This window comes from Adiantum capillus-veneris, chromosome 1, assembly GCF_014529385.1.
Source record: "Adiantum capillus-veneris isolate H3 chromosome 1, ASM1452938v2, whole genome shotgun sequence".
Taxonomy (NCBI): Eukaryota; Viridiplantae; Streptophyta; class Polypodiopsida; order Polypodiales; family Pteridaceae; genus Adiantum; species Adiantum capillus-veneris.
This window is the reverse complement of record NC_140931.1, coordinates 48,083,294-48,155,382: the sequence shown is the minus strand read 5'-3', so window position 1 is coordinate 48,155,382 and position 72,089 is coordinate 48,083,294. Positions and strand designations below refer to the sequence as shown.

General features: G+C 41.9%; 1 pseudogene; it reads right to left on the bottom strand.

Annotated features, from left to right (window-relative positions):
- Positions 1–48,999: 48,999 nt before the first annotated feature.
- On the bottom strand, positions 49,000–50,178 carry LOC147464672 (pentatricopeptide repeat-containing protein At1g19525-like; annotated as a pseudogene).
- Between the last annotated feature and the right edge of the window lie 21,911 nt (positions 50,179–72,089).

Genomic DNA, 72,089 nt, shown 5'->3' with positions numbered 1-72,089 from the left:
GTTTGACTCTCGTTTGTGGGTGATAGGCCAAAGAGAAATTTAGCCTTGTTCCTAGATTCTCAAAGAGACCCTTCCAAAAATTACTGGTCATTCTAGGATCTTTGTTTGACACTATGGATGTTGGCAAGGTATGGTACTTTAAAATCTGACATATAAAGAGGGTTGCCATTTGATGTGCCTTAATAGTCTTCTTGACAGGTATAGAATGTGCTTGTTTGCTAAACTTGTCAACAACTATTGTCCATTGTTAGGGCGGTTGCGCCGCTAGCGGAAGCTAAATAGCAAGAACTCAACCAACAACAGAATTTGTCAGACGAGGACGGAGCTTGACCCGCAGGCGCATGGAAACAACTAGGTGGGTGTTAAATCACCTACTCGACCTTCTAATGACAATCACTACTAAGGAAATCAAATCTAACTTCTAGAATACGCAAGTGACTGAAATCCGTACTACGAACGAATGCTATACGAAACAAGATCTAGAATCATTGAATCGATCTCAAACTCAAGGGGAAGTCTATACACTAGGTAAGAACAACACCCTAAAGACTTGAACTGCAAACTCAATCTACAACCACTCCGTGCGGTAAACGCGTATGAAGACAGGCCGAAATATACAGGTGATCGAAACTTGACCCCGATGGTACTAATGTGTAGCTCTACTCGTTGTGGTTCTATAGATATGCTACACGCTCCATTCCGACACACGAGTTGGAAGAAAACTCACACCGAAGCTCGTAGGAACTTACCACACATAGAAGCCGATAGCGCGCACTCTTGGTATCTATGCGTAGCTCTCGCCGTTGCTAACACAATGGCGGTGTCGCTTCTCCAACGGCGGCTCCGTAGCTCGCGTAGCAAGTAGATAAGACTCTCTCTCTCTCTCTCTCTCTCTCTCTCTCTCTCTCTCTCTCTCTCTCTCTCTCTCTCTCTCTCTCTCTCAGACACAGTCACGGCGCTCAAAAACTCACTTTGATTAATAATCTGAATCCCTTAGGTTACAAAAACTTTGGCTTATATACCTCAGCCTTGGAGGTGAGAACATCTCTAACTAATTACATCAGCAAGTGAAATTACTTCGGGATTACAAGCTGGAAACTCAATTGAGTCCCGTTACTTAATGAATGGCTCAAATCAAAATTAATGTCGGAAAGACATTTATTACAATCAATGGTTACAAAATGATGAGTGTGAGCAAAAATGTGGGTGTGATCCTCTGCTGGCTCAACACTCCCCCCCTCCGCGTTCATGTCATCCCTGACATGAATTTTATGCTTGGTCAATAAAGTCCTGTCCTCTTGAGCATCTGCAAATGTGATTCGTATCGTAGGTTGTCGATGGTCAAGGTTGGGCCGAATATTTTGCTTTCGTGGGTGAAAAAGCCGGTGTAGAAAGCTTCTTCGAATGTTTGCATGTGGAAGCTAGGCAAAAACATAATCCTTTGGTATAGGAGGTGTAACACTTTTGGAGAAGGCTGCAATGAAAGATCGTACATCATATCAGTCACCGTGTCGGCCGTCGATAGTAGACTCGAGGTCGTGGCTTTATCTGGCGCAAACACTTCAATGCAAGCTAAGAGAGTCCTGCAGATTTTCTTGAGCATCTGACATGAAAGGTCAGGAGAGCCAGTAAAGAGCTTGATGGTGCCCGTTAGGGTTTTCACCAGGTAGGCTTTACCTATTCTCTCTCCTACCTTTGGTCCTGGCATCCTGGGATAATTAAGCCAATTTGGCTTCTTTTCTGCAATCCTGCCATGCTCTTTCCAGTTTCTGACTCTTGGAACCGGGCAGAAGGTTGCATCCTCTCGAATCTCCTTTGGTGCCTCCACCAAGTAGATGAGGTAGGCTGGGTATTTGTTCAGCCAACCTTTCCTCCATCTAGGTTGTGAATCTACTATCTTCTTTGATTGTTCCTCCTTTGTGATGTCGCCTTCGTAAAGAGCGACATACTACTCCTCCTCTATTCTCTTTTTCGTCTTTAGCACTTCAAATTTCATCACAGGGAAAGGTAGGCTGGGTTGCATCCACTGTTCATGGAGCACTTTTGTGTCTAGTCCCTGAAGTCTAATGGAGATTAGGAGTCTCCTCTCCCATTCCATTTCCGCCTTGGCACTCTCCTCTGCTGACTTTTCTATTTGGTCATGGAGCCTTTGTTCTTCTTCTTCAGAGATTCTTGAAGTCAAGGCCACCTCTTGAGCTGGGGCTGGATCTTCAATTGTGGTTGCCTCTCCAGTTTCTGGTAGCTCTATGGCTGCTCCACCTGATTCTTCTTGTGGTGTCTCTGTCTCTCTTCTTTGTTGCTCTTGTAGATCTTGGAGCTATTTGCGGAGGGCCTCATTCTCTGTCCGTAGTGTTTGATTTTCTAATGTGAGCCTCTCCTCTGCGGCCAATGATCCTCCGCAATGTGCAACCTTTGCACTTGCTCTAATCTTAGCTCTCTTTGTAAGCTTCGGACCTGGTCTTCCAAAACTGGTACGATAGCTCCCTCTTGTTCGGTTCCTGCTCTGCTAGCTCTAGGGGTAGACCTGAGTCTAGTGATTGTTCTTTCTTGGAGCTCGACTCTTTCCCTTAGCTCAATGAGCTCCGCCTCCAACTCATCCTCTATCCGCTCCCTTGCTTCCTGTGCACTTGTTACTTCTCTTGAAGCCTCGGCTAGCTGGAGTACCAAGCCGTCTCTCTCATTTTCCGCGTCATAGAGTGATGCTTTATGACTTTCAGATTCAGTCATAACATTCTCTAAATTTCTCTGCAACTCTGCTTCCCTTTGTTTGGCTGTCTCAATCTCTACTTCCTTTGCCTTGGACCTTTCTTTTATCTTGCAGAGCAGTTTATGCACTATGTGCATGTCTTTTTCATCATCATCTGTCAACTCTAAAGCTCTTTCCGCACCACCTCCACTGGCTTTGGATCTTCTAGTACTTTCGGTTCGTCCAGTTTCTCTTCACTTTCTTTTTTACTCTTTGTCTTTTTCTCCGTCCCTCTCCGTTCATCTTGTTTTTGTAGGGTGATCCCATAAACTGCCTCAAGGGCCTCTTCTTCGGTGTGTATCCTATCTCTACTAGATCCTCATAATCATTTCTCTTTTGCTGAACTGGATCTATCTTCCTTTCTTTGGTCTCGACTTCTGGATTTTCCAAAACATCTGTGTCCACCTCTACTGTGGTCTCTTCCACAATTTTTTCCGTCTTCTTCGGGCTTGGTACATCAGTCATAGAGGGATGTTTGTCCTCAGCTTCCTTGGCTTTCCCCTTGTCGGCTTGCCCATCTTTCTCTTGAGGCTTAGTAGACTCATCTACTTTCCTTTTCCCCTTGTCGTCTTTTTTCAGCTCAGGTTTTAATTGTTGTACCTCCTCTTCAGTGTATGGCTCGACAGGTTGCTGCTCCAAAATAGCCTCTGACTCCTCATAAGCTTTAATATATTGATCGTATTGATCAATATGTGGCCTGGCCGAGCTAGTTCCGACTTTAGTAGGGTCTGGCACCCACTTTTCTTCAAAGTCACCCTTTAGAGCTCTTTCTGCTCTAAACTGCTCCACTAATCTTTCCATCCTTGCCGCTTTCTGACTTTTGGTTTGCTTGGGAGCAACCTTCTTCTTTACTTTCTTCTTAAGTGGCTCGTCCACATCCTCTTCAGGTTCTGAAACTACTTCTAGTTTCCGGCGTGCTCTTGTGGATGACCTCTTGGGTACTTCGGGCTGTTCTTCCTCCTCGTCGGCTTCTCTAAGCCACTCATTCTGGGAGGGAGCCTTTGGCCACTGATCTCTAGCTCCAATAGCTTCATAATCTATTCTTGTCAGAATTTCCGCTCCTCCTATGTATTTTGGCTTCTCGTTGTGCATGGCAATTACTTGCTCGTGGATGTGTTGAGCGTAATTCACCTCTTTTGGCATATTGCTCTTTAATGCCCATGTGATGGTAGGTCGCAATGGCATGGGTGGTGTCGTATACTTTTTGCGGTCTTTTATTGCAAACATGAAGAAACTGGTTGTACAATCGGCAAAGGGTTGCCGCTCTTGGTCCGCCATATCTCCATAGGTCGCATTCTGTTTCTTGGGCCCATAGACCTCTATGGCCTCTCTTCTTTCCCTGACCGAGCTCCCTTTGTTGTGCAGCTTCAATGCGTCTGCAATTAGCTGTGGAGTGATCTGTACTTCTACCTTCTCTCCATCCATGGCTATCAATGTGGCCTTTTCCAGCCTTCTGAATGGATGTTGCCAACTCGTACACTCTTCTTGTATCCACACCTAATGGTTCTCGAGGTGAAGAAACTGTGCAAGTCTACCCTTTCCAGGTACCTGCTGATGTCTCCTGACCTACTATAATCTACCAATTCCGTGTGGGATCATCGGTACATCCACCGCTTGCCCTTGAGGATCTCTGAAAGTCCCCTGGTAGATCTTTATTCCTCTTTCTCCAATACTGCTTCCTCCACCCAATTTTTGGTTGGCTTGAGGGTTTCTGCTGGAATGTCAAAGGGTTCCGCTTCTGCAATAGCATCTTTGATTGTCGGTCTTTTTCTCTTCGTTGCCGATGACTTGGGAATCCATGGATCCTGTAACTCCAATTTCAGAGTTAGCGTCTTTTTAGTACTGAAAGCCGAAGTGAAGCTTTTAACTATCCAAATGATTGAAAATTGAAACATGAGCTATTCAGGGCCTAAGGATGCAAGGTAGGTGAAAAAATATGCAAAATGGGCTCAAAAATCATGCTGGAGACATCATATGCGTATGATGTCTTTTGTGTCAAAATGACTTCATATTGGTGTGTGCTTGTAGCTGATAGTGTATACATGATTAACATATGCTTGGATTTGAGTTTGGATCCCATTTGGTCAAGTTTTGGCCAATTTAGTCCAGTTCCGGCTCTTGGCAAAATTTTGAAAGGGAATTGGATTTTATGATCCGAATTGGATAAAACTTGGTGGTTCACTTTCAAATGGCATGTAGATCACTTCTGTTTGGTGGTTGAAGCCCTGAGGTCCCAAAATCACATAGTGAGACATCATACACGTATGATATCTTTTTGTGTATTTTTGGACCAAATTTCTCTATAAGCTTGGATTTGGCTTTAGATAGGCTTATTCAGTGGATTTATGAAGTTTGGATAGATTTTGGGCTAAAAAATGGCTCTGGAGACATCATACGCGTATGATGTCTTTTTCATCAATTTTGCATGGGATTGGTTCTGTGGACTCCCCCATGTACTAGTGAAGGACTGTCTCTACTCAAATCTGTTGAGATGTCGAGCTCTACACCTTGAGCTGGCATCCACTACGGGTCTTGGCCGCTTACGGCATTTACTCACTGGCGCGTTAGGTGACCGACACGGAGGATCTCTGCCAGTGATTCTACAGCTGGACTACACTTATAGTGCCAGCCTAGTACGCTTCTAGCGAGTTCACACTTAGTGACCGCATATTATATGTGCTACTTTTCAGATTTAGCACTTAGTCATTTTGTACTCTCTTTCTGTGAAGAAGAAGAAGAAGCTTTCCATCTCTGTGTGCTTTGTGCTTGTCTTGTGTAGCTCTCTTGCATCCTCATTCTTTACATGGTATCAGAGCCTGGTGCAGGCAAGAGAGGCTAAGAGAGCAAGAGTATCACAATCCCTTCGTTCGCAATCCACAAGTTTCTGAACAGGTCTCCAAAGTGCAGTATACAGAGATTTACTGTACAAGTACAGTGGTTGTATGTACGCTTGATTGTGGACACTCGTTGAGTGTAGAAAGCGTTACAGGAACCACGATAGCAGGTTCAGCAGATTTGCAGGTTTTTGCAGATTGCAGCTATTTTGTCTTAGTGCTTCAAGATGTCTGACGGTTTCAGTCAGATTGTTACTGAGAAGCTTGAGAAAAATAACTACCCTGCATGGAAGTTCAGAATAACAAATTTCCTAAAAGGAAAAGGTTATTGGGACTATGTAGAAGGAGACAATGAAAAGGAACCAGAGATTCCCAAGGCAAATGCTACAGCAGAACAAAGGAAAGCTTTGAGGGACTGGCAACAAGGCCAGAGCAAAGTGATGTATTGGCTGTCTATGAGCATCACAGATGGCATGATGGGCTATCTACAGGATGCTGAAACCCCCGCCATTGCATGGAGAAACTTAGGCAGAGTGTTCGAGGTGAACACCAAGGCCAGGAAGCTTCAACTAAAGTCGGAGCTAAATCAGGTTAAGAGGAACAACCTCTCAATCAATGATTATGCCTTGAAGATCAAGAGTATCATTGAGGCTCTTGGATCTATTAAAGTCTCAGTGGAAAACGATGACATTGTTCGTGCATGCTTGGATGGTCTAGGAGATGAGTATGTACATTTTAGGTCTTCCATGAATACAAGAGACGACATCCCCGTGTTCCAAGATTTGATTTCTATGCTTATTCTTGAGGAGAAGAACCTTGACACATCTTCTTCTCATGGCAGAAATAATTCTGAACAGGCCTTCTATTCTAACTCCAACAGAGGTAGAGGTAGAGGTCGTGGTCGAGGCCCAAGGGGTTGCAGGGGCCAATTTCTGGAAGGTCAATCAAATCAAAACAATACAGGTGGCAGGGGAAACCGGTCTCAAGGCAGGGGGAGTCAAAGAGGTCGTGGTGCAGGATCAAGCAGGCAGCAACATACTCCAGATAGTAGAGAATGTTGGACTTGTGGTGAAAGAGGTCACATGTCACGTGACTTTCCAAAGGGAAAAGCAAGTAGAAAGAGAGAACAGGGCAACTATGCATCTACTAGCAGAGATGCAGATGACAGCAAAAATGAGCGCTTGTTTGTTATGCAGCATGTAATGAATACAATGACTGCAGAGAATTCCACCCAAGATGATGTTTGGTATGTGGATTCAGGTGCCTCTAATCACATGACGTCTCGTGGAGAGTGGTTTAGAGATATGCGCAAACCAGATGTGTCAGGCTATGTGCAGACAGGAGATGACACAGCTCACCCCATTGCTCATGTAGGGGACATACCTCTAAATACGAAGAGTGGGAAATCAAAGTACTTAGCAGATGTACTTCATGTCCCAAACATTACAAAGAATCTTGTTTCTGTTGGACAAATGGTTGAGTAGGGTTTGCAGGTTCGCTTCAATCCAAATGGCTGTTATGTAGAAGATTTCCAGAATGGCTGTAAGCTGATCACAGAGGGCAAATGTGTGGGCAGAATGTTCACGCTGAATGTAGAAATGCCTGAGGTAAAAGCTACATTATTTGCACAGGGCACAGGTGTTGTGGCTGATGTTGACATTTGGCACAAACGCATTGGCCATGTCAATGAGCAGAGACTGCGTAGCATGCAATCAAAACAGATTGTAAAAGGTTTGCCCAAATTCAAGGTGGATGGTATGCATAAAGTGTGTGCAGCATGCCAGTTTGGAAAACAGTCAAAGGGCTCATTTCCACATGAGAGCAATGTATGTAAAAGGCCACTTGAGGTGGTGCACACAGATGTTTGGGGTCCAACCGATACTGCAAGTATACATGGTTGCAGGTATTATGTCTTTTTCATTGATGACCATACAAGGAAAGTATGGGTCTACTTCATGCGTAACAAAAGTGAAGTGTTTGGTCACTTTCAAGACTTCAAAGTCATGATTGAGAAGGAGACAGATATGCAAATCAAGACATTGAGGTCAGATGGAGGGGGAGAGTACTTCTCCAATGATTTTTCAGATTTTCTGCGAATGCATGGTATACACAGGCAGTTTACATGCAGATATACTCCACAGCAGAATGGGGTCGCAGAAAGGAAAAACAGGCACATTGCAGAGGTTGCACGTGCATTGATGAATGAGAAGAACATGCCTCATCATTTCTGGGCTGAAGCTGTAAATACAGCTGTGTACATTATGAACAGGACACTACAGCTGCGGTGCATGATGTAACACCTGAGGAAAAGTTACAGGTACAAAGCCTGATTTGGCACACTTGAAAGTGTTTGGCTGCATAGCTTACGTGCATGTACCAGATGAGTTGCATAGGAAATTGGATCCTAAAGCAGAGAAATGTATTCTTGTGGGATATTCCCTTGAACAAAAGGGGTACAGGTGCTACAATCCTACTACACGAGAATTACGAGTGAGCAGAGATGTAGTCTTTGATGAGATGAGCAGCTGGTACAGTAATGCACATGGCACTATTGGGGCTGATGTAAAAGATGATGTGGTTGTACAAAATGTGAGGCCATAGTCACAGGTTTTGAGTGGACCACAAGAGTCCTCTTCTCGTGGCTCTGTTGAGAAACCATGGAATGGTAGACTACGTATGCAGGTTACTCCACCAACAGGTATAGGGAATGTATCACGAAAAGGAAAGGAAAAGGTTGATGAACCTCCCTTTATGGCTGATGCATCATCAGGTTTTTCACATGTAGACATGGATTCAGATGGTTCTGAACAAAGTCTTGATGAGGAATTTGGAATTCCGGCTGTCAGGACACCTGGTGTAAGGAAAGTACAAGAAGATGCTAGGGGCAAAGGAGTGACCCAGGACCGCGCAGATCTAATAGAGTCAGAAATCCAATTCAGAAATTGACTTATGATGGGTATCTAGCGCATCACCAAGCCTACATGGCTAAGGTGATACAGGATGTGGAGCCCACATGTTTTGAGGATGCAGTTGGAAATGTGCATTGGGATGATGCAATGAATGAAGAGATGGCTGCATTGGAAGCAAATGACACATGGGAGTTGGTGCCATTGCCAAGTGGCAAGAAACCTATTGGCTGTAAATGGGTGTATAAAAACAAGCATAAGGCTGATGGTAACATTGAGCGTCACAAGGCAAGGCTGGTCGCAAAGGGTTATGCACAGACGTATGGCATAGACTATGAGGAGACCTTTGCTCCAGTGGCAAAGATGACGACTGTGAGAGCTGTCATAGCAGTGGCTGCATCTAGAGGATGGATTATGCATCAAATGGATGTAAAGAATGCCTTCTTGAATGGTGAGTTGCAAGAGGAAGTGTATATGGATCAGCCACCTGGTTATGTCGATCCAGGTTACCCAGATTATGTATGCAGACTTCTCAAAGGTTTGTATGGTTTGAAGCAGGGCTCTAGAGCATGGTATGACAGGATTGCCAAGTATCTTGTCAGTATTGGTTTTAGGAGAGCTCATGCTGATCATTCACTCTATGTACGTGAGAGTGATGTGGGGATTGTGGTCATTACCATATATGTAGATGACCTTATTATTGTTGGTGACAATGCTATGGAGATTGACCATGTGAAGGGTCTTCTCAAACAGGAGTTTGAAATGAAAGATTTAGGCGAGTTGCGCTACTTTCTTGGCATTGAGGTGATCAGGACTCCAGAGGGTGTATGGCTATCACAGAGACAGTATGCTTTGGACATGTTGTCAAAGTATGGTATGGCTGATTGTAAGCCAATTTCTATTCCCTTGGATGTGAATGCAAAGCTGAGTGCAGAGAAGGGTGATGTTGTTGAGGATGTCAACATGTACAGGAAGATTGTGGGTAGTCTAATCTACTTGACTATCACGAGGCCAGACTTGAGCTACACAGTAGGCTTGGAGAGTCAGTTCATGCAGCTTCCGAGGAAGCCACATTTGGATGGAGTACGACGCACACTTAGGTATGTGCAAGGTACTCTTGACTACGCATTGTTCTATGCAGCAGATGCACCATTAGCATTGTATGGGTATACAGATGCAGATTGGGCAGGTAGCATTGTTGATAGGAGATCTACGAGTGGCTTCATGTTCTCTTTTGGGAGTGCTGCTGTTACTTGGAGCAGCAAAAAGCAGCCTACGGTTGCTTTATCGAGCACAGAGGCCGAGTACAGAGGTGCATCAGTTGCGGCGTGCGAGGTAGCTTGGCTATGCACATTACTTGAGGACTTGGGAGTGCAGGTGGACCAGTAGATTTTCATCCATTGTGACAACCTCAGCAGGATGCAATTGGCTAGGAACCCAGTGTTCCATGCCAGGACCAAACACATAGAGGTCCATTACCACTACGTTCGAGAGCGAGTGTTGGCGGGCGACATCGACTTGGTCTACGTCAGCACAGAGGAGCAGATAGCGGATATCTTTACCAAGGCCCTCGGAGCTGAGAAGCTTCGACGTTTCTGGACTATGCTTGGACTTTGCGACATGCAGAGCTCGAGGGGGAGTGTTGAGATGTCGAGCTCTACACCTTGAGCTGGCATCCACTACGGGTCTTGGCCGCTTACGGCATTTACTCACTGGCGCGTTAGGTGACCGACACGGAGGATCTCTGCCAGTGATTCTACAGATGGACTACACTTATAGTGCCAGCTTAGTACGCTTCTAGCGAGTTCACACTTAGTGACCGCATATACATATGTGCTACTTTTCAGGTTTAGCAGTTAGTCATTTTGTACTCTCTTTTCTGTGAAGAAGAAGAAGAAGCTTTCCATCTCTGTGTGCTTTGTGCTTGTCTTGTGTAGCTCTCTTGCATCCTCATTCTTTACAAAATCTTGGTTTGGACTTTAGTATGTTGGATTTGGGCCAAAAATAGGCTTTAGGTGAAGGATTTTCTCTCAATTGGGCTAATGGGGTGATCCTCTTGACCAAATGGTTCCAAATTTCATATGTAGCATGTATTAGAAATATATAATGGATGTATGATGACAAATGAGCAGTTTTGGCTCTGTAAGTGCAAATAGACATCATACGCGTATGATATCTTTTGTGTCAAAATGGTGCTTTTTGGTTCCAGATAGCTTGTAGATGTGTTTAACAACAATCCTACAAAGTTTCAATGAGTTTGGAGTTATTTTGACAAAATTAGGACCAAAAATCAATTTTATGGCCTACTTTGCGTCTTTTTGGTTTTCCTTGGGTTTTCTAACTCCAATTCTCATGATACTTGGTTCATAGGATGTGATTAACATGTGGAATGAGGCTATGCACTCAAATGTTGAAATGGATGTGAAATTCATGCTGTGAGACATCATACGCGTATGATGTCTTTTCTTGAAATGTTGGTCCTTTTGTGCAAAGAATGCTTTGTGCTAGTGCCCTAAGCCCTGCTAACTAGTTTTCAACTTAAGAAGTCATCAGTTTAGCTAAATAGCCCCCTTATAGGCATTTCAGTCTCTGAAGTCGTCTTTTTGCCTTGGAGTTCAATCTCTTCAACTTTTCTTCTCGAGAGTTGCATTTCCAGCTCATTGGATATGTTGTGAAGCCATCTATTTGGTTGAACTTGACTTTGGCTCCCCATTCTCCATCTTTCTCCATTTGGTTGCCCGAAAGCGTCTTTTTCACCATCGGTAAGTGAATCAGCTTTCTTTTGGGTTTTGCTTGCAAACATCAATAGTTACTTGAAGCTGCTTGTGAAGTTTCATTTCATTCGGTCGTCAATTTCAGCCGTTATGCCAAAATGACGCTTTGTGTGTCTGTCATCTAATCGGTTGTTTTGACCCACTTTTGGTGGTCCAAACCTAGAGATACTCCATGGTTGCATTGCCCTCGATGTTGTTAAGCTTCCAGAGAAGTTTTGTGTCGTTTCGACAACTTTTTCCTGTTTGCCTCTTGCAGGCTCTGTTGACCTAGGGTTTTTCCAATCGTTCTTTCTCGAGCTTTGAGTGTTAGAAACCCATCTTCTATACTAGGGTAACCCACCTTTAAGTTCTTGCAAGGTTTGGTCAGGCGGTTGTGCCACTACCTAGCATTCTACCGCATTCCCCGTTTGCTCTTGTTTCTTGGTTTTGCTCAGTTTTCGCGACAAAAGTTAATGATGAGCATCAAAAGCTTATGGCAAGGAGTCTACCTCTCATGTATGGTGTCCTCTGAGCTCTCGTAGCAGTCGTAGAAGGCTGTAGAAGGTTGGATGCTCCTGTGTGCTCTTTGCTCTCTCCAAGTGGGTAATAGTGCAAACGAGCCTGTAAGTGAAGTCAAAAATACTTAACTTTGGACTTCCTGGATCACTTGTTACCAAATTTGACATGTGCTCTCGTCGTGAAATGCACTTTAGGATTTGAAATTTCTCAATTTGGACTCCGTTTGACCTGTTTCTGAGAAATCTGTCCACTTTGCCAAAATTCTGTCATTTCGGGCTTTCCGCAACTTTTCCCGAATTGTACTCAATTTTTACCATGGGTTGCCCTTGTCATTAGGATCATCACCATCTATTCTTTTCTTTTTTCTAATCTCTTTTCACCTGCTTTTTTATTTTTCTTTTACTTTTATCAAGAAAATCATAAAAAATAAAGGAAAATAGCAAATTGAAGCCAAAAAATTCCAAACATACACAATAAATAGCTGGTAACCCTATGTATATGAATATACACTTATTTGTGATTTCTGGACTTGGATTACCACTTTTTTCCACTTTTTAGCTCCAAAAACACTCTTATTTAGTGATATTTACACGTCTAGAGACCTAAATTCATCATTTGATCTCTTCTTGTTGCAAAACAAGGTATATAAGGGCATAAATATTATCAATATCCGCAATCAAACATAAAAATTGTGAAATCATGTAAGACACTGCCCTTGTAATATAATTTTTATTTTTCTTTGTTTTTGTCGCTTGTAGCTGCTTTGTAGCTCCTGTATACCTGTATACTTCCCCCCCTCCTAGTCTGAGTCCTCCTGGACGACTATGAAGTGTCTGTGGGCGAAGCATTGTAGTTGTTTTGGTCATAAGTTCCCAATGCAATTGTAGAGCGATGATACAACAGTCTTTCCAATAAAGCTGCTCTTTGTTTGATTGAAGGATTGGTGGTCGGGTTTTGGGTTGGTTTTGGCACTTCGGTAGTAGAATCAGTAGATGGATTCTTCTTTACCTTGTTGTTCTTTTTCACAATCCAAATCTGCTTCCGCTTCGCTTGTGCTTGCCACAAACTCTTTGCGACCCAAACCTGCTTTGTTCTTTGTGTTGATTTCCTCGCCTTGAAATACCTAGGAGTTTCCATGGATTGTACTGAAGGGAGTTCCTGTTTACAAATCCTTGGGATCCATTATTGCTTGCTATAGCTTTGTGCCGTCATGAACTTCTTTGGAATCCAGATCTGTTTCACGGTCCTTGATTGTCTGGAATCACTTTGTTGTCTGGTATTGAAGACTCTGTTTTCCACCTTTGTGTTCTCTGGCACAACCTTTTTTGGTCTCCATACCAACTTTGACTCTGATTTTTCCCAAGGTTGAGCTGTTATATTATTGCTTGTCTTCCTTATCCAATGTTGAGAGTTCCTCGTCGAAGAGCAATCCAGTTGTATAGAAACTTTTGGTTGCCATTGTTTCTTCTTTTTCTCTGGTTGTTGTTTACCTTTGTTCTTGGATTCTTCCTTTGGAGTTGGCTCTGCTCCTTTGGTGAACTTAACTGATTGACTTTCACCTTCGTATTTGATAAGCACTGATTTAGAACTCCAGTCAATCATTGCATTGTATTGCTTCTACCATGGTTGTCCTAGCAATAATGGATGTTGTGTAGCTTGGTCTTCAACCATGTAAAACATATGAGGATACACATACTGGTTAATCTGTATATGTAAAACTGTGTATCCAACAGTTTTGATTGAATTCTCAGAGTAACTCTTTAACTCTTGCTTGGCAGTTTGTAATTTAGTGTCAATTGTCTATACAAACTGAGTGAAAGTAGGTTAGTTTGAGCTCCTGAATCCAATACTGCTCTGGCTTTGATTTGGTTGGTTCCTACTTTGCATTCAATGATGGGTTCTTCTTTGTCATTATCCATTTCTGTTATACTGACTGCGTTTATTCGTATTGCTCCTTCATTGCGCTATTTCTGACGCAGTAGTCTTCTTTTCTCCATTCTTTCCTTCGCCTCGGCTTGCGCTTCCTCCACAATCTTTTTCTTTTTCTGGACACGCAGCTTTTCTTGATGTATTTTGAGAAGCATGTCTTGGGTTAGCGGCAAAAGATACTTTTTCACTCTGCATCCACTAATCCAATAGGGCATTTCTTCTTCGTCTAATGTAGCAAGCTTGACGGCTCCACTTGGTGATAGATCTTTAATCACCAGAGGTCCCATCCCTCGGTTTTTAAGCTTCTTAGCATGCTGTTTTAGAGTGTAAACTAGGACATAGTCCCCAACCTTAAACTCTTTAGTCCGCACATGCTTATCAAAAAATTCCTTTTGTCGCCTTTTTTGAGCGTAGATAGAAGCTACTGCTTTTAGGCGAAGCTTGTCTAGCTTTTCCAGGTCATCTATTCTATCAGAAAGCTCGTGCCCTGTCCCCTCTAGATCGTTAGCCACCCTTAAGGTTGAAATCAAGAATTCTATTGGTAAGATAGCATTTAGCCCAAAAACCATGTTATATGGGGTCGTTCCTATTGATTTTTTATATGCTACCCTATATGCCCATACTGTTGAATGCAACTTCTGGTCCCAGTCAGTTCTCAACTCAGATACAATCTTCGTAAGGACCGTGCATATGGTTTTGTTTGTTGCTTCAACTTGTCCGTTTGCTTGTGGATGATACGGGGCTGATTTCCTATGGATTACCATGAATTCATCTAGAAGGATCTCTATCACTTCATTTATAAAATGTGTGCCTCGATCGCTCACAATTTCTATTGGCAATCCATATCGTACAAAGACGTATTCATATAGAAATTGTGCCGTGGTCCTGGCATCTGTGCTTTGAGTTGCCTTTGCTTCGACCCACTTTGTTAGATAGTCTGTAGCCACAACGATGTATTGTGCATGAGTCTTATATGCAGGAGGTGAAATGGGTCCGACATAATCAATCCCCCATTTTGCAAAAGCTCTTGCCCCCATCATTGGTCTAAGCGGCATATCATCTCTTTTAAGTGGTACTTTGGTCCACTGACAGTCATCACACCGTTTAACGTATTCCTCAGCGTCCATATGTAATGTTGGCCACCATATTCCGGCGGCTAAGACAAGTGTTGTTGTCTTATCACCTGAGAAATGGCCTCCACCTACTCCTCCATGAGCTTGCTCCAGGATTATCACATACTCAGACTCTGATGCACAAATCCTAAGCTGGTTGTCTTTACCTCTCTTATAGAGTTGATCTCCTATTAAAGCGTAATCTCTAGCTTCTGTCTCTACAATTTCTGACGAGCTTTTGACGTTCCTTCTGGGAAAGTTCTATTTGTGAGATATTCAACAATATACTGACTCCATTCTGGAGCGATCATTATCTGATATAATGTCGAATACTCTGTTGGCGGTTTTGATGAACATACAATACATACAGTGACATATTCATGTACGCTTTCTTTCATTCCTGGCCAATAGACTCCCAATTGTAACAAATTCCTATATGTGTTCCTTCTTGAACAATGAAATACACATTCCTAAACATGTGCTTCGCACAGATATATATTATATTCCTCAGGATTGATGCATAGTCGTAAAACATGATCATTTCCCAATTGATACAACCTTCCTGCAACCAATTGAAGATTCTTGGATTGCTGAATAGCAATATGTTTCTGGTTGTATTCTCTTCTATCAAACTCTCCTCCATAGGTTAATAGGCTAACGACATTTTGAGACCACTTCGGTATCATTTCTATGTTGAACAAGTACGTGTCTGGCATGTCGTCATCTACTCCTATAGGGTCTTCTCCATTCGTCAATCGCGAAAGATGATCAGCTCTAAGATGTGTTTTTCTTTTCTTTACTACTACCATGAAGTCGAATTCCAGTAAGATAATGAACTATCTCACTATTCTCCCGGTATTGCATGGTTTATTCACTAGGTAGAGCAAGGCTTGGTGATCCGTAAAAAACACAAACTTGTTGGCTAGAAGATAATGCCGAAATTTCTTCACAGCATATATCATTCCTAATCCTTCTCGCTCTGTTGTGGTGTAATTCTTCTCTGCATTGTTGAGCTGTCGACTAGCATAACAGATAGGAAAATCCATGTTTCCTTCTTCTGGCTGAGCCAGAATGCATCCTATTGCATATGCCGAAGCATCTATATGCACATGGAATATCTTCTCCCAATCTGGTGATGTCAAGACTGGAGCAGTAATGAGTGCCTCTTTCAATTTCTTGAATGATTCCTCACACTCCTCTGTCCATTCAAAGTTCACTATTAGCCTGTAAAGTGGTTGGCCTATTATAGCGTACATGTAAATGAATCATCTATAATATCCGCAATGTCCCATAAAGCTCTGTACTTGTTTTGCATTGGTTGGTCTAGGCATATCCACTATAACTTTTATCTTCTCTAAATCCGTGGATATTCCGTTTTGTGAGACAATATGTCCCAGAATTCTGCCTTGTCAAACCATAAACACACATTTCTCAGGATTGAGACAAATGCGATATGTCCTACATTTCTCAAATACTTTTCTTAGGTGTTCTAGATGCTCATCTCTCACAAGAGAATGTACACATAAGTCATCCATGTATATTTCTAGAAACAACCTTAAGTATTCTTTGAAAGCATGCGTCATCAGCCTCTGGAAGGTTGCGGGAGCATTGGTTAGACCAAAAGGCATAACCCGATAAGCATGAATTCCCCACTACGTTGCAAAAGCTGTTTTATGTTGATCTACCGGTGCTATGGCTAGCTGGTTATATCCTGAGAAACCATCAAGAAAGGAGTATGCTGTTTTCCCTGATACACGCTCTAGAACATGATCAGTTATCGAAAGGGGATAATTGTCCCTGATTGTTGCAGCATTCACTTTCTTTAAGTTGACACACACTCAAAGTTTTCCGTTCTTCTTGGGTACCACCACAATTGGAGATACCCAATCCGTGTGTCCAATCTCGTATATGAATTCAGCTTCCATTAGCTTATCTATCTCTTCTTTGATTTGCTTAGCAAACGTATCATTATATGTGTATGGTCTCTGTTTGCTAGGCTTTGCATCTTGTTTTAGTGGGATTGTGTGTTGGCATATCGATGGGTCAACTCCCTTTAAGTCCTTATAAGACCATGCAAACACATCCCTGTACTCTCTGAGAAGACTCAAAAGTCTCTCTTCCTCGCCTGGAGACAAATCTGTGGCTATGTACACCTGTCTAGGTGTCTCACCTGGAGCTGCTAAATTAACTTTTTTTGCATCCTCCGGTCCGTCATAAGATTCGTTCTCCTTTCTCTCTCGAATAGGTTGGGTTAATACCACCTTCCTATCCTCTATTGTGAATTTCCTGTAGTGGGAGGGAACATCCATGTTTTCCTTGATTTTGGCATTTTCGTCCTCTCCACTCTCAATTTCTGTCGTCCAAACTTCTTTTAGAGTTTTCTTGAGCTCTCTGTACTTGTTTCTACGTTCTAACTTGGACTCCGTGTGTTCTCTGTTGCGCTTGTTCTTTTCTGATTTTTCTGTTTCAGTTTTCGTTTCATTCCTTTGAACTTGATTTCTTGAGCTTCTTTTGTCTTTTCGTAAGCTCTTTTGATCATTGCCTCTCATTCTTCCAGAAATCTTGTCCTTAACACAATCTTCCGCCTTTACTAGCATTAGGAATTGATTTTTTCCTCTTATTCTAGGCATCGGATTGGTTCTAACCCCCTTTGTTTTTCTCTTTGCTCTATAGCGTTTCTGGCGTTGTTTAGTTTGGTTCGGAAAATCATAAAATCTGACATCCGTTATAGTTTCTTCGTTTCCGATTGAATTGTCCGTTGACTCATTGTCTGCTTCATTTCCCCACTCTGGATGATTGGGAATGTCGTGAAACACCTCTTCTTCATCTTCCTTTTCCTGTATCGTTCTTTTCAGTTTCTTTTTTGAGTACAGTTCTCAACATGAAGTACGGAACCACGTCGTACCCATCCTTGTCGCAAAATTTTGTTGTGGGACCATCCGGAATTGCACAAACATCTAGGGTTGCTAGAATGTGTGTCCATTCTAATGGTTCAAGCGTGTCCTCTGGAAAGGGTTCTCCTATATAAGTTTCGTCTTCGATAGCCCTTTCTAAAACATATTCTTCTCGCCTCAGACTTCCACATTTCGAGGCTCCACACATCCATAACTCCTTGGGCTTACCTAACCAAGCTGGAAATTCGGATCCCACCAAAGTAGCTGAATCAAACTCCTCTACCGGTGTTCAGTTCACATCTTTGTAGCTATGGTCTTTCAGGTTCACACGTATAGTGGTTTCCATATTTCTCAGGTATATGTGATCATAGCCCCAATCCTGGACCATTTTCAATTGTCTCATGAATGGTCTTCCCAGTATGATATCATAGTTATTCTCCTTGCCAAAATCGACAATAGCAAAAGTATGTTCGTATTCAATGCCGCAAGAAGTCACTAAGACTTTCTCTAATAACCCCATAGGTTTCTCCATGTGTCCATCTGCTAATTGGAGTTTCAACCTAGTCTTCCTTATTGCTAGTTTCTCCCATTTTTTCCAGATTTCTTTTGTAGCAATGGCTACCCCAGCTCCGCTGTCTAGTATTGCCATCGTGTTCACGCCTTGGAATTCAACTGGTAAGGTTGTATTCCCCTCTTCACCTTCGCAATACTCTCCGACCTTGTTTAAGGGTACATGCTTAGCGTTCTTTTGTGGTTTGCTCAGCTCTTGTATACCCTCTTGCAGTCTCGATGTTGGGTCTTTTATCCCAAATTTCTCCAAACATTTTCCTACAATGGTCCACATATGTGGTCTTAGCCTCAAAAGCTCAGCTAGAGTGATAGTGCATGTCACTTGTGTTGACAAGATCTCTATCAATCCTTGCGAGTCCATGACTTTTTCTGATGAAATTCTTCGTGAGGGAAGTACTCTAATCTCGGATTTTGCTTCATACTCTCCTAAGTATGAAGGTAAGGTATTCAGTGAATGAGGTTTTCTCTCCATTGTTCTAACATAGCCCCCATCTCCCCAGTAAGATTGCAGATCCAAGTCCACTTGAGATCTTGCCTCAAATTCCACTATGGGAGGATTCCTGATGTCCTTTTCCCAATTTGTCTGATTAGCTTGGCAACTTAGCTCGTTTGCAAAGTTTGCCTCTCTCACTTGTTTCCAAAATTCATTGTAATCCTCATCTCTTCCGTAAGACCTCTGTATGACTGGATGAAAACTCTCTATCTCCTGATCGGTTGTGTTCAATACTATGCGGTCATCCTTGTGTGTATTTTCAGGCTTTTGTGCACTGGGAGTCTTTTCAGCTACCCGTGAAATGATAGTCTCTTGTTGAATTGGGTTTTCCATTCCACAATTCATTGTTTCTCTTGGTGGTTCTAATAAGGCTTGTGCAGTCTCGATCATTCTCTGGAACATTTCAAGTCTCTGCTTCTCCAATTCCGCATTTGGGTATGTCATCCACCTCTGTTCTTGTGTTTGGTTGTTCTTTAACCTAGCTTCGTAAGCTCTCATCAGTGCGTCCAATGGTTCATGTACTTTGTCGACTAGCACTGATCCCCCTGAGCTTAAGCTCGTTGTTTCTTTGATACTCTTTTGTTTCGTTCTTTCCGGGCTCATCTCTCGTTTCCGTTTTGACTCTCAAGTTTTTCTAATCTATCTTTAGTTTGCTTTAGTTCCTCAGCTAGAATAGCGTCTTCACGTTCTTTTCTCAACTTCATGCGTGCTTTTCTAGCTTTCCATGTGTTTCTCTGACTCCGCGGTCCTTGACTAACCACTTCAGTCGCTAACTTTCCATTCTCAGGTTCTCTAGTGGTTTTCTTAGCTTGAGCTCTAGTAACAACTTGCGTTGGTATCAGAGTTTCATTTTCAGACCCACTGCTGGTAGGAATAGTTTCTAGCATATTTAATGTCGTCTTTTGCACTTTGTTTGGATTCTTTGAACAATCCACAATGAAGTGAGTAACCCCACACTCAGTGCAATAAGCGTTAATTCTAATGATTTCCGTATGTGGACAAACATTCATCAGATGGTCACCTCCACACTTGTAACAGGGTCCTAGTGCTGGTCTTGGTCCCACTTGATTCGTCCTTTGTGGATAGGATAGTCTTTGTCCTGTTAACCCTCCATGAGCTATGAACATCAATGTTCTTGCGTCCAAATTGTATCTCTCTTCATCAGAAGCACTTGTAACTGTTGGTGTTCCAACATTCCCAATCATGCCCCATGGTTCTGGTTGTTTGGGTTCTTCTGGTGGGTAATACACAGTTGGAGACATGTGTGCACCAGATTCTTCATAATAGTCTTGAACAGGCACTAAGGCTTGTTCTTCCTGATTCTCTAAGATTGGTGCATATCTAATGCCCACTGGTCTTGCTCCTGGTAAAGGTGGTTGTTGTCCCAATACCGGTTGCGGTCTTTCTATCCCCATAGGTCCTGGTACATTTCCCGTTGGGTATCGAGGTACTGGATGTACCTGAGGTGATGCTAATTGAGCAGGAGGTGCATACTGACGCTCCCTTACATACCCTTTGTTGTAATAGCACTCCTCTGTTGGATGGTTTGTCCATTTTTGTTCAATAGCACACCATTTCAGTGGTTTTGGCAATGGTTTTTGGTATGGTGCCATCCTTTTTAGAGCATCTTCTATCATTTGCTCTACATTTGGCATGGTTGTTGTTTGAACATTCTTTTTAGTGGTAGTCTCGCTCGCTACAGAGGAAGAGCTACTGGATGCAAAATCTGTATCCGCTGACACCTCTCTATAAACCGTACAGTTATCCACTAAGTACAATGCTTCTCTCGTTACTTGCTCGAAACTTGTACAAGCTTTCAAGTGCAAGTCCTTCTTGAGAGTGTCGTTTCTCAATCCTTCAATAAAGAGAACAGATAGTCTGTCATCTTGTGGTCGTTCACGTACTGGACATCTCTCAATGTATTGTTTGAAGCGAAGTGAAGCTTCCTTCACTTTTTCGTGTTCTCTCTGTTTAAAAGCATATATTTGTGAGACAGTATTGTGCTTAATCCCTCATTTTGAGAATTCCTCAGCAAACTCTCTTAGCAAATGGTCAATGTCATGGAATCCCCCTCTGTTCAGTGGTTGAAACCATGTCAATGTCGTACCTTCTAGAGTAAGACCAAATCCCTCGTATTGTGTATGGAAATCTGTTATCTGCTCAGCTCTTAAGACTTGCTTAAAGAGTGACACATGTGCATACGGATCTCCTGAACCACCATACTTCTTTGGCATAAACTTGGCTACTTGAGATGGTCTCATACGTCTATGGTCTGCTACCAATCTCATTGCTCCTGTGTCCCGGCTAAAGCTTTCTCTAGCATCATGGACTTCATGGGTTACCCTTGTCAGTTCCCCTGCCCTGAGTCTACTACTAGGAGTTAAATGTGATGGTTCCGCTTCGAACCTTGGACCTGGAGTAGTATACTTGGGGATTGAACTGCACTACCTCGATTCGTATCCATTGACTCTCTAGAATGTAATGATCCCATTGGTCCGGGCTTCGAGTACTGAGGTTGATTGAAAGAGTCAGCAGCCTGAGTTCTTTGTCCTCCTGTTGTCATTGGGTTTTGCACTCCATTTGTTGGTGCTGGTCTTTGTGAGCTAGAAGTAACATAATACTGATGTAGAGGTCCCCCAAAGTATGTATATCCCTCTAATTCTTTCTTGCCCATTGTTGAGTATTGCCTCCCATACTTGTCGTAAGCGGAAATTTTCACTTCCGATCCCTCTGTGTAGGTAAAGACATAAAGTCTTTTTTGGTCTGTCAACTCTCCGGTGTAGGGTTCTTCACATCTATAATAGAGATCTTGCTCCCCATTATTATATTTGTATAGCCCCACATAGATGTTATCAGTGTTGATCCTTGTAGTTTCATTCTCTCTTCTTAACCTCGCATCAGGGAAGTTCATTATTGGTGCTTTCTCCTCAAGTTCTTCATCTACTTTGGCTTTGGTGCCCATCAATCCCCACTTGTCCACAATGTTAGGGTGTAGGACTACCAAGTACATGGTACCCTCGTCATCTAGATATCTATCTCCGCTATAGCTCACAGGCACTAAGTCCTTGAACTCACTAGGTCTATCTTCTATCTTTACACAATAGCGGTCCATTCCATCTTTGTAGATCTTGGCACCTTGCTCATTATCGTACTGGTATTTTATGAACAATAGCTTCATTGTGGCGGAAGGGTTTGATGATCCTGCTGCCATATTTTCTCTGTTGTTCAGGTTCAAGTGTTCCAAGTGTTCGGTGAAAATCTCGTAAGATCTCTCCGAAGAAGTATCAGAAACACTTCCTTCAAAGATCGGCTCTAATGGTTGCACCCAACTTTGGTTTACACTTCCCTCGGTTAATATGACACTTACTTGTTCCCCTTTTTTTGGTTGGTTATTCTAGAGATTCCTGCCCGATCTCAAATTCATCAATTCCCCTAAAGGACTTTAACTTTTCCGTCTCGGCAATTTGTTTTCCCAAGTTTTTGTGGTCAGAATTGATCCAAGCTGATTGATACTTGGTCAATTGTTTAATCTTGTCAGTTGGACAACTTCTATTTCATCAAGTGAGAATTTTGTTGCAGTTATGCTGAAAAAGACATTATACGCGTATGATGTCTTTTTTCACATATTTGGACTATTTTGGTTATGCTCACTCTCAGTAGCCCCTTTATGCTCTGTCCACTCACAAAATTCAGTTTGAACTCTGTTTGAGCAAGTTATGGCTAATTTAGGCTTTTCTTGGCAATTTTCCGCTTTTGACTTGTTTTGGGTCAATTGTGATCCAAATGGGATGAAACTTGAAATATAACCTCTAGACATCTATTACAATGGATCTGTGTTGGCAAAGTATCAAAATATGTCCAAAATTAGGTCAAAGACATCATACGCGTATGATGTCTTTTTCATCAATTTGGGTCAAGACTTGATATTTATGCTTTCTACAGTGTTTGCAACAATCTTGTCAGGTCAGATATCAAAAATAAGCAGTGGATGTGCTAAAAGACATTATACGCGTATGATGTCTTTTGTCCCAGATTTTGACTATTCTTGGTTTTAAGCCTTCTCCAATGTTTATAATTGAGTTTCAAGTGTTTTTGTCAGGTTTGAATGTAAAAACAAGATCTGAATCCAAAATTTCCTATTCTTTGCGTTTTTTGGACTCCGACTTGTCTTTTTGGGTTTCTTTGAGTGTTAATGCTCTTGTTTTAAGTTGAAATTAGGGTATAACCCCCCTTTTGAACACTCTGGTAAAGTCAAAATTTCTTTTTTGGTCTCTGTTTGGTCATTAAGACATCATACGCGTATGATGTCTAAAGTTGCAGATTTCCAGTTTTTTGGCACAGAATCCTTCCTAAAGCTTTCTCAAGTGCTCAGCAACTCCCAGATACACAGAAAATTTCTCTGACTTTTGTTTATTGCAAGTTTCACTACTAACTCGACGGTTTAGTGATCTAACATGCAATCAACCATATCAAGCAAATACTCCAATGATTACTAGCTCTAGATCAGGATCAAATGAAGTCCTACCTAAGCTATTCCTAATCATAAAATGGGTTTGGTAATTGTGATTTTAAAGAGATCCACTGCCACTCACGGACTAGCAAATTCTTCTTCTATCAACAACTACTCAACACCAACAAAACAACAAACAAATCTAAGCTAAACTAAAAATACTATCAACATGGAAGACCTAGGAATACCCCACTTCCTAGTATCTCTCGAGATCTTCGGAGTCCACCACTCCTAGATCTTTTCTAACTAAAGTATACAAAGTAGTTTATATGACTCACCTCGTAGGATTAGTCTAAGGTCACCTACTTAGGGCTCTCGTCCCCGGCAGCGGCGCCAAATGTTAAGGCGGTTACGCCGCTAGCGGAAGCTAAATAGCGAGAACTCAACCAACAACAGAATTTGTCAGACGAGGACGGAGCTTGACCCGCAGGCGCATGGAAACAACTAGGTGGGTGTCAAATCACCTACTCGACCTTCTAATGACAATCACTACTAAGGAAATCAAATCTAAGTTCTAAAATACGCAAGTGACTGAAATCCATACTACGAACGAATGCTATACGAAACAGGATCTAGAATCATTGAATCGATCTCAAACTCAAGGGGAAGTCTATACACTAGGTAAGAACAACACCCTAAAGACTTGAACTGCAAACTCAACCTACAACCACTCCGTGCGGTAAACGCGTATGAAGACAGGCCGAAATATACAGGTGATCGAAACTTGACCCCGATGGTACTAATGTGTAGCTCTACTTGTTGTGGTTCTATAGATATGCTGCACGCTCCATTCCGACACACGAGTTGGAAGAAAACTCACACCGAAGCTCGTAGGAACTTACCACACATAGAAGCCGATAGCGCGCACTCTTGGTATCTGTGCGTAGCTCTCGCCGTTGCTAACACAATGGCGGTGTCGCTTCTCCAATGGCGGCTCCGTAGCTCACGTAGCAAGTAGATAAGACTCTCTCTCTCTCTCTCTCTCTCTCTCTCTCTCTCTCTCTCTCTCTCTCTCTCTCTCTCTCTCTCTCTCTCTCTCTCTCTCTCAACACAGTCATGGCGCTCAAAAACTCACTTTGATTAATAATCTGAATCCCTTAGGTTACAAAAACTTTGGCTTATATACCTCAGCCTTGGAGGTGAGAACATCTCTAACTAATTACATCAGCAAGTGAAATTACTTCGGGATTACAAGCTGGAAACTCAATTGAGTCCCGTTTGTCGGAAAGACATTTATTACAATCAATGGTTACAAAATGATGAGTGTGAGAAAAAATATAGGTGTGATCCTCTGCTGGCTCAACATCCATATTCTTGTATTCTCATGGATAGACTTGGGAAATTCAATGATAAAATCCATGGATATTCTCTCACATGGTGAATTAGGCATTGGAAATGCCTGGAGCAATCTTGGTCGCTTCCCTCTATCATACTTTGTCTTTTGGCATACCACGCATTTCAAAACATACCCTTGTATGTCTACTTTTATGGCAGGCCAATAGAAGTAGGTCTCTACTCCTTGAAGAGTAAGTTGAATCCATCTATGCTCGGCATAAGAAGGGGCATGGGATTCATACATTACTTTCTCACAGAGTGAGCTAGTAACTGATAGCCTATTGCCATAGAGAAGATAACCATCCTGCAAGGTGAATGGTTCCTCTTTCTTCCCTAATTATATCTTTGAAATTGGGATCATTAGCATACTCATCTATCATGAAAGATAGATCATTGTGATTTGCTATAGACACTGCATTTTCCCTTGGTCATTGTGATAGTGCATCAGTCACATGATTGTTATTTGTGCTTGCCAGCAATGTGAGCAATATGAAAGTTAAATTGCAAAAGAAAATTTTCCCACCTCATTTGTTTATTGAAAATCTTGGTTTGCATCATAAAGTACTTAAGGCTTTGGTGACCCGTTCATAGGATGAATGGAATCTCCAGAAGATATGCTTCCATGTGTTTATGGCATGTAGAATAGCTAGTAGCTTCTTTTTGTATATGCCCAATACTCACTCATCGGAATTGAATCTTCGACTCTCGTATGCTATGGCATGCCCTTTTTGAAGCAAGACTGCTGCAAAGCAATCTCCACAAGCATCACATTGGACCTCAAATGGTTTTGAGAGATTGAGTAAAGCACAAGTTAAGAGGTTAGCTTCTCTTTGAGCTTCTTAAAAGCATTTTGTTATTTTGCAGTCCATGCATACTTAACGTTCTTTTTTGTTAAGTCATGTAATGCTCCCGCTATTTATGATAATTTTTCTATGAAGCATTTATTGTATGCACACACACAATAAAGCTTTGCAACTCATGTAGATTCCTTGGATCAGGCCATGTAGATACAAGCGAACTTTGTAATGGCAAACATCAATTCAAGCACCATGTGCGCTACCGCAGTGAATCCTTTTTCTGATGGAATCATGACACAATTAGATAAGTAGATAGGACGCATGAAAGAGGATTGGGGGTCTTTTTGCATTAGTACAGCTCAAAGTGTATCAGGCCGGTGAAAGCATGTTAACCTGTCATGCTTTTTCATGACTCGGACAATGCTAACTAGCACAATTTTGACATATGCTAACTAGTACAATAACTTGAGCTACATCTCCAAGATCTATTGCATATGATATATCAATAGAAAGCACTTGAAACAAGGAATCCAAATGTACAACCTCCGACAAATTTTGATATTATTTGTAAAAAATTTACCGGACGCCCAACTTTTTGAAGATGTGCTAACTTGAAACTGCTAACTAGCACAAAAAGCGTGACAGGTTAACATGCTTTCACCCTGCAAGTTTGACTCTCTTGGAGTTTCTTCTTCTTCATCTTCACTAGGTGATTCCAAAACTTCATTCTCACTTACTTCATCAGTCGGATGACTATCCTCTCTTCTTTTGAATACCTTGATTCTCTTTCCTGCACTGGGTATCTTTATCTCTGTTCCATTCAATTCAACCAAGGTGTAAGTGGCATTGTCATGTACAACACGGTCCAAACCATCTTTTTGAAACCTTTTGCATGACAGTATGTTGGTTATCAAGACTATTGTCATACACTAAAACCCAATCTCCTTGCTTAATTACCTTCCTTCTTAGACTGTGTCGTCTATCAAAGCAGTCCTTGCTTTTCAACCTGTCATTCTTCAATCTTTCTTTTGCAACCTCAATGTATTCAGGCCTTCTTTCTAGCTGTCTTATACGTAAGGCAAGGAGATCTTCTCTGCTAAGCCCATCTTGCCAAGGTAGCACATTCCATGTGGGAATGGTCTCTTCAATGGGCATTACAGTCTTTTGACCATACATCAATTCTACAGGCATGTAGCCAGTTACTGAGCTGTGTGTCATGTGATCAGTCCATAGAGCATATGGAAATAGTTTTGGCCACTCACTAATTCTCCCTTCACAAGCTTTAGCCAAGGCTTTGATGATTGGCAGATGCCCTCTTTCACTTTTCCCGTTGACTTCCAGATTGTGAGCGGTGGTAAGGGAAAGCTTGATTCCTATCCTAGAAAAGAATTCCCTTGCTTCCTCGGCATCCAGCTCTCCTATGTCTCCAGTTATCTTTCCCACACAACGATAGCGGCATATTACATCCTCAAGGAGAAATTTACATACTGCCTCTGTAGTCTTTGTCCTTAAAGCTCGCCCTTCAACCTGATTAGTCAAGTCTTCTCTTGCAAGAACCAAGTACCTCATTTGCCAGACTCCTAAAGGCATGGTGACTAGATCCACAACCCATGTGTAATGCATGGCTAGTGGATAAGTAGGATGCAACCTATCACAATGTCGCACATTTGAATACATTTGACATATTACACATGATTCCACAAAGAGGGATACATCCTTGTACATACCTTTCCACCAATATCTTTCCTTTAGCTTTGAAAAGGTTGCCCGCACACCACGGTGTCCAGCCCATAGGTTCTCATGAAACTCCTGCATGAGCTTTACTTGACTCTGTTTGTTACATACTACCCTTTGTGGTATAGCACCCCTCTATTTTGGATATTTCCATAAGTAACCATCCTACAGAAAGTACCCATATGCTTTTCTGTGTATCCTCTTAAACTCATGCTCAACCAATCACCCTGTTTTGTTAAAGTACTCAAATAATGACCAATAAGCAACCAATCTTCTTTCTTCTAAAAACAACTCAAGTGCACTAGGTGTGCCAACATCATTATGCTCAACATGATTAATGGAGTAGAACCTTGTGCCTACATCTTCACTATCATCTACCATGTCTTGCCCATCCTCATACCTTGCCCTTGATAGCATATCTGCTATCGGATTGTCTTTTCCTGCAATATGCGTGAACTCAAGATTCAAGGACTTAATGTAGGCAATCCATCTTAGCATGGCAATGTCTGGTGCTGAGCAACTTGTAATCATTCCAAGGATTGGCAGAAAATCTGTTTCCACAACCACATATGCTCCAATCAAGTACTCCTTTTCACACTTTAGTGTTGTGACCATGCCCCACAACTCCCATTTTACCTATGGGTAGTTCCTTTGTTGAGTACTTAGAACCTTGGCTCCAAACCTTACCACATACCTATGTCCCTCTTCGTCATCCTGCCATATTGCCCATCCAATTCCTATCGGACTCGTATCCACTGTCACTATTACTGGCTTTCCACACTCATAGTTTACCTTTCTTAAAGTCGGTTCTTGTTGTAGCAAATCCTTTAGCTTTCTTATAGCCCTTGCTTGTGCGTCTCCCCAATGAAACTTTTGATTTTTCCTTAACAACTGGTACAAAGGATCTGCTACATGTGCATAATGTGGAATCCATATAACATAAAACACACATGCACCAAGAAATCTGCAAACTTCACTCATAGATATGTATACCTCCTTCATCTTCTGGATTGCATCAATTTTTACTGGACAAGGGCATCTCCCATTGGGACCACACATGTGCCCAACAATCAACACCTCCTTCACTCCAAACACAGAATTTTGTCCTGAGAGGGTAAGGTTCACCTCTTCCAGTCTGGATAGGATCTTGTCACAATAATCTATGTGTTGTGCCACAAATTTGCGGCACCCCTTGGAATCCAAAGCTTCATCTTTTACTTACTTCACATACTTTGATAGTAACATCATCAAGAAAGGGCATAGTTACTTGGGGAATAAAGTCACGTAAGACCTTATTCATACCAGTCATCATATGTGCAACTGAATTGGTTGCTCCCTGTGGTAAGGTACACATCCTTACCAAACCCAAAGGTGTCCTCATGGTAGTCAGCAGATCCCTGCTTTCCATTGCTAGTTGGAATTGATCATACCCTGAGTACAAATCTCCCATAGAATATATTGCCCTTCTTGCAAATGCTTCTGCAAACTCATCCACAATTGGCCCTGTACCCATATTCCTGATTGTGACTTTGTTGACTGGCTGCATATCTTGGATGAAGCGCAAAGCTCCATTCTTCTTTGGTACTGTGAACCACCGGTTTGAGTATGGAGCACATGAAGGCTCCAAAATACCCATCTTGATCTTCTCACTTAGCAGCTCAATTAACTTTGGTAAGTGAGCCTTTGGAACTGGTATTGGCCGTAAGTTCCAAGGTACATGAGCATGGTAAAGATCACCATAGGAGAAACAACGGGAGGATCTACACATCCTATCTCATGTGACTCAAATGCAAATGCTTTTCCATGTTTAGAGAGCATCTCTTCAAAACATTCCCTTTCAACCTGTGTCAAGGAGTCCTCGTTCCCAATCTTCAATTGCTTTAGAGACTCCTTTGTAAACCTGTGTCCAATCCCTTTTGGATATCTGAGACTAGGTTGCAAAGAAGCATGTTCTAGCTTTTACTTGCATTCCTTTGGCAAAGGAAGTGCCACTGGTTTCACCTTCTTTGCCATAGTCTTGTACTTGGTGTCCACCTTTACTTCATGTTTTTGCTTCCTATCCTCCTGTTCCTTTTGAAATGCCTCAACCACATTGTACATTTCAAGTGAGCACACTTTCACTATCTCATTTTGGTCATGCAAAGGATAATCTACTATAGACTGCAGATCTTGTAATGTGTCCACAAAAGAAAACTCTTCAAACACACCTATTATGTTTTCATTGTTTCCTAGCAAACCATGTTCTTTCCACTCCTTTCCTAGACTATGGACATGTTTGCAGGAACCTTGACTCAAGTTCTCACATTTTAGAAAAGAGACATATCCATATTCTTTTAGACTTGCAAAACCTGTACAGAAAACCTCCTTATGTGAAAACCTTTCCCTTTTTGTACCATCATAATCCCGCTCTACAATGGTACCTGGCCAAAACCCATTCTCTCTTGATGATCATAAAACTCTTTACTCAATCTGGGCAATGGGCTCTCTCGGAGACTGTCACGATTTCTTTCATGATGCACACAGACAGTGAGAAATTGAACAGCATGTTTTCCATCTTTACTTCTTATCCTAGCATAAGCAGAACCATCATCCATTAGCTTTGTTTCCATTCTAATCCCTACAATGTAGGGTTGTCCAAGGATGAGATCATAAGAAGATGTGTCATGTACAAAGAAATTCTGCTCTTCCTTTACATCTCCAATAGTCACTTTCACACTAGGACAAGCTGCATATAAGTCACCTAATGAATTATTTGCTACCTTAACCATCCAACCATGATCTGTGTCCATTGGTAATTTGCACTTGTTGAATAAGCTCTTTGACATTATGTTTATTTCTAAGCCATGGTCAATCAAGGCAACAAATGTCTCTGGTAGATCACCCACCTTGACCATTGTCTCTATCGTAGCTCCTTGCCCAATGTGTTAGAAGTTGGACACACCCCACGGCATCTAACTACTCGGAGGATTTTTATTTTTGTAATTATTCATTCATTAAGGAAAACCCAATTTTTCACCTTGTAATTATTGGGACTTACAGAAGTTTCCAAATTGTATCCCAGTTTTGATAGTTAGATTGAGTAGATGGTTGATTTTGGAACTTTAGGGTTTGAGACATTGTAAGGTATATATACCACTTTTTGACCTTAATGAAAAACCTTTTGTCATTTTAAAACGGGTTTGAAGTCTGTGCGTGAGCGTATTGTGTACGAGAGAGAGAGAGAGAGAGAGAGAGAGAGAGAGAGAGAGAGAGAGAGAGTGAGCTTCATCTTGACGCTACGTGTGCTCCGATGGTCGGAATCGAGTGCAGAGAAGTGTAGCGTGTTGCTCACGACTAGAGCTACGCGCCGATACCAACATTGCGCGCGTACGGTCCGGCTTTGTGAGCTCCTTCTACGAGCTTCATCGGTTGTTTGGGTGAGCATACGTTGTCCGATTTTGCATTGCAGCATATCCACACGTTCACATTGAGTAGAACTACACATTAGGCACTTTAGATTTTGGAAATGAAGACCTGCAGATTTCGGCTAGACATCCTACGTGTTTCTGCACCAGGTGTTTTGGGTCGGGATTTTGGTTCATAGACCTTAGGGAGAGTGACCTATTGGTATTAGTAGGGTCTCGTTCAAGTTCCATGGTGTTTCGAGATTGTTTGATAGGTGTTCGGCTCTAGAAAGCGTTGTAGGAAGTTTCCTCTCTTGCACTCTTGAAGGCTGTGACTTAGACAATTGGTAGAGACCTCTGTAGGAATTGGTTAGGAGTCGGTCGAGTGTAGGTTGACACCTTATGCTTGCTTCCACGCACCTGCGGGTCAAGCTTCGTCCTTAGCTGACGTTACATGTTAGGTGAGTTCTCGCTGTGCTGACGTCCGTCGCGGCGTATCCGTCCAACATTGGCGCCGCTGCCGGGACGAAAACCTTAGGTAGGTGACCAAAACTAATCCTTGAGGATTGGGATTTTTGGCTTGCCAAGAGTCTTGCTTTACATTTAGATAGGATCAGAGGGTGGAGGACTCTCTAGGTCTTAGAGGGAGTCTAGGAAGCGTGTGTCTGGCCTAGATCCTTCGACTTAGGTAGACGAGGTTGACTTAGGTAGTTTTAGGTAGTAGTCGATTCCTAGAGTAGGAGTTGGAGTGGTAGAAGCAGTGAGAGGAGAGCTTGAGAGTCCGGAGAGGCCAAAAAGCAACCAAAAACACCATTATCACCATTTCACACGATAGGTAGGAGTAGAGTAAGTAGGACATCATGATTCAGGATCTAGAGCATTTCATGCATGTACACTTGCTTGGTAGAATCATTACAAGTTTGTAAAAGACGCAAAAAGACGCAAAAGTGTGTTTGAAAGCCTAATTGAAGTCCAAAAGTTACTGTGAGTGTTTTTGATAGATCTATGATAGATCTACAGAGCATTAGGAGCATTCCTGTCAGAAAAAACTTTAATTTTAAGCCAGGAGACATCCTACGCGTAGGATGTCTACAGGCCAATCTGGGAGGAATTTTGGGATTTTGAGTTGACCAGTGTGTTCAGGAGGGAGGGTTTACCCTAATTTCAATTGGAAAGTGGAAATTTGGCCATAGCTTGACAAGATAAGGCCAGATAGACTGAAATTGCTAGACTTCCTACCCAAATAGTAGCAAAACATTATTTTGAAACCAAAACCATAAGATGGCTGCATGAGCATGTCTTGCATGATATATTGAGTGACTGAAAGAGGTTTCACTTCATTTGGGTAAGAAAATTGGATTCAAAGCGGACTCAAGCACTTTTGACTGAAAAAGCAAAAACAGCTGAAATTTGGGACTTTTTGACATCCAAACCAAAATCTAAGCATACCACTACGTTACTGACATCAAGGGGAAGCTGTGGGACAAATCTGGGGTCAAACAGGCCAAAAAGAAATCCTACGCGTAGGATGTCTTCTGAGTGATTTGGGACTCCAAACTGAATTCTGAGTATACCAAAGTGATCAGCAACTCAAGGGGAGCCTGGGCTTTGAGTTTGAAACCATTATGATGAAAAAGACATCCTACGCGTAGGATGTCTAATACAAGAAAATGAAGCCAGCAGACTTTGACTTTGAGCATAGTAAGGTGTTAGATAGCCTAAGGCAAGCCTCCTAGTCAATTTTGGTCCAATTTGGAGTTGATTAAACTGATCAATACCATCAACAGGCTATCGGAACAAATTTCTGACTCATTGACCAGCTAATAGGTGTCCAAATCAAAAGGTAAAAGCAGTTGTAAGCTCAGCACAACAAGAGGGAACAACAGTGCTAAAATCCAGGCAAAACACAGCTGGAGACATCCTACGCGTAGGATGTCTATTGGGTATACTGCAAAGAAAATTTGACCTAGCATAGACAATGAGGTCCCATTTGGCTTTAGGGTTCCAGAACTTCTTTCAGAAGTGAATTTGGACCTTGTTTGCCCATTTGACGAAGCAAAAGACTGAATTCAGACTTTTTTGCGTAAATTGACCAACAACTGAGGGTAGTACAGTTTCAGATTAGCAAACCTAATTCAAAACATCAGCAGTGTATAAAATATAGTAGTGGTTGAGATTAACTCTCCATTTATACCAATCATTACTAAGATAACCTCTAGCAGATAAATAATTTGATTCGATTGCCGAAATTAAAACGCTTGTGTACAGGTATATTCAGCCAGAGCAAGAAGTTGTGCAGAAACTGACCCATTGCCAGGTGAGTGGTTGAATTTGTGATAAATTGCATTGATAAGTTTGATGAATTTAAGATCAGGAAGATGCATTGTTAGAGACTAGAAAGTGGCAGGTGACCAAGGTAGCTTAGTGTCCATAGAAGAGAGTGTAACTCAGGCAAGGCTAGATCTGCTAGCACCGATTATTGAGGAAGGTAGTGATACTGACACTTCGTCAGACAAATCTTTCTTCATGATGGGTAGTCAACAGCCAGGAGGTTTCACCTATGATGGACCTATGCGAGGAGGAAGCACCTCCCAAAATCTTTTGAATGATTCCAGGCTCATGGTGATCTTCTTGGAGGGAACAAACTCGAGAGGAGCCCTAGTCTATTGAGACTATCGAGGCCGCAAGTGCATTTGTATCGAAGAGAGGCCAGCTCAAAGATTGGAGATAATCCGAGTGTATGATGATGGAGATAGATTCCGAGATGAAAAGGGGTCAACAACCAAGACCAACCAGCAAACCAACCATCATTGCAGGCATGGCTTCGACAGAGTGCAACAATGGAACCAGACCGAAACCGAGATGGTTATCAAGCTGCACGAGGGCTTAGGGATTTGCAAGAACCACCACTCTATTCAAGGTATCAGGCAGAGAGTAAGCCAAAGACTCAAGGGTCAACAGAGCCTGGAGGACCACCCATGGAACGAGTTCGAAGAGAAGAACCACCTCCAGCGAGAACCGTTAGAAATTATGGCTTAGGAGCACCATTGGGAGAGGAACCAGCCTATTACAAAAGGCCTGATGAGGTGTATCGACTACGACGGGGATCCAATGATGAGGTTTGTGGACCGTTGAAGAATTAGACCTTCTCAAGTGCAAAAATGGGTAAACAAGAAATACACAAGAAGCAGAGACCCAAGAGATCATGTAGCAGCCTTTGTGCGTGTAATTAGAGCCAAAGAGGTGTTAGATTTTCCCACCCAATTTGTAGGGTTTGGACTAAACCTAGAGGATGATGCTGCCACTTGGTTTGACTCTGTAGAGCGTAGAGACTTTGAGTCAATGGAGGAAGTGTTTGACGAGTTTATCGAGGAATTCTTTCAAAGAGGAATAGCTCATAATACCGTCTCACAGATCCATAAATTCAAACAAAAAGATGGAGAATCTGTACGAAAGGCAGTCCTAAGACTAAAAAGATATGTTAAGTTCTGTCCTGTTGAAGAACTGCCAACTCAGTCCAGACTTATGCTGATATTCATCCAAGGAATAAGGAATGCAAATCTCCAGAAAGACTTACATATGAAGAGGAGCACGACGTTGAATGAGTTGACCAAGGAGGCTCTGTACCTTGTGGACAATTGTGCGGTCTACAAAGAAGGGGAGTTCAAGGACCTTGATGACGATTCTTCTTCACAGCAAAGTGGAAGCAGGTCTTCTAAGACAGCACCGAAAGGAGAAGTAGAGGTAAACCAGGAGCATCTCGTAGATGAAGTGCTAAAAAAGATCAACTTGTACACCAAACCCCAGGCTAAACAGCCCAAGTGGTGTGCTATTGAACAAAAATGGACAAACCATGGGACCGAGGAATGTTATTATAACAAGGGATATGTGAGAGAGAGACCTTACACTCCCCAAGCTCCAGTAGCTTCCCCTCAAGTTCCATTGATGCCTAGATATCAAGCAGGCAACTTACTAGGACCTGTAGGTGTAGAAAGACCACAACCGGTGTTGGGACAACAACCACCCCTACCAAGATTACCACCAGTTGGTATAAGATACACACCAACAATAACTGAATCAGAAGAAAAGGCTTTGGTGCCTATGCATGCATATTATGAAGATCCCAATGGATATGCGGCAAACCCTGTCTATTATCCACCAGAAGAACCCTCGACACCAGAACCATGGACCATGATAGGGAATCAAGGACCACCAACTGCTGCACAAGCCGCGGGAGAAGGAAGATATAGCCTAGATGAACGAACACTGATGTTCATAGCCAATGGAGGCATGGGTGGACAGAGACATGCTTACCAACAAAGAGGAGCTCAAGGAGCACCTCAACAACCCAAGGGACCCTGCTACAAGTGTGGAGGAGACCATTGGTTGAGAGACTGCCCTCATGATGAAATCATTAGAGCCAATGCGTATTGCCCAGAATGCGGAATTACTCATTTGATTCCCGATTGCCCTAAAAACCCGAGCAAAGGAGCAAAAACCACCTTGAACATGTTAGAAACAGTACCTTCCAGTGGAGGATCGGAAAATGAAACAATCATACCTATTCAGGCGGTAACACGGGCCCAAGCCCAAAGAAGAACGAATGAACCCATAGTTGAAGAACCAAAAACCGATGCCCAAAGTTCAGAAACGAAAAATCAGAGAAGCACTTGGAAAGCTAGAAAGGCGCGTAGGAAAGCCAGGAAAGAACGAGAGCAACTAGCCCTATCTGAGGAGTTGAAACATACCAAGGACAAATTGGAGCGGTTAGAGGATTTAGCTAGCTTAAGCTCACACACCACAGCAGCCGTAGCACCCAAGGAAATAGCAGAGCCCAAAAGTGCAGGATTAGGAGGATCTGTACTGGCAGACAAGGTAAACGAGCTGTTGGATGCGCTTCTAAAAGCTTATGAAGCTCGACTTAAAAAGAACCAAACCCAGGAGCAAAGGTGGATGACTTATCCATATGCAGAAATAGAAAAGCAGATTTTGGATATGTGTAGAAAGATGATCGAGACGGCTCAATCATTGATGGAAGACCCGCTGGGTAAACCGGCAAATTGTCATGAAGCACCAGCTCCAACCCCTATCCAACCAACATTAGGGAAACATGAGGAAACAAAGGAAAGACTCACTAATGACTATGAGTCTAGAGGAGAGCCTATCATAGTGCCAAATACCACCGATGGGGCAAGTGACGGGTTCCAGCCTAAAATATTGCCAGAAATGGGTAAGGACTATAACGGTCTAAATGAATTGTGGAAGCAAATCCGTGACGCCAACGAGGCTAATAGGATGAGTAACCACATGACTAGCACGAGAAAAGAAAAGAGTGTGATCTTACCTCCTATTGAAGAATTTGAGGCAAGATCTCAGATGAACTTGGAGATACATTCACAAGGGGGAGATCAAGGATCAATTAGTTCGGGGCACAGCCAACCAGACTCTTTGAGAACTTTACCCTCTTACCTGGGAGAGTACGAAGCTAAGTCGGAAGTGAGAGCAATCCCATCTCAAATACTTTCTTCTAACAAGGTGATGGATTCGCAAGGATTGATTGAGTTGTTATGCACTTCGGTGGCATGCACAATCACGTTAGCAGAACTCCTAAGGTTACGGCCAAACATGTGGACCATTGTCGAAAATGCCTAGAAAAATTTGGAGTGAAAGAACCCCCTTGAAGCTACAAGAAGGGATCAGAGAGTTGGACAGGCCTCAACTAAACACTAGGCCAGTACCATTGAATAAGGTTGGAGAATATTGCGAGGGAGAAGACGGAAACACCACGCTACCGGTAGAATTCCAAGGAGTAGTTTCCAAGGCTATTCTTGACAGTGGAGCGGGGGTTGCAATCGCCACCAAGGAAATCTGGAAAAAATGGGGAAAACCAGCTTTGAGGGCTACCAGAATGAAACTGCAATTGGCAGATGGGTTCATGGAGAAGCCTTTAGGACTCTTAGAAAAAGTGATTGTCACTTCTTGCGGAATCGAGTATGAGCATACATTTGCAATAGTCGATTTCGACAAAAAGAACAATTATGATATCATCTTGGGACGACCATTCATGCGACAACTGAAGATGGTCCAAGATTGGGGTTATGACCACATATACCTCAGACATGGAGAAACGACAACTAAAATACACCTGAAAGACCATAGTTACAAAGATGTCAACCAAACACTGGTGGAAGAGTTTGATTCAGCTACAGTAGCAGGATCAGAACTACCAGGATGGTTAGGGCAACCAAAAGAGCTATGGATGTGCGGAGCTTCACATTGTGGAAGCTTAAGAAGAGAGGAATGCGTCTTAGAAAGAGCAATTGAGGACAAGGAGTATATTCCGGAACCTTTCCCTGAAGATGCCTTGGAACTCTAGAATGGGAACACATACTGGCAACATTGGATGTCTGTGCCATTACCGACAGTCCAACAACAAAATTTTGCAATAAGGATGGCTATGATGTGTTACCCTATTACATGGTAAGCGTTGTACCAGAAAAGGAGACGGTAGAACCACCAAAACAAGAAGAGTTTTACAACTTCTCTGAACAATTGGAAGTAAATGATGACGCAGATAATAAGTGTTCAAACACCTCAAGTGAGCGTGGAAATGAATCCGAGAATATCAAATTTTATGATTTTGCTAATCAACACCCTAGACGCCAAGAACGCTATAGGAGGAAACAAGCAGGAAACAAAGCGAGAGAGAACCTGATGCCCAAGATAAAAGGTAAAACTCACTATTTGATGCTTGTACAATCAGAGGATTGTGTAAAAGATCAAATATCAAAAAAATTCTCAAAAATCAAATAGAACGAACGTGAGAGGAAATAAAATAGGTACGAAAAGCTAAAACCGAAACAAAATCACAAAAATCTGAAAAATCAAAAAAAGAAATAACAAAGGACCAAGAGTGGACCAAACTGGAGCGTAAACAAAATACCAAGAACTGAAACGGTCTTTGAGAGAGATATGGACTACGGAAGAAGATAGTGATGGTAAAGGGGAGTCAGAAAAGGGAAACATGAATGTACCATCACACTATCGAAAATTTACTATTCGGGACAGAAAAATCATCATGACACCACCAGTCAGGGAAAGAACCAACCAAGAATCTTACGATGGGCCTAAAAATGCAAAAAAGATAGACCTCGCGGAACCAGGTGAAAAGCCTCAGCCAGTCAATATAGCTAACGATTTAGAGCTTGAGGAGGAATCACAACTAACACAACTTCTCAAGAAGTATAAAGATGTGTTCGCTTGGTCCTATAAAGACCTCAAAGGAGTTGATCCATTGATATGCCAACATACAATTCCTTTGAAATCGGATGCAAAACCTAGCAAACAACGTCCTTATACATATAATGACACATTTGCTAAACGAATCAAGGAAGAGATTGATAAACTGATGGAAGTTGAATTCATCTATGAGATCGAACATACAGATTGGGTGTCACCAATTGCGGTAGTTCCCAAAAAGAATGGAAAACTACGCGTGTGTGTAAACCTCAAGGAGGTGAATGCAGAAATCATAAGGGATAATTATCCCTTGCCAATTACAGAACATGTACTTGAGCGAGTGGCAGGGAAACGGGCTTATTCCTTTCTGGATGGGTTTTCAGGATACAACCAACTGGCAATAGCAACGGAGGATCAACACAAAACAGTGTTTGCCACAGAATGGGGGATTTATGCATATCGAGTTATGCCATTTGGTTTAACTAATGCACAAGCCACTTTCCAAAGGTTAATGACTCATGCATTCAAGGAATACCTAAGAATATTCATAGAAATTTACATGGATGACCTGTGTGTACACTCTCTTCTGCGAGAGGAACATATGGATCATTTGCAAAAGGTCTTTGAAAAGTGCTGGACATATCGAATCTGTCTTAACCCGGAAAAGTGTGTATTTACGGTTAAGCAAGGATGAATCTTAGGATACATTGTCTCAAGAAATGGCATAACCACAGACCTAGACAAAGTCAAAGTCATTGTAGACCTACCCAGGCCTACTAATGCGAAACAAGTGCAATCCTTCATGGGGCACTGCGGATATTATCAAAGATTCATATACATGTATGCAGTTATCGCACAACCTCTGTATCGTTTGCTAGTCAATTTTGAGTGGACCAAGAAGTGTGAAACTTCATTCCAAAAGCTGAAAGAAAACCTTATATCAACACCTGTACTAAAGGCACCAGATTGGGAAAAGATATTCCATGTGCACATTGATGCTTTAGCATATTCCATTAGAAGTAGCTTGCAGATCCCCACTAACTCACCCTGACAAACTTCACGTCGGGTTCACCAAAAAGTGTGTTAAAGAGTTGGCGGTCTTGCCAAGAAGGCGTCGGACCTCTAGTCGTGAGGGTTTGTGGGGAGACTGTGAAGGCTTTCACTTAAGCAAGCTTAGTGTTTAGAGCAAATACATTGTGTGTAGCCATTGGAATCTTACACGTAGACACACACATATGCACACGTGAAACCCTCAAAATAAAACAAAGATGAAAACATCAAGGCTTTGATCGTATCTAATCAAAGGTTAGATGAAAGGGTTCACTGATGCATTTATAGTAGCAAGTCCTTGTGCTCCAAATAGACTGCGAATGGTTCTTTGACATTGTGACTTAGTGCTTACAAAGATGTAGATGTTTTGCCTAGTGATAGGAGTGAGCCGTGTGTACAAGTCTTCTTGGTTCATAGTAATATTAAAAAAGCAAGGCTCAACCCCTAGAGGAGAATAAATGTGTGCACATCGAAAGAATTAGAGTAGCCTAATAGTGGCAAAATAAGAGGACGTGGAGAAAGAAGAATTTCTCGCAGTCTTTCCGGCCTAAAGAGTAACACAATTCTCCGTTGGAAGTGGATTTTATGGCTAATACAAAAATTAATCCTAATATTTTGCACAAAGTGAAAGGGTTGAAAGGTTACACCATTGGGATTATACATCTAAGAAAGTTTAGAAAGCAGTCAAACAACACAAAGACCCACACAAGCTCAAGCCAAAGAAGTGAAGCACACCTCAAGACTTTGTGGTCTTGTAGCCAACTTGATGAAGTAGAAGATGAGTAGTAGTACCCAACACCGTTTGCGAGCCACCAACAATGTGTCTTTATCGATGAAATAAGGTTGCATAGAGTGTATGAGTATTACAAGTGAGGAGATAGAAGGCTTGAGACATGAGGTAGCAAGCTCAAGATGTGTTGTGTTGAAATTGAGAGAAAGTTTCACTCAAGGAGATGTCTAGGAGGTTGGGTGATGGCTTGATAGAGTTGCTTGATTGTGGGGATTGCTTGAGCGCTTGATTGCTTGATGGTTTGCTTGATGCCCAAGTGAGGGACAAGAGGCTCTATTTATAGGTGAAGTTGCCCTTGAAGAACATATTTGCTTAGAAATATCCAAGGGATTTGTGTGACAAGTGTCTATCTTTTCAAAATATCTTGAAATTATCTTCAAAGTTTCTAGATCTTTCTCTTCAAGAAATATCTAGAGGTTCTTCTAGATCTTTCTCCAAATATCTTCTCCTTGCCGCCACATGTCAAGGGTTAAGCCTCCAAGAGTTGTTGAGCTATGGTGGGAACATTTGCATAAAATATCTTCATAAATAATTGAGAGAGAGCTTTGCATACATCATGGATGACATCAAACAAACTCGTAACCACTTTTCTAAGGGATTTTTTTAGGTCCATAATCACTCCAAAGTGCACCTACTATGTGTAGAATGACACCTCATGGGGTATACTGTGACTAAGGCCACTTTTGGCTATGCTACACATGTCATATGCCACCTAGGATGCCTAGTAGATAGGAGGTATGTTTTATAGGCTTATTTCATCATGGCTCCAAGAAGAGGTTCACAAAGAAGCCCGGGATCATAGTACGAAGTCCATTCCGAACAAGAGTGACACATCAGACTTCGACTAGCTTTTTGCATGCTAAATAGAAAATGCATATACTTATGCACACTTAAGACATACACATAAAATCCATAATATTGTAGGGCTTAGCTTCCGTTCCCACTATGCACGTGCCACGGCACGACACTGCATAAGGAGGAGCATGAGATTCATATATTCCTTTCTCATGGAGTGAGTTAATAACTCATAGTCTATTGCGATAGAGAAGATAACCATCTTGTAAAGTAAATGGTTCCTCTTTCTTCACTAATGGAAGGGCTAAAATCACATCTCTAAAATTGGGATGAATAGCATACTCATCTATCATAGAAGATAGATCATTGTGAGTTGCTATGGAAATTGTATTCACTCTCGGTCGTCTTGAGAGTGCATCGGCTACTTGATTATGCTTGCCAGCAATGTGAGCAATATGAAAATGAAATTGAGAAAGAAAATTTTCCCACCTCATTTGTTTGTCGGATAGCTTGATCTGCGTCATGAAGTACTTAAGACTTTAGTGATCCGTTCGCAGAATGAAAGGAATCCCCCATAAATAGTGCTTCCATGAGTCTAAGGCATGTAGAACTGTGAGGAGTTCCTTTTCATATATGCCTAGGGCTTGCTCAACAGGGTCCAGCCTTCGACTTTCATAGCCTATGGTGTGCCCTTCTTGGAGCAAAACAGCTCCAAGGCAATCACCACAAGCGTCACATTGGACCTCAAATGGCTTTGAGAGATCCGGTAGTGTAAGCACACGTTGAGAGATATGCTTTTCTTTAACCTTTTCGAAAGCATTGTTCTCCTTAGCAGACCATGTATACCTAACGCTTTTCTTTGTTAGGTCATGTAATGGTCCCGCAATTTGTGAGAACTTTTCTATGAAGCGTCTATAGTATGCACCCATACCTATAAAGCTTCTTAGTTCATGAAGATTCCTTGGTTTAGACCATCCTTTTATACCTCTAACTTTGATGGATCCATTTGGACGCCATCTTGAGAGATAATGTGACCTAAATACTAAATCTCTTGCAAGAAAAAATCACTTTTCTTTTTATTAACATAAAGTTTATTCTCTCTTAGAACTTGAAATATTACCTAAAGGTGTTTCTTGTGTTCGTCTAATGAATTAGAGTAGATGATAATATCATCAAAGAATACTCCAGTGAAGGTTCATTGAGGCCTGAATAGCTTCTCCATCAAGCGCTTGAATGTGGTTCGTGCATTGGTCAAGCCAAAAGGTATGACAATATATTCGTAAAGACCAAACGTAGTGCAAAATGTGGTTTTTACAATGCCTTGATCAACTATCCTTATTTGATGATAGCCACTTTTTAGGTCAATCCTACTGAAGTAGGTCGATCCTTGTAGCTTATCAAATAGGTCTTCTACCCGTGGAACGGGAAACCTATTCTTGATAGTGATCCTATTTAGTGCTCTGTAGTTGACACACATACGATATGTGTTGTCTTTCTTTTGCACTAGTAACACAGGTGAGCAAAATGGAGATGAGCTAGGCCTAACCATGCCCTTCTCAACTAACTCATGCACTTGCCGCATAATCTCCTCTTGTTGAGCTTGAGAAACTCTATAAGGAGGTTTGTTATGTGGTGAACTTCCTAGAAGAAGTTCAATTGCATGGTCATCATTGCCTCATTTAGGAGGTAGTTCACAAGGGATGTTGTTAATAAATACATCTTGAAACCCCTTGAGAAAATTGGATAACTCTAATTCTTTGTGGTTGCTTTTATTTTCTTTTGCTAAAGCATTAGGTTCATTTTGAAAATCTTTAACAAAAATGCATGTACACAAAAATAGAGCTCTTTATTGACTTATTGAAAGGTTGCTTTTGTACACTGGGTATGGTGTTACCCATTTGCTTAGCATCTATGTACATATCTTTTCCCTTGAGCCTAAAGTAGATTCTCCTTTCGGGAAATTTAACATTGATAGCTAGGCGATCAAACCATGGTGCCCCTAGGATTACATCCTCATGCTTGAGAGGAGAGATAAAGAAGTCCTCTTTGTCCACATAGCTTTGGACATGGAGCCTCAATTTCCCAATTAAGGGAGTAACTGAAGCTTCTTGCCCCTTGAAAGCACCCTCTGTGGGTAGGACATCTCCCATCTCATAGGTTTGTATGCCTAGCTTGGTGGCCAACTCTATAGATATAAAATTGTGAGTAGAACAAGGGTCAAAGAGAATAAAAGCATCGTGTTCTCTTACCTTTCCCCAAGCATGGCATAGAGGAGATCCTTTGTGGTGAGTTTCCTCCTCTTGGATTTCAACCAAGGTAGCTCTAGGAGGCTCATGGCGGGTGTTCTTTTGGGGACAAGCACGGTACTCATGCCCTTGTTTGCCGCACTTGAAACACTGGTTATCCTTGCAATAACGCTCAAGCTCTTTAGGGGAGAGTTTTTTTTTGCCTTTGTAAACTCCCTTCTCTTTAGCTTTGTTGGAATTGGCCTTAGGAGACTTTTGGACATTGTCCTTCCCCTTAGGCTCATTGGAACCCTTGTTTTCCAAGGGCTTAGAATTCCTCTTAGCCCCTGTTTGGAAATTGATTCGAGAGGCCACCATAGTATGGTGTATTATCGCCGATATGGTGCATGGCCTTTGGGAGTTGACATACTCCGCCATTTCTTCGCTTAAGCCCGCACAAAATTGTTGCTTTTTCTCTCCAAAATCCAACTTTTTGAAGACAGTGGCTTTGAGTTGTAGGTCCCAAAACTTGTCTACATATTTGTGGATGGATTCATAGGGAGAGAGCTTCAAGCTTCGCCATTCGGTGAGTACTTTGTATTTGGCATCGGTGGACAAAAACTGCTTCATAATGGAAGCTCTTAAAGCTTTCCATGTTTGTGGAGCTTCACCGTTGGCCCGTAGGCTAGACCACCATTGCCTGGCAGACTTTTGAAAGTGCATAGCTACATGGTGTAGCTTAGAGGACTCCGTGAAGCCCTCATCTCCGAATGCCTCATCAAATTGTTGGATAAAGGCCAAGACTTTGTCTGTAGCACCAAAGGTGCCATCGTAGGTAAGGACTCAAGAGATGCTCTTTCCTCCCTCCTTGAACTTCTTGAGCTTGGACGACCTCTTCCATGAGGCATAGGATTTCCTATGGCCTCTTCTTTTTGATGGTTCAAAGGTTGCACCATCACTTTCTTCAGAAGGTGAAGAATTTGTTAAGTATGGAGCCTGATTTACCCTTGTAATTTTCTGTGGTAAAAGCACACATTTGTAAAGCCCCCATTATGAGGAGAAGCCATCCTCCATGAAGGAAAATCACTCACCGGAAACCAAAATTTTCACGGACAAGAATCAGGGGAAACTTTAAAGTTTTCGCCGGAATATTATGGCCGGATGGCGGCCGGAAAGTGGTCGAAAAACAACTGGTCGGTTGGCCGGTGGCCGGTATTCAATGGCCGGTGGTCGGAAGTCAATGGCCGGTGGCCGGTGGCCGAATTCAAAAGCGGACTTGTCTTCTCAAGGGCGGCCACACATGGGCGGATTGGAGGGTCTGATTTGGACTTATTCGCACAAGGGCGGCTACACATGGCTGTCTCTCATAAGAGAGGGTAGCCCTTTTGGCCTATAAAAGGAGGCCATTTCTACACACATTTCATAGTGTGAAGTTGATGCAACAAGGTGAGTGTGAGGTGGTGAGAGTGAAGCAAGGCGGGAGCTCCATTAAGGGTATAATCCCTTTGTAAACTACTTCTTGTTTTGTAGTACTAAAGCCATTGAGTGGCTGCTTTCCCATGGACGTAGCCCACATTGGGTGAACCACGTATATTGTGTGTACTCTCTCTCTCTCTCTCTCTCTACTCTATAATCTCGTGTATATAAATATGTCTCTCTCCATTAAGTAATCTACTCAATTATCTATTTAGCTACGTCTTATTTCCTAACAACTGGTATCAGAGCAAGGTTTGCTCGTAGCTAAATTATCTCAAGGACAGGATTCCTTGAATTGAGTGGGAGTTATGGTGGAGGAAGGGAAGCTCAAGATTGAGAAGTTCAACGGCAAAAACTACCAACATTGGAAGATGCAGATTGAAGACTATCTCTACCAGAAGGACCTCTATTTGCCACTAGGCGGTCTTGCGAAGAAGCCCGCAACAATGGCAGATGAAGCATGGATTGTCCTTGATCGAAAGGCAATGGGAACAATCCGGTTAAGCTTGGCCTCAACGGTGGCCTTCAATGTTTCGGAGATGAAGACCACGGAGGACTTGATGAAGTCACTTGACGACTTCTACAAGAAACCATCGGCATCCAATAAGGTATTTCTTATTTTCGCCGGAATATTATGGCCGGATGGCAGCCGGAAAGTGGTCGGAAAACAACCGGTCGGTTGGCCAGTAGCCAATGGCCGGTGGTCGGAAGTTAATGGCCGGTGGCTGGTGGCCGAATTCAAAAGCGGACTTGTCTTCTCAAGGGCGGCCACACATGGGCGGATTGGAGGGTCTGATTTGGACTTATTCGCACAAGGGCGGCTACACATGGTTGTCTCTCATAAGAGAGGGTAGCCATTTTGGCCTATAAAAGGAGGCCATTTCTACACACATTTCATAGTGTGAAGTTGATGCAACAAGGTGAGTGTGAGGTGGTGAGAGTGAAGCAAGGCGGGAGCTCCATTAAGGGTATAATCCCTTTGTAAACTACTTCTTGTTTTGAAGTACTAAAGCCATTGAGTGGCTGCTTTCCCGTGGACGTAGCCCACATTGGGTGAACCACGTATATTGTGTGTACTCTCTCTCTCTCTCTCTACTCTATAATCTCGTGTATATAAATCTGTCTCTCTCCATTAAGTAATCTACTCAATTATCTATTTAGCTACGTCTTATTTCCTAACAGAATTTGAGGAAGATGGAGAAGAGGGTGACCTCTTTCTCCCCTTTATCTTGCCTTGATCTTCGTTGTCTTCACCAACACTTTCATAAGAGGAAGAGGATGAAGAAGATGGAGAAGAGGGTGTCCTCTTTCTCACCTTTTTCTTCTCTTGCTTTTTGTCATCCCTCTTTGAATTATGGTGTGGAGAAGTGTGTGATGGTCTTCTCCGTTTTGGAGGGGATGGAGAGCGTTTAGCCCGCCGTCTTCGTAGAGCCATCTCCATCGAGGTGGCGGGAGACTCACTCCTTTCTCATTCCTTCGGTGAAGGCTCTTGAGTTCTCCTTTGGGAAGGAGATACATCATCAAGAAGTGAATTCTTGAGCCCTTCATATGGATCCTCTTCTTCTTCCCAAATCGGAGAGAGGCCTCTTTTAGAAGTCTCACCAGGAGGCTTCCTAGGTGTTTTGTCGTCACGATGGGGAGCTTGGAGAACCCCATGAGCACGGAGCCGCCGTTACACTTCACTTTAGAGGAATGGATTGCCCATGGCTTGTTGAAGCCTAGAAACAAGATAGTTAACAAGCATCGGGGCATCATATAGTAACCTGCTCATTAACAAAATCAAATTTATCAACATTAATTTCACTCTCTTTACTATTGTCAGCCAATCTAACAACTTTTAGGTGTAAACTTTTTTGGTGTACTTTGGCACTTCAAGCCCTAGTTGCTACTCCTCTTAACCCCTTTAGAAAAAGCACTCAAGCTACTGTATCCGTGGCTCGAATACCATTAATTGCAAGGAATAGAAGAGAGGGTCATTCAACACCAAAACAGCACCGGCTCCCCGGCTCCTGTCAAGCTTCTAATAGCTCAATAGTGGTTAAGTTGTAGGCAAGCCCCGTAGGACTCCACTATTAAGACCATAGCTCTCGACGGTGATGCCCCGTTAACTGCATGAAGGCAAGCGCATTGCAAGGCTGAAAAATCCCTATTCTACTTACTCACATGAAATTAATAATACCAACCATTTATAGCTAGCTTGAGGACCTCCCTTCTTGAGAAAGAAAAGAGAAACCTTGTGCTCTAATACCAATGTAGCATTTAATGACCTAGTAACTTGTGTGTAGCGGAAAATAGCATGAACATCGTGAGCATTTCATTAGAATAGATTCCTAATGCGAATAACAAGAGTGCTTGGGTGAAGAGAGCAACAAAAAGCACAACACCTTGTTAGATAGCATGAACAATACTTCAAAAGAGAGAGAAATTAAGCTATTGACAACAGTTGAGGACGGGATTTACATGGAGCCGGTCCCCCCTCCAAAAGACTTTGTATTATGGTTTCTCCCATCAAGAGTACAATTCTTTGTGTTCCTTCAATACTAGCTAGTGCAATGAAGATGGAAACTTCATGCACCAAGCAAAACACTTATCAAACACAACATCAATTCCCTCATGGTCTCAGACCCAAGACCTCACACACCTTCGAAGACGGTGAGAGCTAGCCGGGGGTATGAGAGTAGATTGAGAGGAAGAAGGAGTATTCTTACGAGAAAGATGTACATCTCCTCACATAATCACTCATATTAGCATAGCTTCGCTTAGTAATTAGCATGGTAGAGGAGATGAGAATGCATTGAAGCTTGGCTCTTGGTTGGATTTGCATCACAAATCCAAGAGTTGTTGATGTAGGCCTCCCTTCTCACAAGCTTGGAGTAGGTGATAAGCTTTCCATTAAAGCTTGAGAAGAGAGAGAGAGAGAGTCGTATTTGCTTCAAGTCACTGGAAGGACACCTCAACGTTTCCTCTGAGAAATTTCGATATTTTCCTTTCCATATTTCATCATTGGATAAGGGCACGTCGATGTGCCCTCCCTGAGATTAGACTTCCAATTGTAAATTTATTTTTTGGAGGAGGGCATGTCGGCATGCCCTCCCTGAGATTGCTGCAAATTTATTGCTTGGAAGAGGGCACATCAACGTGCCTTCCCTGAGATTGCAATTAGACTTGCTGAAATTCAAGATCGCAATCATGCCTCTCTCTTTTGAACGGTGAGATTCTACTCATTAAATTCTCATGTCATATTAATGGCTCACAAACATCAGCAACAAGGTTGCATTGTACCTTTTCTAGGCGCATAATACTTTCATCACCGTTTACGTTCACGCCATCAACCTCTGAATGTAATGAAGCATGTGGGCATATGGCATTGTTATGAACACCATGTGATTTGTCATGTAGGCAACAATTTGGATTTTGCCTCTAATACTTGTATGTCTGTCAACAAAATCAATTTTGGTACAACACCAATAAAACTTATGCTTAACAACCCCCTCGCAGGGCTGCCCCTCACACCTGGGGGAGGTGGGGGGCGGGGCTGGCAATGGCGAAGAAACTAGGATTTTTTACTACACACACACACACACACACAGATCAATTATCATCCACGAAGGTGAGATATGACCTATGGGACCGGAAACAAAACATTAGAGAGAGGTCTTCAAAGCGAGGGGGTTGTGAGATACATCTCAATTAAGGACTGGGTGTCCATCAAGGGGAAAATAAAAGGAAGATAAGTTGAATAAAACCTATGGAGAGGAACCCCCCCCGCCCCCCGCCCCCCCAAAAGAACGAAGTGCCACACAGAAAAAGACAAACTTGAATAAAGATGATGCATTGTGTGCAACTAGCAAGGCTAGCACTCAACTGCAAAGTGCGAAAATCATTATGAGAGAATGTGTTTGCATATTGCACATACTCAAAATAAACATGTAATCCCACCTACCAAATTTGACATTTACTTTCAAATTAAACATTTGAAGGTGAGACAACCTCTTAAATGGTGGAAAATTAAATCTAAAAACCTTCAAATATACTCAATATGACTCTTATTTGTAGGTTTTCCAAGTTTTGAAAAACAAGGGTGTGCGTTCGGGCACATGCACGCATCAAAACGAGCAAATACCTATAAGAGACGACCTCTAAAACTGTGGAAAATAAATTTAAAAACGTTCAAATATACTAAATATGACTCTTATTTGTAGGTTTTCCAAGTTTTAGAAAACACGAGTGTGCGTGCACGCGCTTGCCCCATGGGCTGTGAATCAAAGAAGGCATTGGGCAAGCATGATAAAAAAGAACAAAGACCTATAATTAGTTAAAGACGGCGTGTGACTCTGCTACTCTTAAGCCAATACAAGGCTTAGCATTTGTTCAGCCGGTAGTGACACAAGCGAGCGAGAGAGAGAGAGAGAGAGAGGAGAGAGAGAGAGAGAGAGAGAGAGAGAGAGAGAGAGAGAGAGAGAGAGAGAGAGAGAGAGAGAGAGAGAGAGAGGAGAGAGAGAGAGAGAGAGAGAGGGGGGGGGGGGGGGGGGGGGGGGGGGGCAAAACCAAAAATAATGGTATGACAATGACTGCCATAAACATTTCAATAAAAGAACCACATGTTTGCTATCTGACAATCTGGCATGAATCAGGCTTCTCTCTACCCGACTCTTAGTTGATTTCCATGATCACAACTACCTACAACTGTAACCAAGTGATATAAGCATTTCAAACAGAAACGTTGTCCAATCTTTAATAAATATGTGGAATCAATGCACCAACATTTGTTTGCAGATCTCATATATGCACTTTCATTGAAGATATACCTTGCTACTCAAGAAAAGGTTCGAAATAGAGCCCCACTCTGTCATAGCAATAATAAAGACTTCAAAGAAGCTGACATGAAATTCAGAGTGGTGATTATTCCTCATAGAGTTTCAGGTGCCTCCTCCGCATGCTTACTCACACCCGCAAGAAAACTTTTGTTTTCTATCCCTAAGTTTTGTGTTGCTCCTTTTGAAGGCTTGCTAACACCTGCAAGAAAGTTGTCTGCTTGAATTCCTAATAAAGCTCTTTTAACCTCATCAAATGGGGTGAGACCTTGGGCAATCATCCGATCTCGCATGGACTAAGCCTCCTCATGATCGTTGCCATCCAACAATGAAACAATCATTAGCTCATAAGTTGAAACATCAATCTCAACCTCCTCGGCGAGAAGAGCCTTCACCTTATCAACAGAAGTTTCTCTAGCATACACTGAAAAAAGACTAGCGTAAGGTTTGCAATCCAAAACATCGCCTTTCTCTTTGAGGTTCTATCACGATTTTTTGCCTCCTGAACCAAGCCCAGCTTTCCAAACCATCCAATTAGCGTCATCAGAGTCTCCACCCCGGGCCTTATAGCCATGCTTTCTAGATTTAGCAGCACATCTACCGCCCTTTGAAACTAATTTTTTTTCTCGAAGGCAACAATTAGCATGTTATCTGACTCATCTAGAGGAGAAAATCCTGAATTCATCATATCTTCAATTTTCAGGACAGCATATGGTAGCAAATTTGAGTGAATATAAGCATTCATAAGAGCTGAGTAGATATCAGGACTCATTTGTGGCCTTAAGAAGGCATCCTCATTCATAATTGAAAACATTTTCAAGGCCTCTGCAGCTTTATCTTGTTTCCCATAGCCATTAAGAACCATAAGGTAAGTATCAACAAATCCATGTAGCTTTTCCTCCTCCATTTCTGCTAGCAATGTTTCTCCCTCTTCAGGATTTCCAGTTTCACAGTGAAACTCAATCATCTTATCGAATGCACCAAGATCAGGCATGTAACCCCATTGAACGTATTCCATCAAACGTCTCTCTAGCTTTATCAAGCCTCTTCAGTTTGCAGTTCATATCAAGCAACAAAGTGCATGCTACAAAATCAGGGGAAAAGCCCTTATCCAAAGTACTCATCAACCTGTCTACATCATCATAGTGTTCTAAGTTCATGTATTTTACTAGAATTCTTTGCAAATCCTGGCTCAGCTGGAACAAAATCACCACATTGAGTGACACCTTCTTCACCCAAATCCTCTGTATCTTTAAAACTTGTCTCCACCTCATTACTAACTTCACCCAAAATTTGACTACCTATTGGAATATCCTTCTTTTTTGAGACTATTGGTCGCTTCATTTGCTTAGATGAACGATATGGACTCACAGGACTGCAAACACCACAAAGCAATCTTTAGATCACAACACTACAAGCAATTGAATGACTATCATGATGTCTCCCATCCTAAAAAGATTTAAGTTTGGTAGCCAAAAGAATTAAAATAACTAATTAACATTGGAAAATTACAATCTTAGGGAGGGCATGTCGACGTGCCCTCACTCAAGGATGAAATAGGGAAAGAGAAATTCAAGTCATTGGAAAGGACACCTCAACGTTTCCTCTAAGAAATTTTGATATTTTCCTTTCCATATTTCATCATTGGATGAGGGCACGTCGACATGCCCTCCCTGAAATTGGTATTTCCAATTGTAAATTTATTGTTTGGAGGAGGGCATGTCGGCATGCCCTTCCTGAGACTGTTGCAAATTTATTGCTTGGAAGAGGGCACATCGACGTGCCTTCCCTGAGATTGCAATTAGCCTTGCTGAAATTCAAGATCGCAATCGGGCCTCTCTCTTTTGAATGGTGAGATTCTGCTCATTAAATTCTCACTTCATATTAATGGCTCACAAACATCAGCAACAAGGTTGCATGGTACCTCTGCTAGTCACATATTATTGTCATCACCATTTACGCTCACACCATCAACCTCTGAATGTAATGAAGCATGTGGGCATATGGCATTGTTATCAACACCATGTGATTTTGTCATGTGGGCAACAATTTGGATTTTCCCCTGATACTTGTATGTTTGTCAATAGAATCAATGTTGGTACAACACCAATAAAACTTATGCTTAACAACCCCTCGTAGGGATGCCCCTCACACCTGGGGGGGGGGGGGGGGGGGGGGGGGGGTGGGACATTTAATGGCAAAGAAACTAGGATTTTTTACTGCACACACACACACACACACACACACACACACAGAGATGGTCTGCTAGAAAAATAGGTCACTTTAGTGTCTCGGGAGACTTGAGTGTCCAATTATAGAACTAGTGTTAACCACATCGTATGCAACATTTTATCTTTTATGTAGCATTTGAAAATTTTGCTTGAGTGAAGAGTTATGGTTAAAATATACGTTGTTGCCTTTTGCACTCAAGGCAACTTTTTGAACCCCAAGCTCCTTGGAGAGCCATTATATGCATTCATCTGATAGAAAAATCTACTAATACTTGATAAATGTATTTAGATCACCATTATCATTCATGAGTGTGAGTTATGAATTACTTTTTATGTATAGGTTAAGAGGAGTACCATATAGAGTTGTAGGTTTGATGTGAGGTTCATATATGTTCTATGCGCTATTTCAAGGTTCTCATGTCCATAAACTTATGTGTTGATGTATGTTTAGCCAACACAAGCTGTATGGATAGTTTTGCACAAAATGGCTTTCTTTTCACATCATGATTGATCGTATGAGTCCCGCATGGGTGAAATGACATGGTAAGGTGATAATATATTTTGTACAGCTAAGCTTGATTCATTTTGGTATGCTATCAATCACTCCCTCTTTTATGTCATGTATGCATCCAAAAATAGGAAAAATTTGTTTTGCACTTAAGTGTGAATAGTATACTATATGATATCAATCACTCCCTCTTTTATATCATGTGTGCATCCAATAATAGGAAAAGCTATTTTGCACTCAAATGTGAAGTCATACTATACAATTGGTCAAAGTGATGGGGGTATTTTGTATAATTATTAAGGTTATGTGATGATATTAAATGATGCATGAAACCTCAAAGGATAGCTATGGATATCCCACCTACATGTGTGTACTGCTTTCCATCCTTCTATGTCAAAAACTAGCTCTATGTGCAAGGACAATGATGTGTGGTTGTGGTGCATCACTTGTATATGGTTAAATTGTCATAAAATCTAATATCTACCTATTCCAAAAGACTTTCTCATATTGAACTGATCATTTAATATGGGAGAGATAAATAGGAAACAAGAGGTAGAATATAGACATATGCTTACAGATCTATCTCAAGAAGGGGCCCATGGTAAAAGGGTTCAAATAAGAGATGGTCTATCAAAGAGACAGGCTACTAATGGAGCTTAGAATACCTTAGGGTTAGCTTCATTAAAGACCTCCAAAGGTTAGTGTTAAAAGTCCTTGACCTAAGTTAGGGTTGAGCTTGAGGTGGGAACCCAGCCCAAGCTCGAGATGCTTGAGGTGCTTGATTAAGGTGCTTGAGGTGCTTGAGGTGCTTGGACATGCTTGCTTGCTATGCTTGTGGGAACACCCCCTAGTTCAAGGGCTTAGTCATGCTTGATGACTAAGGTGCTTGCTCATGCAAAGTCAAAAATATCCCTACAAGAGCGGGGCAAGCCCTTTTCCTAGGGGGTAGAGATAGAACACAGGACACACACACACACACACACACACACACACACACACACACACAAGGTGAGACCAAGCCTAGAGAGGCACCAAGGACACATGTCAAGCCCCTACCCATGTTACCTTCATGAGGTGCTTGACTCCTATTGGCCAGGCTTAAAAGGGGTCCAATGATAAATTACCACATTTATTTAATTTCTTTTGCATTTATCAAGTCCTCTCTCTCAAAGTGGAAAGGGGGACACTTGTCCCAAGACTACCCTTGTTGCTTGATATGCACTAAGGCTGTGATTGGCCAGGCTTGAGGAGGAGGTCCAATCAAATGCCTAGGAGTGCTAAAAGAGGGGGTCGACCAAGGAAGCATGGGCCTAGATTGCAGGATATACTCACCCACACACACTCTCATTGTGTACATTGCAAGTGCAAGAGCTTCATCTCCTTCTCTAAGCTCCTTGAGAAGTGTGAGCCTAGACTAAGCTTCTTGGCTATGGAGTGCAAATCCAACCAAGACACATGCTTCAAAGCTTGAGCTTGCCATCTTCTTCATCTTCATCATTATTAAGCTATTAAGCTATGCTAAAGAAGAGTGATGATAATTAAGGGAATAGTTCTTTCTCGTATACTACTTCTTCTTCCTCTTCCCTATCCTCATTCTCCGCTAGCTCTCTCCACCTTCGAAGTTGTTTGAGGTCTTGGGACTGAGGGTTGGTCCAGTTAATGCTTTCTTCAAAGGTTATGCTATGTTAGTGGTGCATGAAGCTTTCCATCTTCATTTCATCACTTAGGTTGAAAAGAACACAAAGATTGTATTGTACCAAGTCTCCTTTAATGGGAGAACCTATAATACAAATGCCTATTGGAGGGGGGGACCGGCTCCACATAAATCCGGTCCTCAATTGTTGTCATGTTCTCTAATTCTCTCTCTCTTGCAGAAGTATTGTTCATGCCTAGTTAATTAACTGTTATGTTTATGTTGCTATCACTAATGACGTTCACCCATTATGCTCTCAAGTAATTTCATCAAATACTTTCTCTTAATTCCGCTACTCTACAAGCTATTAAGCCATTTCTATTACATTGATATCAGAGAATTTGTTTTATCTTTTCTTGCTTAAGAAGAGAGGTCCTTAAGTAGCCTATAAATGGTTGGTTTTGTTAATTATATTAGGGTAAGTGGGACTGGGATTTAATACCGGTTTTGTTGCAGCCCACTATGTGGGGTATAGTGCACACCTCGAGAGCTTAGGATTTAATAATGGAGTCTTTTAAGAGTTGCCTACGGCTTTACCATTATTGAGCCATAAGAAGTCTGAAAGGAGCTATCCTCCAGCAACGCTGCTATGTTAGACCCACTCCACTACACTCTATAATTAACCGAATTCGAGCCGTGGGTATAGATACTTAAGAGCCAAAATTTTCAAAGGCTAAGAGGAGTAGCAACTGAAGTTTTGAATTGCCAAAAAGTACATTAAGCAAACATATAAGTTTAATTAACATGGTTGACAATAATCAAGAGAGTAGAATGAACATTGATAGCTTTGATTTTGCACATGAAGGTGTTAATGATAATGCCCCCATGTTTGTTAACTACCTTGTTACTAGGTTGCAGCAAGCCATGGGTAACCCTACCTTGCAAGCCGAAGTTACCCAACAACTTCGTGCTTATGGGATAACCCTTCCTCTTCAACAGGAGAGAGAGCTTAGGAGGCCTCTTGATGAGACTCCCAAAAGAAGACTCTCTCCCATTCGAGAGGAGGAATCCAAGGAACGAGAAAGCACTGAATCCCTAAGTTCATCTGAAGATGTGGCTCCAAGAAGACGGTGGTCTAGGCAATCGCCAACACCTACCAAGAGGAAATCTTCAAACCATAGTCCGTCTCCTTGGCACTCCAAATGGGAAGAGAGGAAACCAAGGAAGAAAAGGGCAAGGAAGAGGTCACCCTCTTCTCCTTCTTCTTCACCTTTCTCCTCTTCTGATGAAAGTTATGGTTATTCTCCTAGAGAATACAAGAGGGGAGGACATCGCAAATCTTACCTTGCCTGGCAAAGGTCACAAAAGCTAAAGAAGTTCAAGGAGGGAGGAAAGAGTATCTCTTTCTTCACCTATGATGGCACCTTTGGTGCTACCGACAAAGTGTTGGCCTTCATCCAGCAATTTGATGCAGCTTTTGGAGACGAGGGCTTCCACAGAGTCCTCCAAGCTACACCATGTAGCTATGCACTTGCAAAAATTAGCTCGTCAATGGTGGGCTAGCCTTCATGGCAATGGTGAAGCTTCAAAGACATGGAAAACTCGACGAGTTTCCATCATGAAGCAATTTCTTGCAAGCGATGCAAAGGACAAAGTGCTGACTGAATGGCGTAGCCTAAAGCTCCTCTCTCATGAGTCTATTCACAAATATGTAGACAAGTTTTGGGATGTACATCTCAAGGCTACTGTCTTTCAAAAGATAGACTTTGCAGAGCAAAAGCAACAATTCTGTGATGGACTACCTGAAGAGATGGCCGAATATGTCAACTCCCAACGGCCCGGTTCTATCACCGAAGTAATCCACCATACCATGGTTTCTTTGCGCATTAATTTCCAACAAGGGGCTAGATGTAATGTCAAGCCCATGGAAAATAAAGAGCGAAATGAAGCAAGAGGGAAGAGCAATGCTCAAGGCTCTTCCAAGGCAACTCCAACAACAACAACAACAACAATCGGTCCAAGGAGAAGGGAGTGTATAAAGGTAAAAACAAACTCTCTCCTAAAGAGCTTGAAGCTTTTCGCAAGGACCACAAATGCTTTAAGTGTGGCAAGCAAGGACATACCTAGCAAAATGAAGCAAGAGGGAAGAGCAATGCTCAAGGCTCTTCCCAAGGCAACTCCAACAACAACAACAACAACAACAATCGGTCCAAGGAGAAGGGAGTGTATAAAGGTAAAAACAAACTCTCTCCTAAAGAGCCTGAAGCTTTTCGCAAGGACCACAAATGCTTTAAGTGTGGCGAGCAAGGACATACCTACCGTTCTTGCCCCAAAAGAAATACTCCTGATGGGACTCCTAGAGCTTCCGCCATCGAAGCTCTAAAAGAGGATGTTCATTGCAAAGGAATAGCTCCCTCCTATGCATGGGGAAAGATAAGAGAGCATGATGCCTTCATCTTGTTTGACCTTGGCTCTATTCACAACTTCATATCAACGGAGTTGGCCACCAAGTTGGGCATTCAAGCTTTTGAGATAGGAGATATTGTAACGGCCGACACAGCTTTCAAGGGACAACAAGCCTCTTACCATGATAGCATACCAAAATGAATCAAGCTTAGCTCTACAAAATATATTATCACCTTTCCATTTTTTTTCTTTCTTCCTTTTGTTCTCCCTTCTGTGTGTGGACTATCGTGCCCTAAACCATCTCACTATCAAAAACAAATTCCCCGTAACTACAAGGCTCTACCTACTTCAGTAGGATTGACCTTAAAAGTGGCTATCATCAAATAAGGATAGTGAATGAAGATATCCTAAAGATCGCGTTTCGTACAACGTTCGGTCTTTATGAAGATCTAGTCATGCCTTTTGGCTTGACCAACGCACCAGCCACGTTTAATCATCTAATGGAGAAGATCTTTAGACCTTATCGTAAATTCACTGGAGTGTTCTTTGATGATATTATCATCTACTCCAAGTCTTTGGAGGAACATAAGCAACATCTCCAAGTGATTTTTCAAGCACTAAGGGAGAATAAGCTTTTTCTCAATCAAAAGAAAAACAAATTTTTCCTCCAAGAGATTCAATACTTAGGTCATATTATCTCTCAAGATGGTATCCGAATGGATCCATCAAAGTTAGAGGTAATAAAAGCATGGCCTAATCCAAGGAATCTACATGAGATAAGAAGATTTATAGGTATGTGTGCATACTATAGACTCTTCATAGCAAGATTCTCTCAAATGGCAGGACCACTACATGACTTAACAAAGAAGAACGTTAAGTATTCATGGACTGCTAAGGAGCAAAATGCTTTTGACAAGCTCAAAGAGACAATGCCTATCTATTTTTTTTTAATGGTTCTTACAGGAAAGCACATGGTGAAGCTTCAGGAGGTGTTGTAATTTATGATCCTCAAGGTGCTTTGGTAATTAAAAGGAGTATAAAGCTTAGGGCACAAAGCAACAATGAAGCTGAGTATGCTACTTTGGAGAAGGGACTCAACCATTGCCTTGAGCTTGGCATCCATCGTGTAAGGGTAAGAGGTGATGCTCTTTTGGTGGTCAATTAAGAGAGGAAGAACAAGCATTGTATGCAAAGGAACATAGGTGTTTCATTGCCACGTAGTAGGTCACATGAAAAGGGAGTGTCCTAAGAAGGAATCTAACAAGGAAACCTCGGTCCTCTACTGCGTCGACTTTTGATGCTACCCCTCAAGTGAATGCTATGAGTGTGGGAGAGCAAGAAGCTAAGCAGGAGGGGATTTTTGAAGAGGATGAACTCATAAAATGTTATGGAGATGTAAATGGTCAAAGGGTCATTGTGTTGTTTGATTCTAGAAGTTCTCATGATGTCATAAGTGAATCTCTTGTGAAACGTGCGCGTCTTCAAACTTCTCCTATTCTCACCCTCCTGGTGCAGGGGTTCTCTAAATGCATGAATGCTTTGATTTTTCAAGAATGTGATGATGTCAAGTTGATCATTCAACAAACCCAATTTACTCGTCGTTTTGTAGTCTCTAAACTTGTAGGATGTGACATTATTTTGGGCATTAAATGGTTTTGCATGTTCAAGCCCATTATCGATTGGGAGAAGCTCATGTTTCTCATCAAAGATAATGTGTTGCATCCATTCCTCGTTCGAGGCGAGAGCAGTATTCCCTCTCTCCCTCTCATCTCGCACGTCCAGGCAAATAGGGAACTACGTCAAAGAGCCCAAGAGGCGGTCATCTATGTCAAGCCCACATCAAGGAACTCGGGTATTCCTAAGAGGTATAGTGAAGGGTTTGTCAAAGTCAATTCTGTGTTTTCCCAGGATCACCATTCCCCTACACACCATCCCCATCGACCTATGGACATTGTCTCCGACCAATTGCATGACGAGGAATATGTAGGTAAATTTTTTTCTCGATCGGATAAAGAGAAGCCAAAACCAAGTGATGTCTTGTTTAGAAGGCTTCACCCTCCCAAGGTATGGTCTTTTGGGTTACCAGTTCTCTTTGTTCGTAAGAAATGAAACTCATTTCAGTTTTGTGTGGATTTCAGGGTTCTCAAGACACGGATGGTCAAATTCTAGAAGTCGAGACCTCACATGGCCATTCCTTTGGAGCGTCTACAAGAGGCACAGCGCGTTTCCAAAGCGGACCTGTCAAGTTGCAACCACAAGGGTGGCCTTTCAAGGAGCAATCCAACAGAAGAACCACCAGAGATTGTTGTCACCAAGTCAAAGTGTTTTTGAATGCTTCCCATTCAACTTGGCAATAAGAAGGAAGCGCAACAACATTTCCTCAAATTCAAGGATCGAGGGACACATGCAGATGCTTGGGTGGATGAGGACTTGCTCATCCACTATCCATATTTGCTAACCTCATACAAGGAGTCCATGCAGATCGATACCCGTACCTCACCTTAAGCATAAGGGGATGTCACGTGCACATGGATCTGTGTGCCACGTGGACATGCTTCATCGACTTCCATAGCCAATTTTCCTTCTTCCTAGATAGAAGTGTCTAGAATCCTAGGAGGATTAGTACCGGCAATTTTGTGAGCCTGTTCACTGGACCTACATGTCTGAACAAGTCCATTAGATTAGGCTTTTTAGTTTTGGAACCCTCTTGCTTAAATGGTTTGTATACGCGTTTTGACAGGTGTTATTACACTACGATGGGAATCTTCCATGACGTACATCTAGTTTTAGGTTAGAGGAATCCAACGAGCCATTCCCCGCGTCGATCGAATTCCCAGGTGGGCGGTGTGTGACAAGTGCACCTAATCTAGAACCCCCCGACCCAATTTTAATAAATCAATTTATTGATTTATTTGTTGGAAAAGTTGGTGGACAACTCTTTTGTTTACCATAAACACAATCTTCACAGAACTCTAAGTCCACTTCTTTCAAACCTAGTAGAAGCTTCTTTGTTTGAAGGATTTGCATTCCTTTGGCACTCATATGCCTAAGCCGGTAATGCCACACCGCACTCTCAACTTCTGTAGTTGCTGCACAAGCTGAAGGTTGCGTGCTAACAGTACACAAGTAAAGTGTAGCGCCCTTTTCTCCTTTGGCAACCACCAAAGATCCCTTTGAGATCTTCCACTGTTTGTTTTCGAATGCAATGTTGTGACCTTCATCGTCCAATTGTCCTATAGAGATCATTTTTTGCGAAGAGAAGAAACATGCCTAACATCTTTAAGCTTCCATTCATTTCCGTTAGCAGTTTTGACAGAAATTGTACCTTTGCCGACAATCTCACAAGCTTCATCATCTCCCAAGTATGCATACCCAAAATTACCTTTGGTGTAATCTTGGAAATGTTGCTTGTGTGGTGTTGCATGGAATGAAGCCCCGGAATCTACTATCCTGGAATTAGACACATTGTCTAATGAGAGAATTAGAGCATCTTGCTCTACTTTACCTGCCACATTGGCCTCCGATGTTGTCTTATTGTCTTGAGACTCTGTCTCCTTCTTCTTCTTGGACCAGCAATCCTTCTTGACATGGCCCTTCTTGCCCGCAGTTCCAACATTCAAGAACTGACTTTGTGCGTGACTTGCTCCGCCTTGAGCGATCACGACCCTTTTGGTTTTTGAACCTCTCCTTAGGCCTTCCTCTTATTTCCACTGATAGTGCAGCACTTGATGATTCTCATGTGCTTCTCCTTCGCATTTCCTCGCTTAGGAGAACACCCACAACATCATCAAACTTAAGAGTATTTGTGCCAGAGATAGAATTACTTACAGCCATCACAAGGCTGTCCTAACTATCCGGTAGAGATGATAGTATAAGGAGAGCTCGCACTTCATCATCGAAATTGATTTTCACCGATTGAAGTTGACTTATGTTTGTGTCAAATTCATTTAGGTGTTCTGCAATTGAACCATTCTCTGCCATCTTTATATTGAGCAAGAACTTCATAAGAAATACCTTATTGGATGCCGATGGTTTCTTGTAGAAGTCGTCAAGTGACTTCATCAAGTCCTTCGTGGTCTTCATCTCCGAAATGTTGAAGGCCACCGTTGACGCCAAGCTTAACCTGATTGTTCCCAGTGCCTTTCGATCAAGGGCAATCCATGCTTCATCTGCCATTGTTGCGGGCTTCTTCGCAAGACCGCCTAGTGGAAAATAGAGGTCCTTCTGGTAGAGATAGTCTTCAATCTGCATCTTCCAATGTTGGTAGTTTTGCCATTGAACTTCTCAATCTTGAGCTTCCCTTCCTCCGCCATAAATCCCACTCAATTCAAGGAATCCTTTCCTTGACATACTTTAGCTACAGAAAACCTTGCTCTGATACCAGTTGTTGGAAATAAGACGTAGCTAAATAGATATTTGAGTAGTTGATTACTTAATAGAGAGAGAAGATAGATATATTTCACCCAATGTGGGCTATGTCCACGGGAAAGCATCCACTCAATGGCTTTAATACTTCAAAACAAGAAGAAGTTTACAAAGGGATTATACCCTTAATAGAGCTCCCACCTTGCTTCACTCTCACCACCTCACACTCACCTTGTTGCATCAACTTCACACTGTCTAATGTGTCTAGAAATGGCCTCCTTTTATAGGCCAAAAGGGCTACCCTCTCTCATGAGAGGCAGCCATGTGTAGCCACCCTTGTGTAGATAAGTCCAAATCGGACCCTCCAATCCGCCCATGTGTGGCCTCCCTTGAGAAGACAAGTCCGCTTTTGAATTCGGCCACCTGCCACCGACCATTGACTTCCGACCACCGGCCACCGGCCATTGACTACCGGCCAACTGGCCAATCGATGGATCGTTTTCGATCACTGTTAGTGCCTGATTTATCAGGGGTTTCAGGGCAGTCAGGCTATTATTTTTGAACTATAACTAAAGACCTTTAACTTTTGAACCTTAGGGATATGTGGACATTAGTACTTATATTTTTGGGTAGTTGTGAATGTGTCTCGTGGTGTCTCAGGAAGAGGGGCAGTTATGGGCATTCCTGTCGATGCAGTTCTCTCTCTCCTGATCTCGTACTGCTGTTTATGCTGTATTACTGAATGATGATGATGAATGGCACACTATCTTCTCTTTATCTCTGATGTTACATACCTGTCTTATTTGCAGTATGGTGTTTGAAGTATGTAGTTTCCTGTTTCCTGTTTGATATGTACTGTATGTTAACTGCATTGGTTGTTTGTTATGGCAATGTGTGCCTAACATTTGGCGATCCTGCAATTGGTTCGAATTTTGCCTAAAACCATATGGGTGCTAAGGAATGAATCACAGCGGCGACCTGTTCCCTGATAGTGACCGTTTGCGAACTGGAGAACACCGGGGGAAGAGTCTGAGGAGTATGCAACAGAATTCTTGAAAGCATTCTACCCACAACTGCCCAGCGAAGTCAGAATTCTCATTCTCGAAAAGGTAGTTACAAAACTGTTACCCTTTGGAGCCTGTAATTTACCTTCAAACTACAATGTGCATAATCAAAGAATGCTAGTACAGTATTCTAGACAAGGGAGAAGCAGCAATGCATGAGTGAATCAGGGCAGGGGTCCAATGTACCACAACATTATGGAACAAGGCTTATATTAAGAAGGGAGTTCTCTACAAGAGGAAGACAAGGAGAAGAGTCGGGTAATGATGACCAAGAAGAACCAGTAGGAGAACTTGCTGCAGGGGCAAAAATTGTTGGGGAGGGGACTGAACTGCATGAACCTGAAAACAGGCTGCAGGAAACCCTACCTGCAAACCAAGAAGGCCAACAAACCACTTATCCCACATCAGACCCACTTTTGGGACCATTGGTCAATGTATTGTTAGCCCAAACAGTTTTGAAGTCTCTGTACAGTTTCTGTGCAAATTATGTGCAGTTTGTTGCAGAATGCAGTTTCAATTTTTCAGTTTGCAGAATGCACTTTCAGTCTTTCAGTTTACATACTACAGTTTCAGGTATTTCAGTTTGCAATGCAGTTTAAGCAGTTTCAGGGTTTAAAGAGGTACAAATGCTCTCTATTCTTTTGATGGGTGATTAATGGCAAAGAAGAAGAAGAAAAAGTGTGCTATTTGTCAAAAAGATGGGCACTCTGCAAAGCAATGTCCTTACATGTGCAAGCCATGTCAAAAGGAAGATGTATGTGTCAAATACTGTATGCATAAACTGTGCAAGAAGTTGTATCGAATTGTCAGATCTTCTCGAGATACATCAGATCATGAGTAACTATGTGATGCACAAGAGGATTTGGATGATTTTTCTAATCTTCTTGACAAGGCAGAAGACTGTCATGAAGGTCGTGAAGGAAAAAGAAGAAAGTCGTGCTCTAGTATGTGTAGGGTACAGGTGTTACAAGAAGCAATTGAAGGCTTGACAGAGAAGTATGAAGATCAGTTTCAGGAGGAAGATGAAAGTGATGATGACTGGGGAGTTACAACACCAATGTTTCCCTTGGTTAGGAACAATCAGGTACAATCATGTTCAACTTCTCCAAATGCACTTGTTGCAAGTCTCAAATCAATGAAAGAAGCTCAAGTACAAAGCCAACCTGAAGAAGTCAAGAAGGTGATGTTGGAAAGGGCAGAAGAAAAGGAGCATCCTGAGAGCCAAAGAAGCCAAAAGGAGCACTTAGTATCCCAAAACCACACTCCAGATAGACTCAAGGGTTTGCACAATGTTGATGTACCAACAGTTTTTCAGGCACCTGTTGTTTCAAAACCTGAAGTTTCAAAGCCTGAATCTGTTGTTTCAGGCACCTGTTGTTTCAAAGCCTAAATCTGATTTTTCAACACCTGAAGTTTTTCAATCTGATTTTGATATTCTTGAATATGGGATCAAGTTGTAGATACTCAGATTATTGAAGAGAAGAAGTTGATTCAAGAAGGAGAGTTTGTTCAATGCAAGGGAGATGAAGTCCAAAAGATGATGAAGGAAGAAGGAGGAAGCCAGGAGCAACTCATGAGCCAAAGGAGCCAAGAGGATTTCCAACTATCCCCAAACCTCACATCGAAGAGACTCACCTCTTTGCAGGAAGAGAAGGACAGTTTCCCAAAAGAAGAATTACTGATTGAGAAGAAGGGAATACAATTGGGAGTGAGTGAGAGAAGCCACCAATATCCCATACAAACCCATATACCAACATTTGACATCAATCTTGAAGATGTTGAAATTCAGGGAGACATCAGATTTCAGCGTAATGCAGTGGAAGAGCTGAAGATAGATAAAGACATAATGTGTGCTACTGATGAGGATGATGTGATGAATCAGTTTTTGATGAATCTTGACAAGGAGTATTCGACAGCTGACAATTTGAAAGGTGTTTGTGTTGATGGAGAAGAGTTTTTTGGAGTTTTGAAGAGTGAAAGCCAATTTTCGAGAGTGGATATGAATTATTCAGGTTGTGAAGATAAGGATCTTCGATTTCAAATCCCTGAATTACCAGTTTTGATACCAAAGGTTCCTGATTTGCAAAGTTTCAGAATTCAGGTTCCTGATCCGCAGATTCTTGATTTGCAAAGAAGTTATGTACCTGAACTTGCTGAATTTCAAAGTCTTGTTCTTTCTCAAGTGAAGATGATCAATAATCTCTCATTAGAGCTAGAGAATGAGAGACATTCAAGTATGGTTCTGGCAAATGAAGCGCTTTCCAAAATCAATCAACTTCAAGAAGAAAAGACATCATTGATGATGGAGATTTCTCAGGTTCAAACTGAAGCCGACTTGCATATTTCTTACTGTTATGAAGTTCATGATGCTCTTAAGCAAGTTGTTTTGAACAAGGATAATCAAATTGAGGACTTGAAGCTTCAACTTACTCAAATCAAGAATGTGGAGTTTTCTTCAAATCTTGATGTTACAGAAGGTTTCTTGAATGATGATGTTGTTATCAATGATCTGTATGATGTTGGTTCTTTTACAAATTCAGTCAAGGATATTGGAAGTTCATCTGTTTTCAAGGAAGTTCACTTTCTTGATGATGTTCTTGATGATTTATACCAAATTTCTGATGTCAATGGTTTTGTTGATGCTGAGGAGATGGTTTTGACTGATGATTATGCAAGTACTTTGGAAGTTCTTGATGATGGTGAAGTGGATTTTCTTGGAGATTGTTCTACATTTCTATGTGATGTTGTTGATGAAGGAGATGATGTTGATATTCTTATATCTCATTGGTTTTATATCTTCATGCTTTATGACATAAGGGAAGTTTTTCAAGGAGCAGAAGTCAAAAGTTTTTAGTTTCAGGGAGATATCATTGATTGGACAGTTTTGCAGCTACAAAGTGGATCTCTTTCTATTTTCAAGCAGAAATGTGAGCAAGCCATCTTGGTGGTGTTTTTTATGCGTAAAGGAGAGTTCAATCTGTTATTTTTAAGCCTTAAATCAGATCAGTTTGATGAAGAAGCATATCAATTTTGGTTTTTCTTGAATCAAGATTTTCAAGAAAATCAATTGTTTTGCCATGCGGAGTCTAAATCAGGTCTTCGAGTGTTGCATCTACATGCAGAGATATTGGATGTGTTCAAGAGACAGTGTCTAATGGTTGCAAAGTTTGCATCCTACCTTGAATCTTTCTTCATTCTTCTTGAAGGGAAACCTGAACCTAAACCTAACCCTACTACTGAATTTGGATATTCACTTGAATATGAAAATGGGCCTAAAGACCTGAAATCACTTGAAGAAGAGGAGATTTTTCTACTTTGTAGAAGGTATCTCAATTCAACAGTTGTGGAGAAAACGAAGACTGAAGTGATGGACTACATGAAGGGAGTTTGGGAGAAAATGATAGTAATGGTGTATGATGTGGTGAGTAAACCATATCAGATGTTTGCAGAGGAGGAGATGAAGGAGGAAAACTTGTTTATGGAGAAGCAGAATACTGAACTGAAGCAGCAGTATACTGACCTAAAAGAGCAGTTGGAGGATCTGAAGATGCAGCTCCAGCAACAAGAAGGCCAACAATCTGAGCAGGTGTTTGCTAATAAATATTCTGAAGTGATTGCAGGAACTGATGTGGCAGCAGAAGTGCAGGAGCATATTACTGAAGACACAAGGAAAAGTGCAGTTGCAGGACAGGCTAAAGATGTTGCAGAGGAGGACACAGAAGCTGTAGGAGGAATTCACGACTTAAATGATCCAGTGCAAATGATTGTGGATGAGATACTCTATCAGGAGAGATTGAAAGTACTAAGGAGGCAGTTACAGTTCAGGTGGATGCAGAGGTTGAAGAGTTTGACAAGGAAACTCCAACAACAACAGCAGTTTCACAACAAACTGAATTCAAGGATCAGCTGGTGGATGAATTTTTTGATCAAGGGATATTGTGGGTTCTCACAAGGTTTGAGAAACCTTGCCCACCAGGTGTGCCAGGTGTTAGTGCCTGATTTATCAGGGCTTTCAGGGCAGTCAGGCTATTATTTTTGAACTATAACTAAAGACCTATAACTTTTGAACCTTAGGGATATGTGGACATTAGTACTTATATTTTTGGGTAGTTGTGAATGTGTCTCGTGGTGTCTCAGGAAGAGGGGCAGTTATGGGCATTCCTGTCGATGCAGTTCTCTCTCTCCTGATCTCGTACTGATGTTTATGTTGTATTACTGAATGATGATGATGAATGGCACACTATCTTCTCTTTATCTCTGATGTTACATACCTGTCTTATTTGCAGTATGGTGTTTGAAGTATGCAGTTTCCTGTTTCCTGTTTGATATGTACTGTATGTTAACTGCATTGGTTGTTTGTTATGGAAATGTGTGCCTAACAATCACTTTCCGGCCACCGTCCGGCCATAATATTTTGAAAAAAAGGAATATTCTAGCGAAGGAAAAAAAGTCTCGGGGCCTGATTTTTTACCGTGAAAATTTTGGTTTCGGGCGAGTGATTTTCCTTCACTCACGATGGCTTCTCGTCATAATGGGGGCCTTACAAATGTGCACTTTTACCACATAAAATTACAAGGGGTAAATCAAGCTCCATACTTAACATAACTTGTACCCAGCCTCAGTCCCAAGACCTCAAAAACCTTCAAAGGTGGAGAGAGATATAGCAAGGAATGAGGAAGAATAAGTAACATACGAGAAAGAAGCAGATCATTGAAGCATGGCTCTTGGTTGGATTTGCATTCCATAGCCAAGAGGTGTTGGTGTAGGCTCTCAACTTCTCAAGCTTAGAGAAGGAGATCGAAGCTCTTGCACTTCACACAATGAGAATGTCTGTGTGTGAGAGGGTGTGTATCTCCAAGCACACCCCTAGCTTGCCTTGGTCGACCCCTCCTTGTAGCCAAGCCTTGATTTGATTGGAGCTCCTCAAGCCTAGCCAATCACATGCTTTGTGCATATCAAGCAACAAGGGTAGCATTTGGACAAGTGTCCTCCTTTCCCCTTTGAGAGAGAGGGATTGAATATTGCCTAGATAATTAGTTAATCAAACTAAATTCTCATTGGACCCCTTTAAAGCCTATTCAATAGGATTCAAGCACACCATGATGGGAACACGGGAGGAGCTTGACAAGTGCCCTTGTTGCCTCTTGTGGAAGGGTGACCCTTGAGAGGATATAGGTGATATTGTCTCTCATCCCCTACTTGTAAGGCTCGCCCCCCTCTTTGTAGGCCTTGGTTTGACTTCAAGCTTCTCAAGCATTTTACTCATCAAGCATGACAAGCACCTCAAGCTTGGGTAGGGTTCCCATAAGCACCTTAGTCAACAACCACCTTAGTAAACAAGCACGACAAGCACCTCAAGCACCTTAGTTAGCAAGCACGACAAGCACCTCAAGCTTGGGTAGGGTTCCCACCTCAAGGTTATTCCTACCTTGCCTAAGATCCTAGGTCTAATAACTTTTAACACTAACCTTTGGAGGTCTTGAATGAAGCTAACCCTAAGGTCTTTTGAGCTCCATTATGTGCACATGTCTATATTCTACCTCTTGTTCCCATTCATCTCTGCAATATTAAATGATCAGTTTAATATGAGAAAGTCTTTTTGAAATAGGTAGATATTACATTTTATGACATTACCTCTCTCTTGAAACCATAGTCGTCCTGGACTATGAGGTAGAGAAGATAAAGTCTTAGTCATTAGTCTACATTTCTTAGCGAATAGGCCATCTCATTGGTTCATTTTAAGATTTGGAAAGGACCATTGTATCTTTTTCATAATTTAGCATAAGACTTTTGATAACGCGTAAGATTTTTGCTCGTAGTTTGCCTCAATTGAGCCTTGGGAAACTTGAGTAGGACCCAATCATTTTTCTTGAAGGCTAAGTCCCATCTATGCTTGTCAATAGTAGCTTTTGGCCTTTGTTGGGAGATGGATATAGCCTCAATCTTTTGAAAATATTCTTGTAGGTCTCGGCTATACTCATCAGCGCGAAGATCTTCCCATGTACCTTAAGTAGCAAGGGACTTTTTGGTCTTTCGTCAATGATCTCAAAAGGAGTCTTCCATGTATATAGTGTTATTGTACGCATACTCTACAAGGGGTAGGTACCTCTCCCATTGGGAACGTTGATCTACTTCCATAACATAGGTCTTGAGTAGATCTAGAATCGTGAGGTTAGCTATTTCACTTTGGCCATCCGTTTGTGGGTGATAGACTGAAGAGAAATCTAGCCTTGTAACTAGATTCTCAAAGAGACCCTTCCAAAAATTATTGGTCATTTGAGGATCTCTATCCGACACGATTGATGTTGGCAAGCCATGGTGTTTGAAAATCTGGGCTATAAAGAGGTTTGCCATTTGGTACACCTTAATAGTCTTTTTGACAAGTATAAAGTGTGTTTGTTTGCTAAACCTGTCGACTATTGTCCATATTTGCATATTCCCATGGATACGCTTGGGTAATCCAAAGATAAATCCATGGATATACTCTCCCATGGTGAATTAGGGATTGGTAATGGTTGGAGTACCCCAGGTTGCTTCCCTATATCATACTTTGTCTTTTGGCATACGATGTATTTTCAAACATACTCTTGTATGTCTACTTTTATGGTAGGCCAATAGAAGTATGTTTTACTTCTCAAAGAGTAGGTTGCCCTCTATGCCCCGCATAGGGAGGAGCATGGGATTCATACATTACTTTGTCATGAAGGGAGTGAGTAACACATAGCCTATTGTCATGGAGAAGGTAACCATCCTGCAAGGTGAATGGTTCTTCTTTCTTCCCTAAGGCAAGGGCTGAAATTACATCCTTCAAATCGGGGTCAATAGCATACTCATCTATCATGGAAGATAGATCATTGTCAGTTGCTATGGACACCGCATTTCCCCTTGGTCATCATGATAGTGCATCGGCCACTTGATTGTGCTTGTGAGCAATATGAAAATTGAATTGTGAAAGAAAATTTTCCCACCTCATTTGTTTGTCGGAGAGCTTGGTTTGTGTCATGAAGTACTTAAGACTTTGGTGATCCGTTAGTAGGATGAATGGAGTCCCCAAAAGATAGTGCTTCCATGTGTCAAGGGCATGTATGACAGCTAGCAACTCCTTTTTGTAGATGCCCAATACTCGCTCATCGGAATCGAGTCTTCGACTCTCATATGCTATGGCATGCCCTTCTTGAAGCAAGACTGCTCCAAGGCAATCTCCACAAGCATCACATTGGACCTCACATGGTTTTGAGAGATCCGGGAATGTAAGCACAGGTTGAAAAGTAAATTTTTCTTTAAGCTTCTCAAAGCATTTTGTTCTTTGGCAATCCATATGTACTTAACATTCTACTTTGTCAAGTCATGTAATGGTCTTGCTATTTGTGAGAATATAGCTATGAAGCATCTATAGTATGCACACATACCAATAAAGCTTTGTAGCTCCTGTAGATTCCTTGGGATATGCCATCCTTTTATTACCTCTAACTTGGTTGGATCCATACTGTTATTACCTCTAACTTGGTTGGATCCATACGGATACCATCTTGAGAGATAATGTGACTTAAGTATTGAATCTCTTGAAGGAAAAATTCACTCTTCTTTTGATTAATGAAAAGTTTATTCTCCCTCAATGCTTGAAAAATTACCTAGAGATGTTTCTTATGCTCCTCAATAGATTTGGAGTAGATGATGATATCATCGCAGTAAACTTGCTGCAGGGTCTAAAGATTTTCTCCATTAAGCAGTTGAATGTGTCTAGAGAATTTGTCAAGCCAAAAGGCATGACAAGGTATTCATATAAAGACCAACGTTGTGTGAAACGTGGTCTTTACGATATCTTCATTCACTATCCTTATTTGATGATAGCCACTTTTAAGGTCAATCCTACTAAAGTAGGTCGAGCCTTGTAGCTTATCAAACAGATCGTCTACCCACAGTACAAGAAATCTTATTTTGATAGTGATCTGGTTTAGTGCTCTGTCACATTAGAAAAAATATGAACCCCAAAAGGGCCTTGTAAGGATCCCTAATTTTAAGGGATTAAGGCAAAAATGTGTGTGATTTAGGAGAGAAGAGCATTGAATGAGGGTTTTCTCATAGGCTTTTTTTAGGGTTGTCATAGGCTTTTTGTAGGCTGAAATAGAGCCTGGGGGGGTATTAGGTACATTCTCTCTCTACCCAAAAGAGTGGTGGCCCTTATGACAATAACTACCCTACCCCCTTTCTTTTGCCACATCATCAAGGGCGTCCATAACCCCCGCCCTTTTTCAAGAAAAATTCAAATAAACCTCATTTTTACTCAAAACTTCTCCCCAACCTATATGCATACCCAAAAATCAAATTTTTCTCTCAAAATTTCACTACTAGACCTGCAAAATGTCAAACTCTCCAACTTTTCTCAGTTCCCTCCAAAATCACTCCCCTCTCTCTCACTCCTCTCCCTCTCTCTTCTCCCTTCTATTTTTCATCACAAACTCTTTCTCCTTCCCTCTCCTTGTTGCAGGTCCACTCCATAGCTCTGCTGCAGCTCTCCATCCCATAGCTCTCCACTCCATAGCTCTCCACTCCATAGCTCTCCTCTCCACTCCGTAGCTCTGCTCTGCAGCTCTCCATTCCATAGTTGTCCACTCCATAGCTCTCCTCTCCACTCCGTATCTCTGTTGTAGCTCTTCATCCCATAGCTCTCTTACTTGATGCCAAATTTATTCCCCTTTCCATGGAGTAAGTGACATTACAAACCTCCCATCCGCAGCAAGATCTCCAAGTTCAAAAATGGTGTCTCTACATGTTCAGCTGCCAAAGGACTTCGCACCCTTAAAACATCAATACTTGTAAATTGCACAACAACACCATGATACATGTCACACCAATGTGGACCTTTGGGTGCATGGTTGCCTCTACCCTAATGATCAATGTGTATTCAACATTCAATAGCCTTGCTTATTCTTACAATATGTAGGTAGAGGGGAGCAAGGTCTTCTTGGTGGACACTGCAAGTGATTGTTGACTATTGGAGCTAATAGCACACAATGGTCTTTGCATCAATGCCAACTTCTTTCCCATACCACTAGTGGATTGCGCGAAAGGATCATTCATGCAGAGGAGGAAGTGCAAACTGTTAAGCTACACGTGGAAGAGAAAAATGCTAAGATTGCAAAGCTTGAAGATAAGATCCTGCATCTTAAAAAGACGCCCTTAGGTGCAAGGAAACATAAGAGGAGCTTCTCAGCCATAGAGACTTTAGCCCTGAAGGTAGTGCTCAAAAAAGAAGGGTTACAACTACAAGGTGCATTTTGCTATGCTCCAATACATGCTTTAAATTGCTTCTATGGTAATGTTTTTGTCCCTTCTTCTAGGAATTTTATCCAAGAGCTATGTGGTGGCCACATCCAAGAGGATAGCATCCATTTGTTGAGTTTGTGCCTCAAGAAATCGGATGTCATAGCCCGTTTACGAGCACCAAATATAAAAAATTTAAATAATGTTGTCACAAAGGAGGTTATGCAAAGTTTTCAAATCTTGTGAGCGACGTTGATGTACAGAAGGCTTGTGATGAAGTGGAAATTAATACTAAGGGATACGTTGCCTTATATGGTCTCCTTAAGGATGCTTTAAGGGAAAGAGGAATTACTGAGAATGTTTTTCCTATACCATTTAAGGTCAATCTTGCTAAGAAGGCTTTGAACTAAGATGTGTACTTTCGAATAGGGGCTATTTGCACATAGAGGAGATAATTCCTTCATCCACCTTTACCAAGAGTTCAAAAGGAGTAAGAAAACATACCAATGCAAGCGTCGGTGCAGACATAGTGGACAAGGGATTTCCTTACTCAATGTCAAATAATATTTTTGTTGATTTGAGAAAGCTTCAAATGGCAATGGTACATTTTTATGGTGTACCACCTAATGATGAGGCTACAACAATGCATAGTCAGTTTTTTTTCCAAATTATGTTTTTTATATGTTATTTTGGACATTTTTAGCACTAGATCAAAGTTGACGTTTGTGCTCTAGCTAGACGAGTGTCAAATTGTGAAGAAACAAAGACTAGAAAGGATGAGTATTACTCTCATGAACGAGGCCTTATTTCATGCGAAGCGTATAGCTCTGAATGAAGAGTGTGCACCATCTTTTAGTGTCCAGTTGGAGATAGAAATTTGGTGGCTTGGTGCTATTGAGGTTCCCAAGGAGACCCATGAAGTGCTTGCTTGATTTTTGAATGTATTTTGTGGATGATAGATGTCATTAAGGCACAACTAGCTTGGGAGGAACTCCAAGAGGATGGCATAGGGGAGTTTGAAGTTGATTGGCACTTAGGTGGCGATTTGAGAACAATCAAGTGCATTCTAGGGTGCAAACAAGGGGCTGGAGCTCTGTATCCTTGTCCATTTTTCATTAAGGGCTATAAGGGGAATGCATGCAAAAATGCAACAGTTGACAAAACAGAGGAAAAGGACAATTCACAAATTACACGCGTGTGGGAGCACTCAATGCTATGATGTCATATGCTAGAGGAGCCCAATTGTGCCATAAAAGACAATGAATGGAACCCTATAATTAACTTCCCTCTCAAAAATGTGCATTTTTGCACACTTCATATTTTTATGTGCATCTTTGATTGTTTATTGAAGCTTCATATTGATTATGCCTTTACAATGAAGCCTACAAAGAGTTCGCTTTATGCTATCCCAAAAGTGGAAGGGCTTTTAAATTCAATAGGTTGTCATGGGACCAATACATCCATTGTTGCACAAAAGAACAATGCAAGCGCTCAAGAAGTGGCCCAACCAATGTCCATGAGTGGACTAAATGCAAGGCACTTTTGAAGAGGGTTTCGCCCAAGGAAAGTAGTGCACATGTCAGGTCATCAATATCTGAATGTGGATGGGAGTTGTGCAGGATCTTTGCAAGTATACAACGGACAATGATAGCAATGCAAGTGTTGTGCTTAGCCGACATCATGTTTTGGGCAGTATTCAACAAGATGATGAAGA